At 45.5% G+C, this 72,089-nt stretch overlaps 1 long non-coding RNA gene across 1 annotated transcript; it reads left to right on the plus strand.

Annotated features, from left to right (window-relative positions):
• The first annotated feature begins 17,274 nt into the window (after positions 1-17,274).
• Positions 17,275-27,919, plus strand: LOC117705004 (uncharacterized). The gene is made up of 3 exons (XR_004606409.2): positions 17,275-17,636; positions 27,100-27,156; positions 27,733-27,919. It is a non-coding gene; the product is annotated as an uncharacterized LOC117705004 (long non-coding RNA).
• Positions 27,920-72,089: the final 44,170 nt, after the last annotated feature.

Raw genomic sequence — 72,089 nt, forward strand, 5'->3', positions numbered from 1 at the left:
GCGACTCCACTGTGTTGTGTGCTGGCAGCCAACTGGTTTACCCTCAAGTGGCCTCTTGGTTTTGAATCTGGGTTTTAAGTCTTTTTGGCTCTGAAGTAGCTTTTGCCTTTCTATAGCTTAGTTCTGCTACTGTGGGGTCTCTCGGAATGCCCACAGGGACCTACAGGCTCTAGCCAGTCTTTCAGTGGGAAAGTGTCAAATATCTCTCAATACTGCTGAGCACCAGTGTTGGTTCAACTTCAGGTTCCCTGATAGTCATGTTCTTTCTGGAAGCCATTTTCTCCTTAGTATGATGGGTCCTGCTATTGATGGAATATCTCCCTGCACATGTGCAGCTTCAGGTTTAAATACTTAGGGTCCTGATGCAGGCTTTGGGTCCTGTTTTCTCAGGGCAGCTTCTTTCTCTTTGATTCTGTCTCATGCATCCTAGTTTTTTGTAGAGATTGATTTGACACACCATTGGATTTGGTGGCAAGTGCCTCACCCGCTGAGCTATCTCATCATCCAGGTAAAGGGAAGTTAGGAAAGATCACAGGTGGAATAAGCCAGCCAGCTTTATGAAGAGAGGCCCTCTCTGATGACCCAGGAAAACCCAAAGTATTAGAAATGATATTTAATAGTGGCACAGGACAGCAGTAGGGAATATTGCAGGCATGGCAGTGTGACTGGAGCGTGATTGGGCACCATTGACTCAGGGGATAGGAAAGGGGAAATATGATCCAATCCAAACAGAATCTGAGATGGGAAAGACAAGGAAATAGATTCTCTTCTAGTTTCTGGAAGAAACTCAGCCCCACTGACATGCATCATTTCAGCCCACTGAGACTTACTGTAGACAGCTAACCTCCAGTCTATACGATAACACATGTCTGACTGTGCCAGTAGTAAGAAGCCAAAACAAGTTGGACAGCTGTTTGAGTCCCAGCTCGTGTCATGACTGGAAGGAGACAATTATTGATGTGCTTTTGAAAAAAGTCTAATACTCCAGATGTAATTGATCAAAGCTGAAGCACTGGGAATTTAGAAAAATTCCTGGGTGTTCTAATGTGTACTCAAAGTTGAAAACCATTGAGCTCACCCTGTTCTTCTCAGTTACAGCTGAGAGGCTGGGGTGTGGCTCAATAGTAAGGTGTTTTCCAGTATGTGCAAGGTCCTTGGTTCAATCCACAGTTCAGGAAAAAAGGAAGGAAAAAAGAAAAGGAAGGGAGGGAGAGAGACAGAGAGGAAGAGAGAGAGAGAGAGAGAGAGAGAGAGAGAGAGAGAGAGAGAGAGAGAGATTCTCAATCAATTTATAGCACAGGTTATCATGGTGAAGAATGTTTAGAGGCAAATTCAGATGAGTTTTGGCACATTCTAAAACCTAGCAAAGCTAAGACATCAGCCTTAGTGTGTATTTTCATGGGAGGTGGTCTCTTGGCACCCAGCTGTTAGCATATGTGACAGGTCTGCAGAGGACTGGGACACAAACTACATAGCCTTGGAATATAGTAGCTAAAGCCAGCCATTAACTACACAAAACGGATCCCTGCACTCCCCCACATGGCTTCAATCAACCTTATTAGGAGAAGTGCCACTTATTGACCAGGGTGAAGCATTGATTGGTTTTGATCATGGGGATGGGGGATTCTGATAGCTCACAGATTCCCACAGATAACTCTCAACACTCCTGAGATCGGCAAGGAACATCCTGCCAATGCCCTTACCAATTGACCTCTGGTCTAACCTTGGCAAGGATGGCTCCTTACTGGATTTCCACCTGTTCAGTCATTTTTAAAAAGTAGTTCTTTCCTAGAATCAGCAAGCTTTGCCCAAGTTTGAGATCAGAAGCATCCTAGAACATACCAATTTATATTAAAATTGTCAGACATTTGGGGATTTTTTAGTTAGAAGTCATTTGGAGATTTTTTTTTCCTTTTCCCCTTCCCACTATGTTTTCTTTCCCATCCCCTTTCCATTTCTTCTAAAGTAAACTTTACAGCAGCCACACCTGAGCAGGGGGTGTCCCTGCCTGCAAAGCAGGTGCTGGTTAATTTGGGTCAGTTCTTCCCCTGGTCTCTTTCCTATCTTGGGTTGGTTCTCATTCCACAGCGTCTGTATGGTTCTTGCTATCCTGTTGGGATTCCATCCATAAAAGTGCTACCTTTCTGTAAGCTGAAGACCCTCTCCACTCCTCCATCCACAGTGCTTTTGTGTGGGCCTTTACTCACTTGTCTATGAATACCAAGCCTAGCATTTAGAATGTTGAGGGGCAGATGAAGAGAATGAAGACAAAGGCACAGACCAATCCTTATAGAGCAAGTGTAGTTGTCCTGTGTTTGACCAAAGAAAAGCAGCAAGTACCTTCATTCATACAATGGGCACAAAGAAATTAAGATTAAAAGTCTAGAACCTTACTTTTTTTTTTTTTTTGAAACGTAAATTTAGTGTTTATTTCTAAGTTGTAAAAAGTTTCCTATAGAAAGCGCTCTAAGAAAAAGGGGAAAGCAGAATGATAATGATGTTCTCTTCTCTTTGTCTTCAGCACTTATACATCTTTCAGAATATATGATCACATGATAAAAAGTTCATCACAAGTTTACACATAAATTCAAATAATAAATCAAATAAGTTCACGACAAAGAATGTTTACATGCATATCCATTAGGAGTAGTTATCTGGCTAAACATTCATCACCTGTCACAACTCCACTGTAGAACCTTACTTTTACCCATCGTTTAGGACCAACTCTACGTTTGTGATCTCTACAGTGTAATGTGATCTCTACAGTGCCTCGTGTTTTCGGACTTTGGATGCTGACCTAACCTTAGCCACAGGGTGAAATGGCATCTGCTGAGTGTTTTCTATGAAGATTATTACTATGGTGTCTTGTTTTCTAAAAGTCATTTACAATATTAAATCTGTTAGGATAGATACTTTTGAATCATTCAGATCTCCCATTTTACCACCAGCTTTTACCCGCTAGTCTTAAGCTTAACAGAGCACCAGGTCTGTGATAATTATCACCGTGCCCTCACAGTGGAAACTTTGTTACTTCCCTGTATCAGCAGCCATTCTTCTCAAAGGATGAGCTGTACCTTCATTCAATTGTTTATTTCTAATCACGACCCTTCATCCTAGGAGTTACACTTTGAGACTCTCAGTATGTATTTTGTTGCTCAAAGTGTAACAGCTGTGGTCTTAGGTGCTTTCTCTAGCCTTCCTCCAGTGATACCATTGATGGGATTTGTTGAGACCTGGAGCCTAGGGTACATAATAGGTAGACACTGGTGGCAGGAACTGCTTCTGAACAGCAAGGACCAGGGTGCAGGCAGGGTGAGGAAGGAAAGTGGGAACAAGAGAAACTATGTTGCCCCATGTCTTCTACACACACACACACACACACACACACACACACACACACACACACACAAATACACCCATAGAGACAGGGGTGGGGGGAACAGAGGGAGAGGGAGAGACAGAGAGACAGACAGAGAGACAGACAGAGACAGAGACTGACACACACACAGAGAGAGGAAAGAGAGAGAGAGAAAGAGAGAGAGAGAGAGAGAAAGAGAGAGAGAGAGAGAGAGAGAGAGAGAGAGAGAGAGAGAGAGAGAGAGAGAGATAGAGAGAGAGACAGAGTCTGCTTCTCTAAGACTCACACAAGTCTGAAATTCCTTGCCCTGACCTACAGCTAAGAAATTAGGCCTATAGAAGCAAAGGGTTTGGTGGGGGCTGCAGAACAAAATAAGCATACAAAGAAGCAAGAAGCAACCTGGGCACAAGCCTTCTTCCTGGTTCCTTAGCTTAGTACCCATGCCATTCCAAAGGCAGGATGCTGGGTTCTAGGATCAAGCCAGCCAGAGCCCATGGAGATTTGTTTTCTCTCTAGAAGCTAAGGAGACAGGAGACTCTGAGGTAGTATCTCCAGGAAATCCACTGTGGCTCGTATCTTTGGCCCATCTGAAAAGTGGATGCCCTATGCTAAAATTCCAGCCTGGCTCAGTGGGGACCTCCAGTCCTCTTCTGACACAGTAGGCAGAGCATGGAGGTGACAGGCCTATATGACAGGAGCAGCCTGTAGTACTTTGTCCAACATCTGGACTCTTTCATTCCTGGCTGATCATAAAAAAAATTAGGCCTGTGCTGTGCATAGCTCACTTGGCAGAGAAATGTTTCATTTTTTGAAATCCTGGGAGCATGGGGGGAGTGTTTTTGGATGGACAGACAGAGACTATGAAGTCTAACTAGTTCTTTCTAGCCTACAAGGGATGTTATTCTCTGATCTATATGCTGTTTGAGTCAGAGTAAGGTTAGAGTCTCCACAGACTCAGTGCACACCACTGAAAATATCACAAAGCAAGAGAATATGTAACACAGCTACTCTACAGAGCATCATTGCACAGCAAGCCTGCCTCCAGAATGCTCAGAGCGTTCACACTCACCCCAGCTGGGCAGAACCAGCCCACACAAGGCCCTTGTAATAAAGCACTGGACAGCTTATGTCACATATTGGATACCTTCCCCCCCCCCCCCCCCCCATCAAATGCTGGCAACCTAGTAGCATGGAGTACAGGTCATTTTCCACTGTGATCATGTAATTGGCTAATGGACTGTCACTGTCCAAATATCACCAGCCTGGATCTCCTTTCACAGTCTGCATCTGTTCCCCCAGGGCATTCGACTTTCATGCCATGGTAAAATGGAAAAATCCTAAGTGACCATCCTACCTTGGGGAACTGTCTGTGTGGCTCAGTGTGTTTAATCCTTGTGTCTTGGGACACAGTCATAGATACTGTGACTAGTTCTGAGTCAGGGGCCTGAGGAAAAGATAGTTTCCCTCCTGAGCCCTGGCTATTCCTGGCTGTCACTCAGCCTCAGCAGCGGGTACCAATGTCTGTTCCTCTAGTCAATATTCTGTGACATCATGAGTCATGGGCAGTGATATCTGATCAATAGATAGATGTGGGTGCCAGCGCTCACACATGCGCATGCATGCATCTGCAGGAGGCTGGCCTGCAGTGTGGAGTCAGATCTTACTCTTGTCTGCCTTTGGCTCTATGTATCCTTTCCTGACAGGCCTAGAGAGGCCACAGCACACAGATGGCCATCTGGCTGGCACTTTCCACACCCAGTGTAGTTCCCAGCTGCTCCTCTCCCACCTCTCTCTGCTTCAGCGGCTCCATGGACTCTGCAAAGGAATGACAGCAAGCCAGAAAGGCATTGTGGGTGGGACATTAGGACACACAGAGCACGAAGCTGGTTACCTCACCCTTAATCAAGAATCTATTTAAGAAAACTCATGTCCATGTGTCTCAATGTGGAGAACTTCAGAATGGGGCCAAGAAGGGAGGGATGGATGCATCTCCTAGTGGGAGAATTCCATGTATGAGGCAACCTCCAGGGTTCAGCTCCTTCTGTTCCCAGGAGCCAGGTAGGGACACAGCTCAATCTATACATCTATAAATTCATCTATTCATGCGTCCATAAGTTCATGCATGCAGCCATCTATCTGTCCATCCATCTCATAAACTTTATTGGCATTTATGGCATGCTAGAATTTATAAGGCCTAGCAAGGGCATTAAGATGGATAGGAGTCATTAGCCTTGGTTGATACCAACTTACTTCTCCAGTTCCAAAGCTGACAGCTGTAGAGGATGAGGGCAGTTCCTTTGAGCATGCTTTAGTGATCCCATCCCCTATGGGGCTCCTGGGGAAGGTGAGAAGTAGTACACAGATAGGCTGGAGGAGGGCTCCAGGTGTGGTGCCTACTTTCTCTGTGAGTTGGTAGAGTTGCCTGACTTAGTAAACATGATATATTGAGGATAATTATGTCCTATTGCAATGTTGGGAATATACTTATACAAACAAAATAGGTTGAAAGAGGAATAATGGAATGGGAAGGGTTAAATGGAGTGGAGACTGGGATAGCAGGGTAGAGAAAGAACAAAAACAATAAAAACTTTTGGGAAAAACCATATGGAAAACAACTACTGTAAAAGCTTCCTAAAGTGCATATATATATATATATATATATATATATATATATATATATATATGTGTGTGTGTGTGTGTGTGTGTGTGTGTGTGTGTGTGTATACACATATATACACACATATACATATATATATATATATGTAATGTCCATATACAAAAGTAGTTTAAATGGAATTACACTGTGTGGGGGTGGGTGTGCAATACCTCTTCCACATATGGTAATCTATTGATAGTAAAAAGCCCAGTGCCAGGTATAGGTTACCTCTTTTTGAGTTGTTAGTGAGGTCTCATAGAACCCCCAAAGATCATAGGCTACTGCCATTGTTCTTGGCTACCCTCCAGAGCTTGATTTTAGGATTGTGGCTAAAGACATGACATACTTCAGTCATAAGATATGGAGATAGCAAAGTTGTACTGACCTAGAAACTTCATTCCTATTGTGTAGCTTTCATGGTACTAGAAGATTCTATGCATTATGAAGAAGTGTAATTAATAATCTTACCAAGCTGTAAATTATATAAGACACAATAATGACTAGTCTGGCAAGATTGTCCTCCTGGTGCCACAGTGGCCCAAATGGAAGTAACCAACCACTTTCTGGTTGGATTTAAGTCCTACTCCACTAGGCTGGTGTCCTAATTTGGTTTCTGTTCCTGTGACAAAACAGTGACCAAAAAAACAATTTGGGAAGGAAAGAATTTATTTAGCTTACAGGTTATAATGCACCATTGAATGAAGCCAAGGCAGGAACTCAAGGCAGGAACCTGAGGGCAAGAACTAAAGCAGAGACTACAAAAAAAAAAAAAAAAAAAAAAAAAAAAAAAAAAAAAAAAAAAAAAAAAAATGCTGCTTCTTAATGGCTTGCATACTCTGGCTTTCTCAGTTATCTTTCTTATATAGGCCAGGCTCATGGACTCTCTTTCCCTCAGTGAACATCTGCCCAGGGATAGCACTGCCCACAGTAGGCTAGACCCTCCCACATCCATTATCAATTGAGAAATTACCCCATAGACATGTCAACAGGACAATATGATGGAACATATATGATGGAAACAGTTCTTTAACTGGGATTCTCTCTTCCTAGGTATTTCTAGGTTTATATTGAGTTGACATAAACTATGACCCCTGGCATCATTAACTGGGCCCAAAACTCTGGCTACTTAGGTCATGGGTCCTAGAGCAAAACCCAATGCTATTGTTCTGATAAATGGGCATAGTAATAAGCAGACCCCTAAGTTCTTATATTCCTATCAATAGATTAGTATATTTCCCAATCTTCATGAGAGAGGTTTCTTTTTACAGTAAAGGGCCATTCATACAGAGATCCACACAGGTTGATATGCAGTAAATAGGGAAGGTGGAACACTCGGCTCTAAAATGAGACATTTGTATCAGACCCCTCACCCCGAGGCTCAGGGATCTCACAGAAAAGGAGATGGAAAATGGTGAAAACCAGAAGGAGTACCTGTCTGCAGTAAAAGAGTATTTGTTTGATGTGGCAGCACTGTCCCACATATAAACTCCCAACAGCTGGGACTGTATGCCTATGACCTGCACAAGCTCAAACCAGCCCAAATTCCAGCATCGATCAGGGACAGACTCATGAAGTCACACTCCTACCTGAAGTGCTTTGGCAATTGATGTTCACTGAGGGAAAGAGAGTCCTTTCTTCAGAGACGTAGTTCCTGAGATGCCAACCATGATCTGGTAGATGGTCCCTCACTCAGGCACATACAGGCAGCACTAAGTGAACTCAGTGTGTTTAAAGAAAAAAAAAAAAAAGAGAGAGAGTATAAAGTTGAGAGGAAAAAGGCAGGTAGGGTACAAACAACAAGAGAGGGAAGAATGGGGGGTGTGACCAAACACAGGAGGCAGATGTGCAAATTTCCCAATCAATGACAAGAAACAAAGTCGACAATGTCAACAAATAAATAATCTTAAAAGGCAAACAAACAAACAAACAAAAATGGAGCTGGAGAGATGGCTCAGCAGTTAAGAGCACTGGCTGCTCTTCCAGGGGTCCTGAGTTCAATTCCCAGCAACCACATGGTGGCTCATAACCATCTGTAATGGGATCTGATGCCCTCTTCTGGCCTGCAGGCATACATTCGAATAGAGCATGTAGATAGATAGATAGATAGATAGATAGATAGATAGATAGATAGATAGGCAGACAGATAGACAGATAGATAGACAGACAGATCTTTAAAAACCAACTAAAAGTTATTGGTTCTTTCCCTGAAATTAGAACCACACTGGGCTCCTGGGAGCCACATAGCATTCTTCAGTCCTAGACACATGAGTGGCAGATCCTCTCTCAGCTATATCAGCAACATGAAAGCCAGAAATGGGGGTGGGGCTAGAAATTGGGAACCTGCCTTTCATTGTGGGCATATCTGTCTGCTTCATGCTAATCCCCAGCCAACTGGGCAGCCATAAACCTCCACTGTCTGTGAAGAAAAGCTGATGATTAAGGAGCCAGACCTGCTTTCCTCCTTCGTTCCTCACAGAACAGCTCAGTCTAGGCCAACCATTTCTTGCTGTAGTGGCCTGAATAAAAATGTCCCCCAAAGGCTCTTAGGGAGTGGCACTATTGGAGGTGTAGCCTTGTTTGAGTAGGTGTGGCTTTGTTGGAGGAAGTGTGTCACTGTGGAGGTCTAAAATGCTTAAGCCAGATCTAGTGTAACATTCACTTCTTGCTGTCTGCTGGTCCAGATGTAGAACTCTCATCTCCGGCACTATGTCTGACTGCACACTGCCATGTTTTCTACCGTGGATAATGGAGTAAACCTTTGGAATTGTAAGCCAGCCCCAATTTAATGATTTTTCTTTATAAGAGTTGCCTTAGTCATGGCATCTCCTCACAGCTGTAAAACCCTAAGACATTTACCATTGTATGAAGAACCAAAAGAGAAAGGCCAATCACCATCAGGGAGGGTTCCCTTTCATGGAGGTCTCCAATACCTCGTCTGTTTTAGTTCTCCCCTTACTTCTATTGGAACCTAGACAGGACCTCAGTGAAGAAGGGGTGGGGAGCAACAGAAGAAGAGCTTTGCACCTGTGCTGATACAAAAGCCTCTTGGCACCAATTTCCTCTCTTGTGCTCCCCGTGGGACATGCTTTCTTGGCATTCATAGTGTACCATAAATGGGCAAGGGTTGTCCTTGGAGTCCCCCAAAAATCCTGTCCAAAATGGTCTCCGGGAAGGTAGGGGTCCAAAGGTTAATGGTGTGCTCTCAGAAATGTGTCTAGCATGGGATGCCACTGGTCACTTAGAGCATAGACAATTTCATATTCTAACAGTCTGATTAGCTACATGGAGGAACTGGGGAGATCCTGAAGCAGAAATCCACATTAACAAGAGGTTCAGTGAGAGAGGCCCAGCTGAAGGAAATGAAAATTCAGTCCTCCAATGGGAATTTCTTAAGCTGCCCGAGTGTGCCTCTCAAATCTCAGATACTAATATATTGACGAAAACAAACAAACAAAAATGGAAGATCAGGCAGCCTCGAGGGTCTGACAGAAATTGCAATGAGGTCCCTGCCTGCTTTGGTTTGTTAAGAAAAAAAAATGTGGCTAACAATACTACCTGAGAAAAAATGTCCCCACAGTCTGGACGCCTGTCACCTATTGTTCCTCTGGAAAATGTCTCCTCTTTTAAGCGTCTGCATGATCGTTAGGAGGAGGAAAGAGCTCAGCCGAGTTTCCTTTATTTATTTATGTCCCTCTGGCTGAATTCTGATGAAGCACAGCATCTGGCTTCTTGGAAAGATGGCTGGGTGGAGAATTAAGGCCCCAGCTACTCACACAGAGGGCACAGACTGGGTCTCAGAACACATTATTGTTCTGACTTCCCTGAAGTGAGTACTACAGGGGCATCTCTCAGTGTCCCCTGGGGATGTTCTCTTCATGGTGTTCAGGTCAGCCCCCACTCCCTGTCTCCCTAGGACAGACTATAAAACTTGGTATCAGGGTAGAGAAACTTGCTCACTCTGGTGGCGATTGGGGTACACACTGATATCAACTCAAAAGGCAAGGTGGTGGCCAGATCAGTATGGGTTCTAGAAACCTCTCCTTTGAAGGAGGCTTCCAGAGCCCAGGGTGAGTTAGCCTGGAGCAGCAGGTCTGTGTGTGTGTGTGTGTGTGTGTGTGTGTGTGTGTGTGGTATGTGTGTGTGTGATATGTGTGTGTGCTGTGTGTATGTGTGTGTGGTATGTGTGTGTGTGGTATGTGTGTGTGGTGTGTGGTATGTGTGTGTGTGTGGTGTGTGTGTGTGTGTGGTGTGTTGGTGTGTGTGTGTGTGTGTGTGTGTGTGTGTGGTGTGTGTGTGCGGTGTGTGTGTGTTGTGTTGGTGCCGATCAGCACAACTTCAGTCTGTGCTGTCTTTTCATCCAAATGAAGCCATGGGTAATGGCAGGTGGAAGGTTCTGTTTCCAAAGAGAGGGTTCCATGATGGGAAATGGAGAAAAGAGACTTTTTCCTACACTCAGATGGTGTCATTAACATCACAGTTGGCACAGCAACTTTGGGAGGCAGCAAGTATCTGTCTGGGGACAGGGCACAGTATAGAGGAGGGTGTGTCACTTACTTTACAGTCACTGAATATGTGCCAGGGATTCAGGGCTAGCCAATCCTTGGTGTGCCTAAGGTGTTATCAGATGAGGTGGACAACTAACACATGAACAGAAGAGGAACACACAGAATTCTTACACTGAGCTGGCAATAAAAACCACAACAGGGATGCTAGTAAGTGACCCCAGGGAACATGGGGCAAGAACTGCTTTAGGAAAGAACAAGGCAGGGTCAGGTGTGCAACATCTCTCTGGTTGTACAAATCTCAGAAACCAATATTCCAAGTGTTGTGGGAAGGTGAAGAGAAGCCAAGGAGAAGCAGCTGGGCCTGGCTCAGCTGGTGGGGCTCCATCCAGCTCTGGCAAGAACTAGTATGGAAAAGTCAAGGTTGTGCAGGGTGGGCACCTTCAGGCACCGGTGTCTATCCCAGCCTGTTGAGAAGGTATTAGTATTAGTATGTGTCTAAGGGTGGCAGGAGGCTGTAAGGTCCCAGATCTGCCCCTAGTGGGTAAAGAGGAGCAGAACAGAACAGAAGTGATAAAATATAAGCTGTGCATTGCTGAGAGCACCCTTCCTGCCCCTTCCCCACAGAACTACAAAAGGAAGTCCTAAAAGTCACATGGAAGCTGAAAGAACTCCAAATAGCTTCAGCAATGATGAGCAGAAAGAACAATGCTTGAGGCATTACAATATCTGATCTCAAACTATACTACAGAGTCACAGTAACCACCACAATGCTAACACAACACCAGACATACAGACCAGTGGAGCAGAACTAGATCCCTAGACCCCAGGTGGGGGTGTGTGCCAACGTGTCTATTAGGGGAAAGACAGCCTTCTTAACAAATAATGCTGGAAAAAGCTAGATATGAAATAGGCTCTCTCTCTCTCTCTCTCTCTCTCTCTCTCTCTCTCTCTCTCTCACACACACACACACACACACACTTCAAATGGATCAAAAGGGCTGAGCTGTAGATCAGTAGTAGCCAGTGCAAGGTTCTGGTTCAATCCTCAGTGCTACAAGAAGAAGAAAAGAGTAAAGAGGAGGAGGAGGAGGAAGAAGGGGAGGAGTGGAGGAGAAGGAGAAGAGGAGGAGTGGAGGAGGAGGAGAAGAAAATGAGGAAGAGGAGGAGGAAGAGGAGAGAAGAAAAATAGATCAAAGATCTTAATTAAATTTAAATCTTAAATTAAAGTGACTTGAAATTAAAAAAACAAAACAAAGGAAACACTTCAATATCTATGCTCAGGTAGTGACTCTCTGGCAATGGTGCAGTAAATAAGTGAGAGAATTGACAAATGGGCTAATTAAACCCCTTCCCACCAGCCTTGTATCGAGGCTCCCTCTTCAGCACATCCGGACCAGCATTTGTCTTCATTGCATTCTCTTAGTGATAACCAATCTGACAGGCGCGAGAGGGAATCTCAATGCAGTTTTGACTTACGTTTCCCTCATGGCTAGGGATGTTGAGTACTTTCTTGAGTATATAATTTTAGCCATTTTGTACTTTAGCATTGGTAGGGGAGATTCCAAAAAATAAAACAAAACCAAAAAATCAAAAAACCAAACCAAACCAAACCAAACAAAAACAAAAAAACCTGAAAGTCAAACTGCTTGGAAATGTGGAAATGTTGTAGCTTTTCATCTCTGCAGGGTGTTTGTCTCTGGCCCATGAAGAAGAGTGAACATGGACCTCAAAGAGTGAGCAAAGCAGGGATTATTAAACAGAAGGAAATGTCCTTAATGGGTGATAGTGGGATGCTTTTTCAGGGTTTTGTTCCTTTATAAGCTTAGGTGGGTTCTGATTGGCTGGTGTGTGTATATGCAAAGTAGATGAAAATTAAGGACCAAAACTGAGTGAATGAATAGAGAAGCTGCTCAGACTGAGAGGGTTCAGTTAGGACCATTATCTGTTCTCAGCTCCTTTGATGCTACCAAGGAAGCTGAGGAGATGATAAGAGGATATAGCTTACGCCCCTTCCCCATTCTCTGATCACAGTTGGGGGCCTTCCTATGTCCATTAGAACCGTCATGTGATCATAAGCTGCAATGCTGCTCCTGAGAAAACATCTAAAGGACTCTCAAGTCGCTATACTGTGGAGACACCCACACAGCCACACTGATTGGGGCCCTCGTCCCAGCAGCCGAGTTATGCAGTCAGCCTTAGGTACCTAGCAATGGCTGACTGACAGAGCAGATGTGGACTTTTGTAGAAAAGGCACAGAGCTGTGGCTTATCCTGTGCCGAGAAAGAGAGCAGATTACAATCACGATGTCACATATTGTCTCTCAAGTGTGGAACTTAGGGGAAATTGATGGACCTAAGAATGAAGTGGGGATACTAGGGATGGTTGGGGGACAGGCAGGCGGGGTGAGAACGGGATGTAGAGGTGGCAAGAAGTACAGTACTTTATGCAGTTAATGTATGCTAATCATAAAAAGAAATGTTCCAGAACAAAATTAAGGAAGGGAGGAACAGAGGGAGGGAGGAATGGAAGGAGGGAGTCAACAGAATTTCTTACTTGAATAAGCAACTCTGAAAGTTTGTCCTGATGAACATCGGGTCCTGGTGGAGAAGGTGACACTGAGTGTCTTCCTGATGCCTTTTGCTCCTTTAGGATTTTTTAAAAAACTTATTGGTTATTTTATTTATTTACACTTCAAATGTTATTGCCCTTCCTGGTTTCCCCTCTGTAACCCCCTATGTCATCCCCTGCTTCTATGAGGGTAGTCCCCCACCCACCTACTCACTCCCACCTCACCACCCTAGCCTTCCCCTATGCTGGGCATCAAGCCTTCATAAGACCAAGGGCCTCCCCTCTCATTGCTCCTTTCTTAATAAAAGCCTTTTCTGTTGTACACCTTTCATGGGCTTCAAGTGAGTCAGGCTCCAGCTCTCTGTCAATCTGACCTCTTATAAATCATGATCTCTCTACAGTGCAAGTTCCCAACTTTGTTCCTAGGACTCCATGTTTCTCTCTATCATCATCATCACCACCACCACCATCACCACCATCATCAACATTGTTATTTGCAGAGCTAGGAGTTGAGTGGAGAGCCTTGAACATGCTTAGTAAGCACTCTTTTGCTGAGCTATACCCTCAGAAGTTCTCACTATGTAGCCAAGGCTAGCTTTAAACTCCTAATTCTCCAACTTCTACCTCTAAAATGTTAGAGTGATGGGCATACACCACCATAGCCAGCAGTACCCCGACACTTCTCAGAGCTAGACCCAAATAACTTAGGGAACATTTATGCCTCAGCAATGTCTTAGCCAACTGAAAAAGCAATGTTCACAGACTGTAAGAAAACAGTAAAAATTTAAATTACATTTCCTTTAAATTATAGACAACCCAGTGGCACATTTATTTATACTTTTTGTGTTTTATTTTTGTTTGTTTGTTGCTGCTGGTGGTGTGTGTTCACCACGTGCGTGTGTGCACGTACGTGTTCATGCCACGGCTGGTGTGTGGAGGCCAGAGGATAACTTGAAGAATTATTTCTTTCCGTCTACTCTTGTTCAGTCTGTCTTCTTGTACAACACGGGGCATCTGCCCAGGGGTTGCACCGCCCACAGTGGGCTGGGTCCTCCCAGATCAGCCAGTAATCAAGAAAGTGCTCCATGGGGTTGCCTACAGACCAATCTGATGGAGACACGTTCTCAACTAAGGTTACCTCTTCCCAACTGACCATAGCTTGTGCCAAGTTGACAGAAAACTAAACAGCAGTTAGAGCAACCAGGGAAGACTCTCTCAAAGTTGGAGCATCCTCAAAGGTCTCTAGTAAGATTGAAGATAGATAGCATGAAGTCCCCTGAGCTAGTAGTTAGTGTAGATTCAGTTCTGAGTTCGAGCCCCGTGAGCCCCATTCCACTATCTGCTTTAGGCAGCAGCATGACTAATACAATATGGAGGGAGGTCTCTGGTTCGATCACTGAGAAACGTTTCCTTCAGGCTACAGAGAGTCTGTGATGGGACCCAGAACTGCAGTCGCCATTTTAGCCCAGGAAAGGTAATAATTCAAACTACAGAGGGGAAAATGTAAGATAAGCTGGCTTCAATAACACGCTTGAATACTGAGTCCTGAGAGTAACCATCTCTGGACTTCCTATTGTGTGAGCTGATACCTTTCCAGAAATTTCAAGCGCTGGAAATCTGGATTTCCTGTTGACCTGCACTCACCAGTTTCCTTCCGGGTAATCCAACAAAGTACATTTAGGAAACAATTCTCTTTATTCAGAGTCTCTGAGGAAGCCCATGATTCTTGGCTCGCCCCGGATCAGTGCAGTTTGCCAAATTCCCTTCTCTGAGGAAACCTTTTTTTTTTTTTTTTTTTTTCCATAGAACCCAATTATATCTCACAGAACACATGTGTGCCAAAAACCACACTTGTGAAAAGCTGCCTTACACCCTACCCCACAGCTCTCGGCCCCCACCGGCCTGCAGAACCCTGTGCACACAGACTCCCACCTCAAAGCACAGAGCCCACATGTGTTTCTGCTCAGTGGGGGAGACTAAATGGAGCCAGATGTACCTGGGCAGCCCACAGCAGAAGCAATGATTTAACATCCTAGGTATGTGGGGATTAGCTTGCCTCAGAGCTCCCATGGAGGGGAGAGCCTTGCTTGCTGGCCTGCTAATGGATTCAGCAGAGATGCCTCACAGGCTGGACACAGCATGTAGCGTGTTTTGTGTAACGTGTGGTGTGCATGACACGTTCTGTCCATGACTGTTCTGGTGTAGGTGCCTGTCGTGGTGTGCATTAGAGCTGCATTCCTGAACACTGTGTGTATGACAGCCCTGGTCACGATGGCCATGCAGCGACTGAGACCTTTTGATGATTCTGTCCATGAAAACTGTACCTTGTTCCTGTGATGACCATCACTGCTTTCCCATGGCTCCTGGAACAGGACCTGCTTTGATTGCTGTTCTCCACTGAGGAACCCTGTGGGGAGCACCCCATCTGCCTTGTTCTTTCATAGCCCCAGCCTGAGGATCCCTGAACCTGCTGGGTTTGTTTTTCTTTTCTTTTCTTTTCTTTTCTTTTCTTTTCTTTTCTTTTCTTTTCTTTTCTTTTCTTTCTTTCTTTCTTTTTTTTTTTAATTGCATGACCAGCCATTTACTGCAAGACCATAGCTATCCCTCCCAAACTAAAGCTCAGAGACCACTCAACACATGATTTTCCAAATGACATCCTTTGGGGTTCTTTGGTGTTTGGAATGTACTTGAGCCAGACTTGTGTAGGGATGAAGAAGGTGAGGTTCCCTGTCCCAGTCAGACCAGGCTAGCTCTTGCTTATTCTCTCTATCCAGGAAAGCCAGTTAAGCTACCGACTGGCAGGCCTGTATTTTTACCACAGATGAGGTCTTCTTTCTGAATGTTCTAGAATCCCTGGAGAGTTGTGGGCCAGTGGAGGGGGTCCTGGGGAGATACAGCCACAGCCCACAAAGTCAGCTATTTATTCTCCCTGTTGGCTTTGCCTGGTGTGACCCAGGAAAATGTGGCCTGCCCAACGTGTCTGCAAGGCAGTTAGGCAGCCACACATAGCATGCTTCTCAAACTCTGGGCCCCTGGCGAGGAAGCAGGAGGCAGTCGAAGTTCAACCTCGGAGGTAGCCTGTGTTTTATTTGCTCAGCTGTGGTCAAAGGCCAGTGCTGGCCACCCACACTGGGCTCAGCAACTTCACCTGAGAACTGTGCTTTTAACTCCTGGGGTTACCTAATCTGGGTCTTGTGATGCCCAGTGTCATGGATTGGTGTGGATCCAGCAGTAGGTGCTTCAAGGGACTCCGTCAGGCACAGTGGACACATGCCTGTGGCCTGGTACTCTTGACACCCACCAAAAAAATAAAGGTTTAATTTCTCTTAAAAATTGAAAGAAGAAAATTATTTTTTGGATCAAATCTTTTAGTAGAACATGTTATTCATATGTGCCCTAAGACGTTTGTAAACCAATATTACTGTGTTGTAGTGGCTCCGTATCTGTAGAGGAAGGCCTGTGCTTCAAACACTGTTGCTGAAGTCAGGATAAAGGCATGAGGTATCCTGAGGCTGTGACAAGGAATTTCAGGATTTTATTAGCTTGGATGCTGTAACTGTGCCACCAAATAGGGTGTGTGCATGGGGGCTGCTGTTAAACAATGCAAACTTGTTCTGTTGTTTCATCACCCTTGAGGGGCCTGATAGGGTATCAGTAGGGTTGGTTTCTTCTGAGACCTTTGTCCTTCCTCATACATAGCAATCTTCTCTCCTCTCTCCCCCTTTGTGTGTGTGTGTCTGTCTGTGTGCACGCCTGTCTGTCTGTCTGTCTGTCTATGTATTCCTTCATGGAAACATCAGTCATACTGAATTTAGAGCTACCCTAATGGCTTCATTTTAACAGAATCATCTCTTTCAAGACCATGTCTCTAAACACAGCCCCATTCTGGGGTCCTGGAATTTAGAACTTCAAAACTTCAATGCAGAAATTCGAACTCAGTTTTAAATAAAGTATGTTCACTCCATATTCTTCCCCTGAAATTCTCCCCCTCCCTCTCTCCCTCCTTCCCTCAGTTCTCTGCTATTAGAGAGAACACTCTCCAACTCCCTGTTCACTCTACAGTCCTTCGAGTCAGCTGATGTCACGACTGGCTTTGGACAAGCTAGGGCTGCCAGATGGGACACAAAGGACTGCTTGTGCTGGGAGTGGACTGAGGTCTCTTCCCTTTGGATGCCAGAGCTTGATCTGGCTGCACTTGTGGATACTGGTGTTCTGATTCTAGGGGCCATTAGGTGGAGTCGTGAGCTGATAGAACCCACCGGGACAAAGAAAGCCTGGTCTACCTGCTCCACTCTTCTCTGCCCATCCCCACAATGCACGTGTTATAGCGTCTGCCTTGGCGTGTCTTGATAGTGAAAGGGCTACATTCCCTGAACAGTAGAGGATGTGGGCAGGTCTCTGGAATACCAGGGATTCTTACTGTTTTACTAGGGCTTTGCAGGGAGAAGGAGTTCAGAGACTCCGGGAGACAGCCTCCAGCCACTGATGTTTCAGAGAAGCTGCAGAGTGAGCTCCACTCTCTGGGAAGTCCAGTGCCTCTCTTAAGCATGGTAAGCTGATAGCTTTGGTGAAATTAGCTTGGATTTCAGATAGGAACTCCAGAGGGTAATATAAAAATGAAGACAAAAGAGGAGGAGGAAGAGAGAGGGAGGAAGAGAGAGGGAGGAAGAGAGAGGGAGGAAGAGAGAGGGAGGAAGAAGAGATGGGGAAGAGAAGGAAGAGGGAGAGGACATAGGAAGGAAGGAGGAAGGCAGGGCAGAAGAAGAATAGAAGAAGAAAGGGGATGGAAAGGGGGGAAGAAAAAGAGAAGAGGAGGAGAGAGGGAGGAAGAGAAGATGTGGTGCCATAGAAGTAAGGCTGTCTGAGTTGTATTCTCTTGTGCTTGCCCTGGTGTGATGACCTGACCTCCAGGCTCTCCAATGTGGATTCACAAACCTTATCACAAGTTAGTAATCTTGTCCTGGTGAATGACTTCAGATTCGGAGTTGTGGTGGGGGCATGGATGTGGTCATTCCAGAGCTAAGACAGATACTTATCCTGGGCCAGGAAGGGCAGAGCCATAGAACTAGTCTGGGGTCTGGTGCCCCTACCTGAGGAGCAGGTGACACAGGAGGAAAGGAGCTATACACTCTAGCATCTCTCTCTCTCTCTCTCTCTCTCTCTCTCTCTCTCTCTCTCCCTCCTTCCCTCCTTCCCTCCCTCCCATGTATAAAGTAGTAGAGCTGGAAGCTGGAGGGCTGGAATTAGCTCTCAGCAGGGTTGTTGGACCAGATGGGTCAATGGTCTTAATGCATACCTGCCCCTGTGTTCCAGTCTCAGGGCTGGGGTGTCAAAGACAGGAAGACAAATCACAGATGTCCTGAAGTAGGCAGTCTGCTATAAGCCATGCTCATGTCCCCTCTGGAATAATCTTGTACTTTTTTTCCCTCATCATGAAAAGAGTTGAACTTATTATTTAAAATATATACAGAAAATATAGCCAAGTGGAAAAAAGGTAGACTTAATCCCAGTAAATTCCCTACCCAGAGACAAGCACTGTCAGCACTGTGGTCTTTCCTTTCTCCCTGGACCACTTCCCGTGTGACAGACATAGCAATTCAAATGCAGGGCAGAGTGACAGAGGCCTTCTTTGAAGCCCTCACAAACACAGCAGAGGTAGTCAGTAGTATCAATTTTACCTCGCCTGTGACATCACTTTATGGTAGCTGAGCCAGGGCTCATAAGGAAGGCCACCCTGTCTTCAGAAACAAGGTCAGCTTTGTCAGATAGCAAGGTGGCAGGCAAGGTACTTTAGATGGATGAAGGAAACCAGCTAAGTCATAAAGGTTAAGGCCAAGTCCGTGGCTTTTTCAGCATTGGAGAGCGGCCAGAGCAAATGGATATGCACTGGGCGTGGGCCTGTGTACCATGCATGTGTTAGGGTGGGTAAAGGGGAAGCAGCAAAGATGAGCTGGCTGTAGTCAGTCTTCTAGAGCCATGACATATTAGACATAACAGCTCAAGCTGTCTCTCCAAGGCTTCTGGGAACTACTGAAGGTGTGTGTGTGTGTGTGTGTGTGTGTGTGTGTGTGTGTGTGTGTGCGTGCGTGTGTGTGTTATATGTGTATCAACATATTCATGTGTGGGCATGTGTAGACAAGGGTGCCCATGTACATGTGTGTATTAGTGGACTATGAGTCCATGTCTGGTGTCTTCTGCAGTTGTACTACCCCCTCTCTTGAGTCATGGCCTCTTACCACATCTGGAGCTCATTAATCATTTATGTTGGTCAGTCAATGAGTTCCAGGGAGCTGCTTCTCTCTGCAGCCCCAGTGTAAGTACAGATGCTTGCTGTTCTCTCCCGTGTTTTACCTGGAGACTGGGGATCTGAACTCAGGTCTGCATGCTTATAACACAGGTACTTCACAGGCTCCTCAGTTACAAATGGATCTTTTAGTGAGACACTAGACTCCATATGGAGGGATCGCAGAGGCCACCATGGGATTCTTTGATCCTCTGACCCTAGTTCATACCCCAGTAAAGGGAGTGGAGCCAAAGTCTGGTGGGTTTGGGAAGGTTACAATATCCCCAGATGCTCCTGTATCACAGTGTCCCACATAGAATGATGAAGGTCTGAATACTCTAACCCGTCCAGAGGGATGAGGGAAGCAGGATCTAATTTAACAGCAGCAGCCTCTACCCAGTCTCCTCTCTAAAGCCAGGCTCAGCTGTCTGAGGGTACATCTGTTTGCTTCATTTCCAATATGAGAAGGGGCCTTTTCGTGACTAAAACTGGGTTGACATTGCATAAGTTTTCACTTGGGTGCTCTCTGGGATGACTGGTGCCATGTGATATGATCAGTCACGTTTGATAGGTGGCCCACTTTCTGCTCTGTCCCATGGGCATTAGGAAATATTAAATAGACATTGCATACCTGGCTCAGCTATCATGAAGTGACATCACAGGGAGGTAAAATTGATACTACTGACTACCTCTGCTGTGGTTGTGAAGGCCTCAGGGCTACCAGTGGAACCTTTATATCAAGAACCTTTGTGTCTAGCATGGACACATGGTAGGTACGTGCAAATATAGGAGTGTAGTTCACAAATAACCACAAGTGAGAACAAATATCTGATGGCCTATGGTTGGGAACGAGTGAATCGGTGTAGCTTATCTTGCAGAAAAGCAAAGGACAGTGAATTTTGCTTGTAATTTTTGTCCTTCATGAGTTGAGGCTGAATGTTGCAGGCTATCCCAAAAAGAGGCTCTAGAACAAGACTGAATGTAACTTCACAAGGGAACATGTTTGAAAGAGTAAAGTACAGAGAGAGGGGGAGAGAGAGAGAGAGAGAGAGAGAGAGAGAGAGAGAGAGAGAGAGAGAGAGAGACTTTCAGCCAACATGGAGGGCTGAAGCTAGGAGAGGAAGGGAGGGAAAGGTGAAGAAGGAAGCTTGAAACTGGCACGGGTCTGAGAAAATCTGGACCAGGTTGATGAAGGGGATTTCGCAAGTAACATTGTTCATTAACAAAACCCCACCTTAAGCATGGTGGCCCTACCCTAAAATTCAAGTTATGGATATCTGCTTCAAATGGACGCCAGCCTCATGGGAAGCAGCTGAGAGAGGCAGGTGTGGCTTGCATGAACATAGTGTGGGGACCCAGAGGGCACAGTTAGTGGTTGTCAGCCAACTCTACTCCACAGCCAAAGACCTGGGCGGGGGCTCCTGGCTGCTGTGGCAGACTCCATTGTAGAATCTAGCCCTGAGGACTAACACGCTGTGGGGAAAAAAAGAGGAATTCCTTAGAGTACCTCAGTGCTGACAGAGTCACTAGTATGTCAGCCTCACTGCTCATAAGCTCAGGTCACAATAGGATGTGTCCAGTCTAGTAGAATTTCAGAATGTAAATACCTGAATACCACCAGAACCAAAGACCAGAACAGGGGTAGCTGCTCAGGGTCTGGGCCTGGACATCCTTCCCTCAGTAGGCAGCTGTGAGGTATGTGTGCTGATGAGTTCACTTGCACAAATGATTCCTGACTTACCCAATAAACTCATGCTACGTTAAAGCAATGGGTTGAAAATGCAGTGAACATGCCTAGTGTACGGAACATCCCAGCACAGCGCTGATCATGGCTGGTGAGACTCAGGGCTGCGGCTTGATGCAGTGCCCAGAATGGCAAGAGTCACCATTCACTACCAGTCTGGGAGAGGAAGGAAATTAAAACCAGAAGTGTGGCTTCCATTGAATGGACATAGCTTCCGCCCCAAAGTGAAGCTGAGAAGCTGTAAATCAAACTGTCCTAAGTTGGGGGCCAAGATTTCGAGTAAGATGATGGATTAGAAACTAAGTCTGTGAGATCAGATGAGAAGTGAGGATTTCAATAAAAGCAAAACAGTAGATCCCATTTCTATAAGAGGAAGAAAACAGAGTATGCCTTGGTGGGACTTTCTTTTCTGAGATGCCCATATCCTAGCTGCTTACATTGTGTGCGGTTCAGCTGGAGCTGCCAGTACATGCGTGGGTACCAGGCAGAGAGAGAGGGTCTTAGCTGTGGATAAGGTGTGCAAGGAGAGTGGGTCAGCATGCAGCAGGCTGTGGAGCTTCCAGGTGTGACACGGAAGCCCAGAGCTGAGCCATCTTCAGAGCCGCCATTCCCTGGCTGTGCTTTGCAGGATCTCAGAAAGTATGGTGCTGAGCTTGATTTGGTACCCTGACAGCCTGAACAAAGGCAAGCACAGGTGCCAAGCCTTCCATGAGATGGGGAACACTTGCCTGTGCGTCATCTTTCTCACTTGCTCAGCAGGCCAGCATCACTTCCTTCCCCCTCTCCCCCTACATTGACATCAGCATTTAAGTGAGACTGTTTCTTACTGCCCTGTGATCCATATTGTCTCTGCTTTCCGCTTCCTCCCATACCATCAAGCAACAGGAGGCCTGGGCATGGTCTTCCAAGGGCAGAAAAACTGCCAGAGGGTAAGATCCAGAAGCAAGAGCTTAGTATAACCTGCTCATGCCAGCTCAGTAGTACTTTCTGGGGATCAGGACTGGGGCATAGAGCTAAGGAACGCCCCCTGGATGATAGGCTACTTGGCAGACACAGTGTACAAGATCTTGAGAAGTAAGGGAGGAAGGTTGGGCAGGCCTGTGACCGGCTAGCAGGATAAACCCAACCCTGAGTGAGGCCATGACTGCAGGGACATTGAGACAGTCGTGAAGCTAACACTTGTACAAGACAGGATGTGAAGACAAAGAGAAGGTTCTGGAAGGAAAGTGGCTGAGTGCAGCCACTTACAGAACCAGGGCTCTTGTCTGATGTATGGGCAGGATGTAGGCTCAGGGGACAGAACTCTTATTCCTTCTCCCTGTGTCCCTTTTAAGCCTGGTCCAGGGCCAGCCTCAGGTGACATGAATGAGTCCCCTCCCATGATCCAGCTGGCAGATGAGTTGGCACTGTCTCTGCCCTAAGCTCCTCAGACGACTAGACTGCATTTGGCCTTCAGGCTGCCACAGAGTCTGGCTACCCTCTCTTTTGGAGGCAACGGAGGAAGAAGCAGCAGTGAATACATTAGCTTAGTGCTGTTCTCTGGAGGGTATGGAAGGGATTATCTGGCTGCTTTGCCACTTCCTGGCTTTCCAGAACCACCCCTTTGGGACTCAATCCAAGGAAGCGAGTGATACCATCATTAAGCATTGGGAATTAGGATTTCCTAGCTCCTCCTCCACTGTGTGTGCACCTAGTCAAGACTCATGGGAGAGCAGTGAGCAGGAAGGGCCAGGCCGGGCTTCAGCTGGGGCCTCTGGCTGACCTGGAGAATGCTGCTTTCATCTGAGGACTCTTCTGATCTGGCCCCTCCAATATGATGACAGAACATGATCCAAGCCTGTGCCTGAATGTTCCCTGGCACTCTCCAATTCTCCATTCTGCATCGCCTCTCCTGCCCTATGATACTGTGACTTGTCTTGTGGGAAAATGACAGTGATCACCAAACATATGAAAACTAAACTAATGGCGACCTTTATTCTAGTTTTATTTCTGTCGCTGCGACAAACACCCTGATGGAAAGCAACCTTTGGGAAAAAAGAGATTATTTCAGCTCACAGTTCCAGATTGTGATTCATCATGGAAGCCAAGGTGATAGGTGCTTAAAACAGCCAGTCACATCACTTTGGGTCAAGAGCAGAGAGAAGTGTCCACAGCACTTCTCTCCTCAGCTCACTCTCTCTATTTGTGTACAGTCTTGGATGCAAAACCAGACAATTGTACTTCTTAAAGTAGGCTCAATCCCCCCACATAATTTACTCAATATAACGCCCCACAGCCATGCTCACAAACCAAGTTGATCTAGACAGTTCCTTGCTGTGATTCTTTTCTTAGATGATTCTAGATTGTGACATATTGACAATTGAAATTAACCATCCCAGCCACCTTTGTGAGAGAATGCTGTGGGTTCCTCTCTCTGAAACTAATGGTTAAATCCACCTATTTTCGGGCAATAGTGCAGATTTTTTTTTTGTCCCCAGGAACGGGAGGGCATGGGATCTCAGATGCTGGTTCTTGCTCCATGTGTTCTCCACATCCTGTATTGTTCAGAGAGCACCTGTCCTTTCTGTGTTGTTCAGTAGCTGTAGCTATCTGTAATTCTACCACCAGAAAGAAATACCTATTTTATTGCATCTTATAGGTCCATCCCCCTATTGTGGTCTTGCAGACCCTCAGGCCCTAGGGACCAAGGACCCAATACAGTGAGGTGCCAGTGCCCTATGTGTCAGAGAGTTGTGTATGGACAAAGGCAGACCTGGGGAGCCATCTGGGTCTGTTTGGGGCTCTGTCCTCACAGAGTAATAGAATGTCCTCTTACTGCAGCCCCTCTGTCAGTCACTCCAGCAGCTTGGGTACACAGAGCGCACTCCCTCAAGAGACCTAGTACTTTATCTCAGAGTCCCTAGATCAACCCCAGTGCTGTCAAATCTGTGAATAATTTAAACCAGACACCAATAAAAATATCCAAGACACAATACTACCCTTCGAGCATCCAAAGGATGCTACCTGCAGCCTTCAGAAACCCTTGATTTCCCTTTGTGTCAAGTTTGGTGTTTGCCTCCCCCACCCCCACTGCAGTATCAGGTAGACCTCATGCTGCCCTTTACATGGTAATGGGTCTTTTGAAAATGAGGAAACAAGGGTACCTTGGGCAGGCAGGCTGGTGGGCCAGAGGGGGCCTTGAAAGGCAGAGAGCATGTCACTTCCTTTGACCTCAGCATACCATCTGACACCTCCCAAGTCTGTCTACTGCACTGATGGGTGAGAATTACCGTTTGCCCCAAATAACCTACTCCTTAGACACAGAGAACTAAAGTGTTGGGAAATGGCCATCCAGACATAAAGCCTGGTTCCCCATTACCATGGCTACTCACAGACCCACCATGGGAGGAATTGATGAACCCTAAACACTGTGTGGCTCTTCACACACCATGGGTAGAGGCCCTTAGTAGATGCTTGAGGGATAAGCAGGTTTATGGTCAGAAAGCCTGGGAACCACTGAGTCAGATGAGGCCAAGCAAGCATCTTGAGAGCATTAAGTATACTGCTATGTCTTGATGCTGTCCTGGGGGTTGTGGTATCCAAGGCCCTCTAACTCAATTTGCTCCGTGCTGTCCCTTCCCTTGGCAGCACGACAAACATCATTTGTTGGTCAGCAGCTTCCCCTTGGAACGTGAGGCTCTTACTCTGGAAAAGGCACCCTGAGAAGAACGAGCAGATGAAGGCACAGGGATGGGCACAAGAGGTATTTCTGGCAAAGATGTCTTTGTCCAGATTGTAAGGAGAATGAGGCATAAGAGGTGGAAAAAGGTTCAGTAGTGCAGGTGGGTGCTATAGTTTTGATCTATAATGTTCCTCAAAGCCCAATGCATTGAAGGTTTAGTCCTCAGCATAGCACTAACTGGGAGGTTGTGGCACCTTTATGGGGGGGGGGGTCCCCCTAGTAGGGAACCTTTATGTCACTAGGAGTTGTTCTTGGAATTGAGGATAGTAAGATACCCCTCTCTTTTTCTTTGTCTCCTACCCACAATTCAAGTGGTTTTGTTCCTTTACACGTTCCTATTGCAATAGACTTCCACAGGTCCAAAGTAATATATCTAAAGCATAAGCTAAAAAACAAAACAACAACAAAAAACAAAACAACCCCCCCCCCCTTTTTAATATGTTGTCTTGTCTCAGGGACTGTTCTAACAGCAAAGAACTGACTGGCACAGTAGTCACCCTTACTGGTAATGGGTGAGAATGGCATATGTCCAATTTGGCTGAGGCTGCTTCACTAAATTGAGAAGAGAAAGGTGACACATTAGGTGGCTAGACAGAGACTAGATCTGTTTGTAGGGCTTAGAGATGGGGACAGTAGGCACAGGGCACTGTTTACAGACCTCTCCGTTACTTTGGGGAACTCACTGTGTTCTAATGAAGGCTGATGTCTGACAGAGAAAGGTCTCTGCCAAACCCAAGGCTGAAGGCCTCCCCTTCACAAAGGGTAGGCAGCATTCTTCCACACATTCCTTCCTGACAGGCAAGAGGTGCCACAGGAGAGAGATGCCATTCTGTTTCTAAGATTGCCCAAAGATTCCAAAAACCTTCCGCTCAGCCTCAAAGCCAGGGGAGAAGAAGAGAGAAGTATGTGTTTCAGGCCTGGGAAAACCTGGATGTGCACAGCAGAGAAGGCAAGACTGTTAATTAAAACCCACCTGGGACTGTGCCAAATGGGAGAGAGAGACTCGGGGCCAGGAGCCTGGGCTAAGAGAAGGAGGGAGGAGGTAGCGGTCTATTTATAAGCCACTTCTGGCACGGTCTGCCCAAGTTCTTCCAACTAAGGAAATGCTCCCATCCTTGTCTGAGACAGCATCTGATCACTGTGGTTTTGGTTGAAGACAGTTTTAGCCTTCTGCAGACACACGTAAAATCTATATCCACTGCCCAGTGGGGGGGGGGCAGAAAAGTCTTTCTGGGGGATGCAGACTTCCCTTGTGGGTCAAGTCTAGGATGGTCCCAGCACTGGTCTGGGTCAGAGCTCTGAGCATCGTTTCAGCCTAACCTTGCTGTCTGTCTGCTGGACAGAGTCTCCTACCCTGGGGCAGGGTCCATCAGACCCCTTCTCTTCTCACAGGGCCTGTACTAGGTCATTACTTCCTGAATTCATTTTCCCCTGCTTGGTTTTATTTACTCGACGTTGCACTGATTGTCCCAGGCCTAGCCCCCAGATGCATCTTGGGTATATAATGGCATATTGGAGGTGAGAATAAGATACAGCTTTCTCTGCTTCCCTTGGGTGATTACACATATGCCTGGCTAGGAAGCCACCCCTCAAGGACATTGAGGTACATGCTGGAGCCTCTCAGTCATTTTCAGGAGTAGAAAGAATTCCCTTCTCAGTACGTGGACCATCAGTGTGGACCAGGCACAAGCTCTGTCCACATTTGCTTCAGTGCTTTCTTCCTGATCACACGGGTGGCCTGGAGACAGGTGACACTCTATGTTTCTCTTTCTTATTATCTAATTCTAAACTTAATTATGTCTCCCCTAAGTAGTGTGTTGATACCGCCAGGTGTGTTGACACCCCCAGGTTTCTAGATGTGTCTTGTCTAGAAGTCAAGATTTTACAGAGTTGAGCTGGTTAAAATGTTGACTCTTAAGGGGCTACTGAGTCAGGCTAACTGACTTCTTGTATGAAGAGGAAGTGTGGATACAGGGACAACAAGGAGGGAAAACAAACATAAAGGCTCATAGGGAGGAAACACAGCGTGATGGAGTACTGTATCTACCAACTAAAGAGTCCCTAGAACAGCAGGCACCAGCAGCCAGGAAAGATTCTTCCTAGAACCCCAGTGAGCACAGCCTCATCAGCAACCTGCTTAGCACCTGTATCCTCCAGAGTGGTGGGACTGTGTATATGTGTTGTTCGAAGCTACTCATTTGTGGGATTTCATTACAGCAGCCACAAGAACAAATGCACATCCATCTTTCCCTTCTGGTTTACCAGGGCAGCCAAGAGAGGAGGCCGTGGAGGAAAAGGAGTGCTTTCTACAAAAGTGGTAAGGTAGGTGCCTAAGCTACCACGATTTGAGGGGGGCACTGTGTTCTTATGGTCTTTTCCTGTCTCAGACAACCCAGGGCTCTATCAATTGACTTTTTGTCTGTCCTTGGCTCTGGGGAAGCCTGCGCCCTCTCTCTTACTGCAATAGGGACCTATTGACTGCTTACCTCACTCCACTCTACCCCCATCTTGAGCTCTAGTCTCAATAGAGCATCTCCCAGCCCTAGTCCTAGAGGAAACGAATCCTTCTGGGATTCTTTCTGCCGCTGTAGGGTTGAGTGGGCTCCTACAATATAGCTGACCCCCAGCTGGACAGTGAGGGGCTGGTCTCCCTTTTCCTTAGGTACCCCAATTTTGAGAAGAACATGGGGCATAAAGGACACAGTCATTATGGCCCTGTGTGTGCCTGACAGAGGTCCTCATACTTGCATGGAAGTTCCTTCTCTTGTGCTTAAACAGCATGTAGGGGGATGGAGGGGGGAGGATTAGATAGTCTAAGCGCCTCTTAGTGCATGTGGAAGGAAGGATTCTGGATGCTTCCTCTTGCGATATAAGAGTTCTCTCATTCATTATTCCTAGTTTGGAGATTTCAGTTGAGAGAATTCATCCCTGGCTTGTTTCATAGAAGACCAAGTCCTGTGTTTGGGATCAGCAACACCCTCTCTCATAACTGCAGCCACAGGGGACAGGGAAACCCGTAGGATGAACTGGAGGCTCTGCAGGCTTTTGGACCCAAGCCCAACATGCCATCATTCAATTATGGGCCCCAGGTAAGTCAGCCAGCCTTTTGAGGCCTCTGCTTTGATCTAGGGACAGATGGGATGAAGGAAGTCCCTGCAGCAGGAATGGTGCCTGCTACAGTACAGCCCAGGGGTGCACAGCCCCAAGCCTCCAGGTCTGGGGTCAGTCACAAGCCTTTGGTCAGAGGAGGTATGAAGCTATCACCCTGGCAGATGCTGAGGACTTCCCCAGCCTTGTCTGTCACACATATGATTGAGGTTCTGAGCATCTGTCTGGATGTGCAGGAGCTACTTATACCAGCTTAGACTGTGACACCAAGGATCAACAGAAAAAGAAAAGGATGTGGGTAGTTTAAGATCTGAAGCCAATCGTGATGGCTACTAACTAGTTTCTACGTTAGAAAAGCTTAGATCTAGATTCTTATGTGACTTATGCCAATAGCAGTTCTACCCAGAACTCTTAAAAATAAATGATATGTGCATTTAGCTGTGTGTTACAGAGCAGTCTCGGTGAGGTCAGAGAGCAACATCTGGAACCTCTCCTTCCTCTTTATCAAGGCAGATTCTCCCTTGTTGATCCTGCCATGCTTCTATTTCAGGTTATCTGACGCATAAGCTTCTAGGTTCTTCTCCCATCTCTACCTCCTATTTCATAGTAGGAGTACTGGAATTACAGATATATGCCACCACACCCTGATTTTTTTTTTTTTTTTTTTTTTTTATATCATCAGACTGAGCAGCAATCGCTTTTACCTGCTAAGCCATCTTGTTGCCCCAAACATATGCATCTAAAGGGAACAAAATTATCATGGATTCCCCAGTGTCATCTAACATTATTTTGATCACATTGTTATTTAAATAGACACAGACATAGGAGTAAGTATAAATTCCTTGTGCTTTCAGCGCTCGTGCAGCTATAAAACCAAAACACAATTACAAATTAAACGCAAACAAAACTACAAAGACCATTAAAATTCAAATTAATGGCATTAATTTAATATGACAGATGATGTTTTGCAGAAGTGAAACAACTAGTGTTGGGTATAGTAACAGAAGGCTGTCCCAACCGAGGGTCTGTTTGCTATCAGCTGCATTGTCTTGGCGGTGGCACGTGCTGCATCCTCATTAGTGCTATTATCAATATTATTTTATTTTTCCTGTATTACAATTGATAAGTTGTTAACCACAAACTCAAGAACATTAATGGGCCTATCAACTCAGTAAAATACCCCAAAACATAGTCATTTAGTGTCATGCATATATATGATGTACTGTAACTGTATTCACCCCGAATTCCCCTTTCTTTTCCCATTGAACCCCTTGTTTCTAGTCCCCCAGTGGTTATGACATCGAAGAAAATGATACCCCTTCACTTAGTAACCACTAATAGGCAGTATCTACAAAGGAATGGGTGGGGCCTCATGGGCCCCTCCTCTACCCATGATGGATGACTGTTATCAGTGGTCATAGCTGCCTCACAACCAATGGTAGCCTTTCCTATCTCTAGTCTTCCCACCTCTTCTTTCTCAAAGTGCCCTGGGCCTTGAGGATAGATGAGACTGTTAAAGTTTTTAAAAAAGGAAAAACAACCACAAAAGCACACGCAGCTTATCGAGAAGTTTCTTGGCTGCCCACCTCGTCTCACAGCTAGTTGTGTCTTCCAAGTGACCACCCCTGAGTGGCATGTATTCAAGCACCTGCTGCCAACACGGAAACCCCTACCAGCCTCAAGCCCCAAGCGTGTTTGGTGCCTCAGTCCTCACCCACTTATCTCTGTTTGCACAGTCACTAAGCCACTGTTTGTACAACAGCCTGGGAACTCATTTGGGCTTCCTTCTGGGAAGAAAAAAAAAAAAAGGTGTTGGGTAAACCCAGACACAAAGCTCTATTGCTCTATTTTCTAAGGTGGCATCTGGGGATGACACAGGATCTCACTTACATGTTTAGATTTTTCAGATGAAAATGTAGAATAAAAAGAAAAAAAAATCGCATGTCACAGAGGAACCCCTGACCCTATGCCTCTGCAATCCCTGGCAAGATGACAGGAACTGTGGTCTGAGCCGGAAACTAGGGTTTCTATTCTAGGGATTTCTCAGATGCTTGTGTGATGCCTTGACTTTCTCTCTGCTCCTTACCCATAGTTCTGCAGGTTAACCACTACCATGCTGCTTCCTCTGGATCATTCCATGTGGACAGCATGACTGTTGCCACTGCACAGATGGAGTACACTGAGTCCTGGGTGTGTGAGCAGACAAGGTTATGAGGCAGGGCTGCCTGGTCACAAAGGTACCATATAATGGTGACTTCTAGCCCTGAGGCAAGTACTTTAACCCTAAATGCCTCCCCAGTGCCTTTGTTCACTGAGGCACCCCCATACCATGGTGACCGTGTCTCCTCTTGCCTACATCTGCACGTGTTCACTGAACTGGAGAAGGTAGGGGAAAATCTTGATGCCCCTGACACTCCAATAATGCCACCAATCCAATGCTCTGCACCAAAACAATATACAGTACCTCCAAGTGACCAGAAACAGTATTTGTAGTAACAGGCACAGGTTCTCATGGCCCTGTGTTCCTGATAGGTAAGATTCTGCTTATTAATATTTATTTTTGATATAAATGTGAATATATATATATATATATATAACCATTTTATATGCACACTTGCACATAAGCTCAAGGACAGTATATATGCATACATGCATTCATATGCAGATATACTAGTGTACCTGTGTACACCCCTCTGTGAGAGCAGATGGCTTTCATGGAATTGGTCTGGACTGGGAGCACAGGACTTGTGGCTGCCTTCTGTGCCTAAAGCATTGGTTCTTTAGGACTTAAGAAAGCAGCTGTCTCCCAGAAGCCTTGACCTCTGACCTCTCCGATCCTTGGTTCCTGTCTTATCTGAGAAGCCCCTGCAGACACTGTCACCCTGGAGCTCCCCTAGACTCATTTGGGAATCTCTATCCACGATAAAATCTGAGATGTGGAGGTTCCAGGTCCATTAGGAAATGCCAGGGCACAGGCATGTGCATGGGCACATGTGGTGTGTGTGTGTGTGTGTGTGTGTGTGTGTGTGTGTGTGTGTAGAGGGAAATGCTTACTCTTGAAGAATGGGGAAGAAATCTTTAGGGGGAGCTCCTTAACATCCCATTCCTCCCATTCAACATAGTATTTCTTTAAAATAATTCTCCTAGAGGTAGATGAACTAATCATTAATTCCTTCTTTCATTTTTATGAAAGAGAATGGTTCACATTTGATTGGCATATGGTTCATGTTTGTGTGACTCAGCATGGATGGACCAACAACTCAAACAAAGACATTTGACATGTTGGTTAGTCAGGCAGCCTTGCCCAGGGCACATGTATAGCATTCATTATTCTGTTTGAAATGGTGACAATCTGGAGTTTGGGCATAGACTCTACCAGTGCCCACCTATCCACCATTGCACCCCAGGAGAACCCGGGGGGGGGGCACACGAGTGAGTGCAATTCTATGTACATTTGGTCAATTGCAAATTGCTGGATTATGGGTTTCTGCTCTTTTGAGGTTCCTGACCCAATGTCCAAGCTAGTTACTCTTTTCCCCAGCACCTCTTAGACATCTCCATTGCTTAGATGACTGATATGTTAGAAAGAGTGAAAGACAAAGTAAGCATGTCTACTCTAAGGTAATGGTGATATGGTACTATTTTGTTCCTGGATATGTCATATCACACATCACTCAACATCCAAGTCCCAGAGCACTTGTCTTGCCCAAGGGCTGCCCAGGGCTAGTACAACCTGTCCCTTGGATAGAATGACAGGAACCTCATATCCTGGGCACAGAGTCCCCAGGGCTGGGCTTTGCAGGCTGACAGCTTGCCTCTCACCTTCCTCTGGCCTGAGTTTCTCCTCTCCTTGTCTATTCTGAAAGTAAATGGCTCCCTCTGGTCTGGAGTCAGCAGTGGCTTCTGGAATCCTGGTCCCTGCCCAGCTTTCTGTTGAGGCTCTTGGGTTGCTCCTGGCAGTGCCCCCTGAGTGGTAGGACTCCCCAAAAACCCACTGACCTAGATGCCCACTGTTCCAAATGTGGCCCTTGGGTCACCTTGGAAGTCCTACCTTGAGTGTTGGGCTGGCCCAAGCCACTTGCTGTTTCTTGGGAGTCTGCTGGAGTTTGGATGCTTTGATTGTGTCCTCTGGATATGAGGGCTAGAAGATGGGTTCTCCTGTGCAATGTTGGGTTTTCCAAGATGCCTCTTGGTCATGGAGTTCTATGCTCATGAGAAGATTGACATTGTGCTCTTGGAGTCTCGTGGGAATCCCAGGGTAAGTCAATTCTTAAGAGCACTGGTTGTTATGCAGTGAGGCCACACCAGGGACTTCATGTATTATCCTGTAGCTGGTTCCCTGGATCTTCTCTTATTCTGCCATCCTGAGACAGAGCTAGGATCTCACATGAGCAGAAGGGAAAGCTATATTGTTTCTACCTTTCTGCTAGCAGGCTTGTAAGGCTACAAACCTCTCCCCTCCATATATTCCTAGAACTGCATCCAAGTATTTCATTATAGCAACATAAAACAGACCACCACAGGCTCCATGTAACTCCCTGTCTTGGTTTCTTTTCTCAACACAGGTTTGAGATTTCTGTTACAAAAATCTAGGTGACAGCAGAGGCCCAATTTGTTGTGGTGACTCACCCAACTATCACCCAGCTTGACCCTGGTCCTAACAACCTCTTCTCTGGCAGTGGACCCTGCTTCTTCAGTAGGAGAATTCATTCACTCTGGACTCTAGATCCTGGAGGCTACACTGCAGAGCCTGGCTGTCTGTGCCTAGCTGGGTCACTTGATACTTCTGGTCAGGTGATACTTCTCATCAGGTGATGCCTCTGGTCAGCTGATGGTGCCTCTTGTCAGGACAAAAGGAAGAAAGGCTGCCCCAGGTTTATTGAAATCATTCCTAGTGCAGTGACAGGTTCTATTTCAAGGAGCTCTTGTCCTCAGGTGTCCTGTGTCCCTGGACTGTGGAAGCCATGGTCCCTGAGTCTTAAATAAAAATGGAAAAGCCAGGTTACAGTGGATCTGCCTCTTCATTCCATGACCATGTCTTTTTGAAGCCTCTAGAACATAGGGATGTCACTGAGAGGTGAGGCTAGAGCCAGAAGCCGATTTTCTGAGCTATGGGCCTGCTGATTGAAGCTGGCCAAAAGCAAAGGCAGTTGCCCATCACTTGGCTCAGAAGTATTCATTTCTGGGCATGAGTGATACAGGCAGGGATCTCCAGGAAAGTGTCATTTCCAGGATACTGTTGGAGAAAGTGCCATGTGCCGTGGACCAGCACTATGGAGACAAGAAAGAAGGAGGGTACAACTGCTAAGTGGCACAGCCACCTTTCTCCTAGCAACAGCCTGGGATGGTGGATACCATAGCAGCCAGAAGCTCAGGCCTTCTCTAAATCATGCCATCAAGGCTCAGTGAGGCAGGTGTCCACACCTCACTTCTATTAGTCACTGGTACCAAGCAAGGCATTGGTCTCTAGTGACTCTGCTATGGAAAGGCTGGGTAAGTCCCAAGGGGCTGTGAGTGAGACTCAACACCAGCAGCTGGGCACCTGTAGTCAGTCCAGGAACAGAAATGGGGTGGTGCTCTTCCATGTGTGCCATGGTGGCCTACCTGGAAGCCCTGCCCACAGAATTAGACTGTGGCATGTTACATAGAGAGTAGGAGCTGTTTCATTCCTAAATGAAAGATAGAAGAACAGGGCTTGGGCTAGAACCAATTCAGATCCAAACAATAGCCCAGGGCTCAAGGCCAGGGTCAGCTCCCACTGAAGCCAGGGAAGGATGAAGACCAGGAGGGAAGGAGTATCCCAAGCCAGCTGGACCTTGGGAGAGCAGCTCAAGAGCCAAGGCAACCATGTTTATTGTTCCTCCTTTGGGCCAATCAGAGGACCATGGACGAAGGACAGGAACTCAGGTTGGGCAGTAACTGACTCGTCTCATGGAGTTTGTTCTGGATGCCATAAACTACATACGTCAAGTTCAATTGAGAAGTCTGTATGTACTGGGTATGTGACCCCAGGCCCTGTGGCACAGGTTTCAGTTACAGCTGTGAGAACCGGGGGCCCTGAGGCTGCATCATCAAACATGAAATAGGCCAGACCACCTGCTCCTGAGCATGGACACACGACTGAGCAAATGGCGGTCTCCTAGAGGAGTAACTCGTGAACCACTCTTTGAAGTCTTAAAAACAAATTCAAACTATTCCTTTTGCCACTTTAAAATTTCCTATGTGTTGTTAGATTGATATTTGGGCAACCTTGGGTTGCTGGGATGGCTGGCCTTCTGACATTGTGACAAGATATTGTCATCTATAGTACGTGTGTGCATCCATGTAAAAACACACAAATCCCATGAACTAAAACACCATGTGCATCAGGCAGGCTGTGGGTTAGACAGGCCTGGACAGAATCTATCACTGAAGTTCATTTCTCCCATCCCTTCACACTGTCTTATTACACCTACAAGGTCATATAAAACTGTGTATATGAACCTTGTTCCATGTCTACTGGGAGCACTTCCTGAGGACCAACAAAGTCACTGTGGAGTCTCTGGGTCACAAGGTCCAGTAAGGAGCCTAAGGATAGGGAAACAGGAGTGAGCTGTGCATCAGGCCAAGTGACAGTTGAGTGTCAGGACCACCCTGACCACCAGGTCAAGGAGCCACTGTGTGTCCTGTAAACAGAAGTGCACATTGAACATGACCTTGAGTGGCATGAAGCCTCCAGTGATCTTGAGAAAGCCAGAATATGGGTTCAAGGGAGAAGGATGGCAGGGAGCTCTCATACATGTACCTCTTTGTAGACATTCTGCTCTGGATGAGAATTCTGTTTCCAAATTAGGGGAATGGTATTGCAAGTCTTTATGGACCAATATTAATTTAGATCCCTTCCACAGTCAGTTCAATTCATCAGGGGCATCCTAAGGTAGTTATTATTTCATGCACCTATTACCAGATGAGCAAAGTAAAACAGAGAAGTTAGATAACTTGCCTAAGGTTGCCCAGGAAGTAAAGGGCCAAGCTGGAATTCAAACCTCTAGGAAAAGGCTCTGAGCTATGCCATCATGTTGCATTCGTCTCTATGCCTGGCTTGACGGCATGATTATTATAAAAGGGTTCTTGAGCGAGACAAGGCAGGATTGTAAGGCAGGACAGCAGCGGCATGGTAGTCCTTGGCTGGAGGCAAGTCATGTAGGTCCAGGGAATTGTTAATGGCCTGTATGGGAGAAATGTGGTGAGCAGGGGGGTACTGGGCCATTGTTGGGTGACATGGAGTCCACCTAAGGAAGAGGGATCAGGGTGCAAGTAGACTCTTTCAAGTCCTCCCTAAAGTCTAAAATAAGGTCTCCAGGCTATTTCTAATCAGGCTTGTTCTGGCTGCCCTCATGGTCATGAGTAGATGATGGGAGTCAGGCTTAATGGGGAAAAGGGAGAGGCTGGTGTCACTTCTTTCACCCAGTTATCCTGGGAAGAAAGATCCAGATTCTGAACCTCAGTCTGAGAGCAGCTCCTGGGTTGCAGCAGGTAGCAAGGGTTGACTACTTTGGAGATGGCCGCTGTAGGTGTGTCCTTAGATACTCTGTCTGGAATCCAGAGCAGAGTGGCCATGGCTCCTGTGCTCATCAGTAAACTGTGGGCTGGCCTGTACTCACAGAAGCACAGCCCATCAAATCAGCATGCAGATGAATTATTTAAGTAAGGACAGTAAAGGAGCTTAGGTGCCTCATTGGTCTTTGTAGAACGCCTGCTGCATTGCATTTCTGGGTGGGTGGGATAGGGGAGGTGGTTAGATTATGAGGGGTCTGTTATAAATAACCCAGTAAGACATTGTGTTCCTGTTTAGACTGTCTTTTGCTGTATTTTCCCATTGAACATATTAAAGGCTCACTCTACATATAAAAGCTCACTCTACTCTACCTGGAATGAGGGTTGGGATGGAGGATAGAGTAAGAAGAAGCCATGAAGGTAGGACTCCAGACACCTGGGACCTCAACTGCTCTAGAGCAGTGGTTCTCAACCTGCCTAATGTTGTGATGTTTAACACAGTTCCTCATGTTGTGGTGACCCCCAGCCATACCATTGTTTTCAGTGCTACTTCATAACTGAAATTTTAATACTGTTATGAATCATGATGTAAACATCTGTTTTCCAATGGTCTTAGGCAGCCCCTGTGAAAAGGTTGTCTCACCAACCCCCCAAAGGGGTCACCACTCACAGCTTGGGAACCACTGCTCTAAAGGCTAGATGCCTCTGGGTCTGAGCTGCTACATGGGGTGGGCAGGTAATGTCCTTCCGAAGAGGAAGGTGAATCCCCACTGCAGTGACTGGAGTGGGGCCACTCCCTCCTGTCCAGTGGGGAATCAGACAGGCTGGGCAACTTGGAACCAAGGACTTTGAACTCTAGGGGGCAATGACAACCTAAGCTGATCATCCAAGTCTCCTGGCATTTCTTCCCATTTGTGCCGTGGGGAAAGTGGTGGGAAGGAAGAGTGTGGTCAGATTCTCTGGGGAACAAGGTATTCTGTAGGCAGCAAACATCGTACTTCCTCCTGGACTTCTGATCATGGGTGTGAGTGGACCAGAGGACAGATCTTCCACACACCAGATACTTAGACCAGAGGACACTGTCCTTTCTTTCCTGGAAGTTCTGGGAGCTGAGTTCCGGTTCTTAAGCCATCTCCTCTTGTCCCATGAACCCCACTCCATGGTTTCCCCAAAGCCAGTCTGTAGCCAAGGACACAATCTGGCAGGACTTCTCCAGAAAGAAGAGGTTGTATTGATCCATAAAGGGCATCCAGGAAGCATTTCAACCAACCAGCAGGAATGCAAATCCCTGCCATCCCAGTGCTGGGCAGTGACAAAGGGGGGTACGTGTTATGAGTATTGGGACTTGGGGATGGCTTATACATTTCTCAAGGGTAACGCTGTATGATCCAAAGGGCTGTAACATGAAAAGGAACCCCCCCCCCCCAGGAGATGCTCAGTGCCCAGTCTGGACAGCAATACCTGTCAGCCTTGCCTCTCCAGGTTATGCACACGCCATCTACCCCTGCCTGGGCTATTCTGAAATGAATAATGTGTGTGAAGACTGATTTGTAAAGTAACAGAATCCTTCTAAGAACAGCTGTGCTTTTAAACTACTACGGTTAGACAGTTAATTCTGTCAGGTGCAAGTGCCAGGATCCTAACTCCAACTGGCTTTAGACACATGCATTTGTTATTACAGAAAACTGAAACACCTGGGTCCCGGTACCCTTGTTCGGTAGGTAAAATACATCCCCTGCTTTTTCACCTGCCCCAGTGTCATCAATTAAGTGCTGATTTAAAGGTCTTTTTTTTTTCCTCAGAAGATTCACAGTCCTGTGTACACAGGGGGTCCCAGTCATCACTCTCCTGACATCTCTGAAGAGCTTGGCATGGTCAAGTACATTAGAAAATGCTGTGCCTCTGCTTTATGTTGATGGACCAGCATACCAGAATTTCCAAGGCTCTGAAAAGTCCCAAACCACTGGTAGAGCAGCTTTCGGCTCGGGGGTTCCATCCACCAATGAATTGCCCATGGTAACAGCTTTCCTCAGACTTGGGGGTTGGGCGCTTTCTGAGACTGGCTGCAGAAGGCATCCTGCCACATGCCTGCTGGTTTATAACCAGGTGATGTAGTCTTTCCTCCTTCCATACTGGAACTTAGCTGGGCCCTGATAACCAGATATTTGATTGAGTGAATGATAGTGGAACTCGGGGGCCAACACTGTGTCCTTCAGACACGCAGAAGAGTTCTGCTGGGTCGAAGTGGTCTTCAGCCTGCATCCTGCCCAATTGCCACGCGCATCTTGTCCTGGTTGGCCTGTGAACATTTGTAAGCTGACAGGTAACACCAGCTCACCAGTGACACTGAGGAGAGGCTCTTGTTCAGGTAGCAGGAATCTGATATGAAACCTGTGTTATTATCACACAAGAGGGCTATTCTATAGCGTCTAGATCTATAGGCAGCCATCTATCCCTCATAAATGGCCACAGTAGGAACACCCAAGCCCTTCAGCCAGGCCCACCAGGGAAACTTTGTCATTCACACTCCATGGACCCTGTGAAGTTGCTGTTTTGGGGAAGCTTGGGTTTAAACTCAGTGCAGGCTTCATGAACCAGAGAGCACCCCAAATGTGGCAGTGTAGGGGAGCAGGGAGTGAGTGAGGCTGTGCCTTCATGCCCCACTATGGATCAGGGCATGCCTGATGGGGGTTGCCCTCCCCCAGCTTTCTATTGGTTGAAAGGCAACTAAGATGCACAAGTGATCGGTTGGTATAAGAGCCACACGGACCAGGGCATTAGCAACTAGCCAGATCTGAGCTCTGAGCCCTGGAAAGAAACCGGGGGAATGGAGCAAGGAGCAGCTAGTGCCCTGGAGTGGATTCCTAGTAGATCATCCCCTTGGTTCTTGATGAATTCCTGGGCAAGGAGGCGTTGGAACAGTGGCAACAGCTGTTTCTGGACGTGGTAGGGGCCTTGGCTTTGGCCATGAGCTTGAGTGAGCTTCCCCCTTTCTTCTGTGCCTCCATCTTCTTGTAATAATGGCTTAAGTGCAGCTCCTCAGTTTGGCTGGGACAATTCCATCCCCTCGCTCCAGTGAGGAGAGTGAGATGTCTCTTACAGAGGTTGAGGGAGATCTTTGGGAAGCCAAGAACATAGGCTTGACATCCAACCAGCCTGGGTTCAAAACCTGAGGCATTCATTGACCTGCTGTGTAGTTTTAAGCATCTTATTTAACCTTTCTGAACTGTGAGTTCCAGCCTCTACGTGCTCACTGGATGAGGCCATCTCAGAGCCTTGGATTCCAATTGGTAGAATCAAGTCAATTAATACAGATGGAGGCCTCCAAACCACTTTGACAGTCAATAAGTGCTCAGCGAACAACATCCCCTCTTTCCTGAACACCCTGTCCCTGAGGTCCAGAAATGTTCCCTCCTCCTGTCCCAATCTCCAGTCTTCTTCCTCCTTCTATCCCTGCTTCTCTCCTTCCCTTCCTTCCTTCATCCCTTCATCCCTCATCCTCCTACCTACCTTTCTTCCTTTTTCCTTCTATGCCCCTTTCTTTTCCCTTCTAATCTTCTCTCCCTCCAATACATCAGGATAACCCCTTCATATCACTGGCTAGTATCCCAAATGCCCTTGGCTGTGACCAGTTTGTGGGGATCTTTGGGACCTGCACCCAGAGGCCAGACACTGAACAACCACCTCTAGCCTGAGCCTGGCCTCCCACCTCTCACTTCCTCACCCCTACCTCCCTCACCCCTGCCCCTACACTCAGGAGACAGCCACTAGAGATCTGTCTTTTGAGACCAGCAGTTTCCAGGCCCCCCAAACAGGCAGATAAATCTGTCCCCTGTACAAAACATTTGTCACTCATATGAATGGTCCTCTATGGCAGCCCTTCAGAGCCCAGCCACACACTGTGAGCCCCCTGTCCACCAAGGAGAGGGAAGCTTGGGGAGTGTGCAGCAAGTTCTGTCCAGTAACGGTAATGACAGACCCTTTGCTCACCTCAGAAACAAAGACATCAGAGCCTGATGGAGCCTGAAATTCCCAAGGGAAGGAGCTTCTTGCTCCCGCCTGGAGAAAGAACCTCACCTAGATCTGGCAGTCAGCACACCGTCCTGGCCCACTTCTTTCTGTGACCCATCTCTTTGTGCTGAAATTTCCAAGCCAAGTTGAAAAAAAAAAACCAACCCTGCTCCCAGTTAGGGTAATAAAAAAATGTGCTGCTTTAGTTTATAATAATATTTTTATGATGATTATCTGCAACACCCGGCCAGCACCTGAGCACATGGACAGCTGGGGACCCATGTAGAAAGTGCTTTGCCAGCTGCGACTGCTGTTGGGCCTCACTGTGACCCTGCCCCCCTCCTTAACTGCAATCTGAGGAGCCCCCTGTCTGCAGACCCCTGAGGGGCCTGGGCTGGGAACTGCCTCACACAGGGCTTCGGGTCCCACTTTTCCCACATCCTGCTAAGAGCATCCATTAGCCACACATTTTTCAGGGGCCGAGGCAAGAGCACCTGCTCTCAGGCAGACTCTGGCACATCAGACAAGATGGCTGTTTGGCCTTGCTGGGCTCAGGAAAGATGGTGGAGACCCTGGGCCAGAAGGAGAAGCAGGGCTCTTGGGACACCACGGTGCAAAAGCTGGAGTCAGGTTGGAAACAGCCCCCTGTGCCATTCTAATGTATGAAGCTATACACATACATGCACATGTGCATGCATGTGCATGGTGTACGAGTGTAGATGTTTGTGTGGGTTGAGTGCACATGCAAGCATCTTCTTCAGTTGTTTTCCACCTTGTTTTTAGAGACAGGGTCTCTCATTGCCCCTGGAGCAGGCTAGTGAGCCCTAGCCTTGGGCTTCCAGACACATGTTGCTGTGCTCAACTTTTGAAGTGAATGCTGGGGATTTGAACCCACGTCCTCAAACTTGCACGGTAAGTGCTTTACCCACTGACAGACACATCTCCCTGCTTCTCAATACACGTAGATCTTGTTGAAGACGTTACAACTTTTCTGCTTGTCATCTAACTGTGACATTTGCACAGAAGAATGCACAGAGCACAGGAACAAAGTCTGGGCAGGTGCCTGAGAGTGAACGTACCTGCCTGATCAACCCCAGATACGCAAGACCCGCACACAGCACACCTGCTCCCCAATTCCTACCCCTGTAATCTTTCCCCTGACTTCAAAAGCAAGGCTGTGGCTTCTGCCTGCTGAGTCTCACAAGGATGGAGTCATACACCCATGCTATCTTTGTGTCTGGCTTTCATCCCTCCGTCTTTTATTTGTGATATTCTTCAGTGCCACTGCCTTCAGGGACATGTGGTTCATTTTTCACTGCTGTATAGTATTTTACTGGGTGAAGACTCTAAAGCCGACACATCCATGTATTGATGGGTGAACACCTAAGCAGTTTCCAGTTGTAGACTACTTCGGAGAAAATGCTAGAACATTCTTGTGCCCCCCCTTTTGGTGTGTGTGTGTGTGTGTGTGTGTAGTGTATACACGTGTATGAAAGAAGATTGTCTCGGAGGACATTGGGTGCCCTGTTTTCACTTTCTGCCCTAATTCCTTGAGACAGGTTTTCTTGCTGAGCCTGGAGCTATACTGGCAGCCAACAAATTCAAATAACCACCCCCCTGCCCCACTGTCTCTGCTTCCTACAGGGCTGAGCTCAGGTCTTCATGACTGTATGTCAAGCATTCTTACCCGCTGAGCCTCCCCCCTCCCACCCGAGGCCTTAGTCATTCATTTATACCTGTGTACATATCTGAGAGTAGACACATCACTCTTAAGTTGGTATGTGAGACACTGTGGGTGGAGTGCAGGGGGGGGGGTGATGACAACTTTCCTAAGTGGCCACACTGATGGCTAGCTCTGGTGGCAGAGAGCCCTCCTTTGTGAATCAAAGCCTGTAATCGGTTTGCTCCTGGGCTGTAAATCTCATGGCGGTCCCTGGAATGGAAGTATTTCCCTCTGGAAGCAAGCTTGCACTTGTGCATCTGATTTCTGTAAATTCCCAGGCTCTGTAAACTCAAGGAGATGATTCTGTGGCCATCTGACAAAGACATACAGAGACCTCAGAAGCCAGGTCTTCTTGCCTCTGAGAGTTGCTGGCCTCCAAATGTAGGTCTCCTGACCCTGCTTTCCAGCCTCACTGAAACCTACCCTCAGTCTCGGAGCTGGGGTCTCACAGGGCAACCCCCTAGCTGATGCAGCAACACATTGAGCAGATCCAGATGCCGTGGGGTTTGGCAGCTCAGACTCTGTCCTCAGCAGCTTTGACTGCCTCTCCCCCAACAAGCAGGTCTCTGAGGAGCCAGGCGAACCTTTTCCATCTCATAAAACGTGGCACAATGTCACCTCTGTTGGCCTGGAAAAAGGAAGGATTAACTCAGTGGCCTTGTTCCCTGAGTGCTGGTGGCCGCCCACCTTGGCAGTTTCCTGCAAACTGTATTAAAGCCTCCCTCTGTCCTGCGTTTCCCCACCCCCAATGCTGGAGAGAGCTGGAAAAGGCTACAGAGACGCTCAGGGGCCACTTGAGGGAGTGGGATTAGCAGAAAGCAATCTATCACTGGCATCCCAGTTCAGAATTAACCAGTGCACCTCCCATGTCTGCCTGGCTCCTGTGTCCTGCTATGCTCCCCTCTGCCTCCCCACGCCTCCATCACAACTCCCTCGGCTTCAAATGCCTCAGCCTTGGTGCCTTCACTAGTGCAATAGAGCCTCCCACCTAGCCCCTGCTCCTCTAGTCTCTATAGAAATGCAATGGGCTTGGGTCCATCTACCACGCTGTCCCTTCATGGTGCCTCAGACCTAACTATCTAATTAGCTGGGTTGCTGGGTCTCAGATCCCTCTAGGTTGGCTTTCACAGAAGATGAATGTATCTAGGTAGGTTGTGGCTCAAAACTGGTTTTCTGAAAAAAGACACCATTCTTCAACATAGTCATCCTTCCGAAATTATTACCTAGGGCTCCCACCAGCCCTGCCTGAAACCCACCTTCCACTCTCAGGTTTGGGGTGGAGGTGTCCTTCCGTCTCTGTAGTTGGCAGAGCACACATAATAAAAGAACTATTATTTTGGAGGTATCATAGATGAACCATTCACTATGTCAGGACTCTTACAGACATTTGTTATTGTATACTGCTGGTTATACCTTAACCTGGAGAGTTTAGGGATGTGTATCTACATGCTCTGTAAGTAAAGGGACCTGGCTCACTAGTGGCCACCTTATTGGAAAAGGCACTCCTAGAGCACTTGCACTGTGACAGAAAGTTCTGTGGAATTCTGTTGTGCTGCAGAGTGCAAACAGTGTGCCTGTCTAGTGTGTCTGTTAATTGTCCAAGTGGAGTGCAGAGGCAGGTACGGATTTCCATGGGGGCTGGGCAGTGAGATTGCCTCTGTGTACGTGTGTGAGCATGTGCTTGTGCATGTGCATCTGTGTGCTTGTGCAAGTGCCTGCACCCATGTAGAAGCCAGAGGTTCATATCAGCTAACTTCTTCAATCACTCTCAACCTTATTTTTAAGATAAGGTCTCCCATAGGCTTGGAGCTTGTCAAGTAGGCTGGGCTGGCTGGACAGTGAGCACAAGAGATCCACTTGTCTCAGTTTCTCCAGCGCTGGACTATAGGTATGTGCTGCTGCACCCAGCATTTTGTGGGTGCTAGGGATCCAAACTCAGGTCCTCATGCTTGAGCCAGAATCACTTTACCACTGAGCCACCTCCTCATCTCCATCTTGAGAGCCTGCTGGGATTGTCCTCTCCCCCTCCCTGCTGTTTTGCCCTCTCTGCACCCCCACTTCTTGCTCCTTGGGGGACTTTAGGACCACGCAGGAACCTTTCCCCATTTTCTACCTCTATTTGGAAGCTACTGACAAACCCTATAGATTTGACAGCAAATAGTCTCAGGTTCCCCCCACTTCTGCTTCTCAGCATCTGTGTTTGACTCATGTACACTGTGTGCTTGAGAAGCTCAGGACACAGCTCACTCACTGTGCAACACATCCTCTGGCCTGCAGTGCCAGCTTGTCCAGGAGACCACATCTAAGCCCCAGCAAATGTGTGTGGTAGAGCCATCCACCAGCACAAGTCTCGGGAGCTGAGATGTGTTCTTTAGAGGTCGAGCATACATAATTACTCCAAGGTCAAAACCAGAAAGACACTGAGACAGGATATAGTCCCCATGGCTCACCATGTCTCTCAGAGAAAGAGAACAGCTTATCCAGAATCACATGGTGGAGCTGGAGTTTGCCATGGATCACCCTCAGCAAAGACAAAAGCATGGTGGTACAGTCAGTAGCTAAGGTCTGATCTGTGCTCAAGGTTCAAGGCTGTCTGTCTGTCTGTCTGTCTCTCTCTCTCTCTCTCTCTCTCTCTCTCTCTCTCTCTCTCATACTCTCTCTCTTTCTCTGTGTGTGTGTGTGTGGTGTCTGTGTCTGTGTCTGTGTCTGTGTCTGTGTGTAAATGCCCACGAATGCCCCAGCCTATCAGAGAAGCCACAGAGGCAGGAACATGAAGGGGCTGGCCACATCATGACCACACTCAGAAACCAGGGAAAGAATGTTGCAACTCAACTATTTTTTTCTCCTTTTCATTCAGGCCAGGGTCTCGGGCCAGGAATGGAGTCCCTACATTTGGCCTGAGCCTTTCCACTTCAATTAACCTAATCTAGAAACTACAGGCTACTTCATGGTGATTCTGGCAACTATCAGAAACCAGGTGATCCCCTTCCCCTGAGCATTCTTCCAGTGGTATTTAGTGAGCAACTTCTACTTAGAGTGAGATACATGAGGTTAGATCAGGGATAGAGGTTGGAGAAAGAGGGTAGCGGGCTTCATATGCCATTGGAGAGAGGGTTTATGGGGCTTTGTATGTTGTTGGAGAGAGAGGATGGGGAACTTCATAATCCATTGGAGAGAGGGGGTATGGGGCTTTGTATGCTGTTGGAGAGAGAGGGTGGGGGTTGCATAGCGTTAGAGAGGGAGGGGACTTTGTATGCTGTTGCTGTTACTTTCTTCTGGGGAAATGAGGGACAAATGCAAGGCTCTGGACAGAGGAAGGCCATGCTCTTACATTCTGTATTCTAAACTGGTGATGGCCTGGGAGGGAGGTGAGGTGGACGCAGATGAGCCAGCTCACAGGCGACTGCAAATATCCTAGCCACCAGTGGAGGAGGTCTGAGGCAAGAGTATAGATTGCTCTTAGGGGATACTGAGAAGTTGGTGGTGGTGTAAGAGAGGCGTTTATAGCAAAAATCCAGAGTTGAAAAATCATCAAAGCACAGATGGAATGTGAAGTTAGTTCTAAGATGGCAGCTGTTCTCAATGCTTCCCTGAAATATCAGAGCACTCAGAGCTGACTGGGAGCAACAGGAATGTGAGGTTGAAGCAGAGTGCTCCATTCACTCCATTCAGCCTTGTCAGCAGCTCTCCTGCTTTACTACCCGGAAGGTCACTCGCTGGCTCTTCTAGCCTTTGACCCAGGCTTGGATTAGTTTGCATCAGCAGTCAAAAGGTCATGGTGGGTACACCCTCCTGAATTCCTGGGCACGGGGAGGAAAGCAAGGGGATCCAGTGTCACTTTAACTTCTTCCTTTGCAGTGTCTATGCATACTCCTTTCCCTTTTTCTTATTAGAGCAGCCATGACTTCTGGTTCCATATCGAGTAGGAATGTCTGGGAAGAAATACTGGCTTAGCATTCAGTCTGACGCTGACAGTTCTTATCTCTCAGAGAGCGCAGCCAGGATCCCTAGGTGGCCTAGGGAATTTCCCTTTTTCATTTTCAAATCCTGAATGGCTGTTGACATTTATAAGATGATTTTTGCCTCTGTTGGCACACTGTAAATGTTCTTCTCCTGTCTATTTGCATAGTAGGTTACACTGATTTTAAGTGCAGAATTAGCCCTGCGTGTTTGGATTAGTCAGGTGTGGCCTATGGTTCTTTCTATGAGTGACTGGATTTCACTTGGTGGTTCTTACTGATTTCTGTATCCATGTTAATGAAGATATTGACAATGATCTGACATGTTCTTTTCTAAGAATGTATTTGTCTCACTTTGGTATTTAGGGGCAGCGCTGGCCTATGAATCCAAATGGAAAACCTTCTAGTCTGTTGTATTCTGAGTGAGATTACAAAGCTGCCACCCCTCTTCCCAAGAGCTGAGGGAATGCTGAGGGTTTGCTGTCTTAGAGACATTGAATTATTTTATTTTTCATATGTGTATGTGTGAATATATGTGAAAAATAATATATATTCATATAAATTTATTTTCATACCTATGCTACATATTCATATATAATTTATTCATTTATTTATTTAGATATGGATATGTTTCTCTTTATACAAATTTTGTTAATTTTAGTTAAGTTATTAAACTCATGAGTACAGAGTTTTTTAGCTATCATTTTTACCTTTTTTTTTTTTTTTTTTTTTTTTTTTTGATACATTGGATGTCCAAGGGATGAGTAGTGATTGGTCCTCTTTTGTTTCTGGCATTGGTAATTTGTGAGTTCTCTCTCTTTCTCTCTTTTTTCCCCTTGATTTACTAGGTTTTATATGTATTCCTATTATTGATTGCTTTCAAAGAGCCACCTTTTGTGTTTGTGGGTTTTTATAATTTTCTCGATTTATTGTATTGATTCATGTCCTAATGTTTATTGCCTTTCTTCCTGTTGGTTTGGGTTAAGCTTGTTATTTTTTTTTTTTTTACACTTTTATAAAATAGGAGCTTGGGTTAGTTATTCCTGATCTTTCTTTTTTCATAACATGTCCATTTAACTCTGAATCTCACTTGTTTCATTTAAATTTGGTCAAAACCTTTTTTAAAAAAAAATTTATTTGGATAATTCTTAATTGATCCACCCACAGAGTAGACTTAGAACTGGGTCTCTCATTGGCAAACAGATAAGAGAATCTTGTCATGGGGGAGTTAGGTCCACAAAGCTAGATGAACCTGTCCATGCAGGAAGAGCAGACAAAAGGATTGCTGCTTAAACGCATGAAGATTACTTAGATAAGTCATTTATTCAGAATTCTGGGAGGTGAGAATTGATGACATCAAAAGGGAGAACATGAAGCCAGATCCCATGAAATCAGCACGAATATATGTAGGTATGCATGCAGATGTATGTACATGTGTGTGCGTATGTGTGTATGCTTTGTGCACCTGCATATGTGCATAAGTGTGTATGTGTGTATGTGTGTGTGCATGTGTGCATGTATGTATGTGCATATGTGTGTGCATGCACATGTCTGTGCCTCTGTGTGTGTGTATGTGTATGTGTGTGATGAGCATATTGAGCTGTCCCCTGAAAGGATGCAGGCAGACACCCATAGCAGTGAGCCCATCTTGCAGCCACTCTTGGCATCTACACACACTCTGTGTTAATTTCTTGTTGTTGCTGTGACAAATTACCACTTATTTAGTGGCTTCAAACAGCACTGATCACTTACAGGAATAGAGATTAGAAATCTCAAATGTGTCCCACCTGACTGAAAGTCAAAGTGTTGGCAAGGTGTCATTCTGAGGTTCCTCTGGAGAAGCAGCACTCTTTCCTGGCCCAGCTCCCAGAAGTCACCCTGATCCTTTGGGATGACTGCTTACCCCTGCAGTGCCATTGCTCTCACCCTGGCAATTCCATTCCTTACTCCTTTCTCAGCCTCTGACTCTTAAGCATCCTTCTAGGATTCTCACAGTTACCCTGAGTAGAGAGCACACCTGGATGATCCAAAGTAAAGGCCCATCTCAAGAAAATCCCGTTTGTCATAATTACATGACAATCCTGTTGTCGTGCCATGACATGTGTCTGCAGTCTTTAAAGGGTATCATTGGGAGATATTCTCCATTTGACTCCATGAAAGGACTTTTGAAGAAGTGATGGAGCTGGGGCTTGTTGCTAAGAAACAAGAAATGATTCAGATAATGATGAAGGCCTTGGTAAACAATGTGAAAACCAGCTTGAGGGGAAGATCAAAGGCCAAACTGGAAACTAGATAAAAATGATTGTTGCAGATTAAAAATTAGGGTAGGATAGAGGTGTCTATAAGTTACTATTTATACAAATGAATTCATGAATAAACTAATATTTGATGAGGAATGGAATATTTATGTAGTTTCAAACACCTGCCCTTAAAATACATGTTCATTACAAAGAAGCAAAGAGTAACTACTAGGGGAACCGTGGGAATACCTCATTAGTTAACGAAATCCTTGACACTGGCAAGTTAAAATCATGATCACATAAACCCAGTAAGATGCAATGGGGGGAGGGAAGGGCAGTTAAATGTATCAGTAGGTAAACAAGCCTGAGGACCGAGTTTGAGCTCTGGAATGCATATGGTGGAAGGAAAGAGCCAACCCTAGTAGCTGTGCTCTGGCTTCCACATGTAAACACTGAACTCATGCTTCCCTAATACTTAATCCCCCCCCCTCTCTCTCACACACACACACACACACACACACACACACCACAAAGTAATTACTATAAAATTAAGAAAAAAGGCAACAACAATATTTATGAAACATTCCATAATCCAGATCTAATTATGAGGAATTATTAAACAAATCAAAAAGAAAACTGCAACCTTTGACATACCAAGACCATCAAAGCCAAGGAAAGTGTTAGGGGTGAGATCATAGTGTATGAGACTGGCAGGACATGATGATTAAACACAGCATGTTTATATACTAGGTGTCTTTACCTTATTGGATATTTTTGGGACAATTACTGACTCTCTCTTTTTTTAAAAAAGATTTTAATGTATTATTTTATTATTTAATTATGAATGTGTGTGTTTCTTGTGTGTAGGTTTGTATGTGAGTGCAGTTCCTGCAGAAGCCAGAAGAGGGTGTCAGCCCTACAAACTTCCAATTACAGGTGGTACTGCCTGATGTGGATGCTGGGAACTCAACGTGGGTCGCCTGGAAGAGCCAAAAGCATTATTAACTGCTGAGCCATCTCTGTAGCCCCAGTTGAAGGCTCTTGAATGAAGTATGAGGATTACTTGATGATCACCTAAAATGTCAACTCTTGTATGTCAATGGTGCCACCAACCGTTACCAACCTCCGTGTTACCACACGGAGGAACTGTAGAGATAGTGGTATCTGGAAATTCAGAAAGGACACATTTAGAATTAGATTCTGGGGAACCCATGGCATATTCAAAGGAGATGTCATACAGGGCACCTTTCAGAGCCAAATTGGAGATGGTATGGATTATGTTAAAACCATACTCCTTGGCCACGAGGAGGCATAAGAAGGAGACTTATGGGTTTACAACAAAGGTAACCTTAGCCAAAGGTTGAGCAATCCTTGGGCACATGCTTGCAGAAGTGTTCTCTGGGCTGATAACTGAGCAGTGGTCTATGGACAAGCTTGTGTTTCTAGCAGACTCCCGTGAGAGTCTGTTATCACATACAGGCACAGGAGGGCTCGTCTCTATCACTGCCCAGCTCTACTTAATTTTAGTTCATTTAGGGTCAATACCAGAAACTACATCTTAATTTCAACACCTTTCTCTATAGTACCATGAGCATCATCAGAATGCCAACAGAGCACATTAGACCAAGGGCACCTGGTCTTACTGCTTCAGTCTCTTCAGTGGTTTAGTCAAGGGTTCCTTGAAGTTTACTTCTAAATTCCAGAAAGTTTGCAATTGTTTCAAGAATTGGCAACATAAGATCAAAGCCACATTGTCCACTGTAGGAGCGGCACATCATTATTTTGTTGGGGTTGGGTTAAATTGTTAGTGTATTCTTGACATTGTTAGTGTTTACAATGCTGTATTCTTAATGAAATAAAAAGAGGATGCGTCTTTCCATTCTTCTGGCTTTCATTCCTGCCCTACCCAATTAAAACATCTCTCATGTGGCTCTTTCACATTGCTTATTATATTTATTCCTTTATATGTGAACATTTAATGTTTGGGAAATGGGATCTATTATATTGCCCGTGTTATTTTTATTGGTTTTATAGCGAGAAAAAGCTTCACTTGGTAACTTAATTTTACCAAATTAATTGCTAGTCTCTCCTTGTCAGGTTTTTGTCACTGTGACAAAATACTTGAGATAAACCAACTTATCTCAAGATACTTTTTGGCAGGTAATGTTTGTTGTCCCTCTGGTGGGATTTAGAATCTCTGAAAGGTGGAGGCACATGTCTGGGTAGGCCAGGGAGGTCATTACCATGGTATGAATGATGGGAAGAAAGACCCATCCTGAATGAGATGGCCTCTATCTCATGGGATTAGGACCTGAGAATAACTAAGAGAAATAAGGAGAAAGCCAATCCCCAGCAGCACTGGCCTTTTGCCTGCTTCCTGGCTACCATAATTGGAGCTGCTCAGCTCTGTCATAGCCTCCCACCATGATAGACATGCGAACCTGCAACCATGAGTCAAAAGAACTCTTTCTTCATTACATGGTTAATGGCAAGGTTAACTCTCAGTGGGCAGTTGGTTCACTCTTCAAAGTGTTCCATCCTTGTTCACTGGGAGATGGTTTCTTTGGTTCTGTATTAGTAACAGATATGGTAAGAGTACTTAGCAGAGGCAGCCAGAAATATGAAATGGTGAGAAGTGCACTGGAATTCTAGTACACCCTCCAAAGACTTTCCACCAGACTATACCCATCAAAGGCTCTGCCTCCCCAGAGTGTCGGCTGGTGAATATGCATCATTCACATAAGCACCTTTAGGGGCCATTCAAGATCTAGACCATAGCACAGTCTTTTTCAAGATTTTCTTCATTTTTTTTTTTTTTTTTTTTTAAAATCATTATTTGGGAATGAAGTGATGGCTCATCATTTAAGAATACCAGCTGCTCTTTCAGGGTCACCTGGATTTGATTCTCAGAACCTACATGGTAGCTCACAACCATCTGTAACTTTAGCTCCAGAGAAGCCAATAACCCTTTTCTGGCCTCCATAGTACACAGATACACCTGCAATCAAAATACCCATAGATGTAAAAAATAAGTAAGTTTCCTAAATTTATGTACATGTATGTGTACTTGTCCATAAGTGCAGCACATGTTTGCGGGTGCTACAGAGGCCAGAAGAATTCATCAGATCTCCTGGAACTGGAGAAGCAGGCAGCTGAGAGCAGCCTGACATGGGGGGCGGGGGATACCAACACAAGTCTTCTGTGCTCCTAACCAGTGAGTCAAGCCCTCAGTCCTTTTTTCTTTCTTTTCTATTTTTTTTTTAAATTCTATCTAGCAGTTTTTCAGTTAATTCTTCTGAGATCTCCAGACAAAGGATTGTCTCATCTGACATGTGCTAATTTTTGCTTCTGTTGTCTGACTTTTTAATACCTCGTATATAATAAAATCTCAGTGTATCACTGTTTGAATAATATTTTTAAAATAGCATGTTGTTAGGAACCGTTTGCTTTTTAACAGATTCATGACAATGCCAACTTCTGCCTTCTTGAAGGAAGAGGTGTCAAGATATTCCTTTTGTATTGGAGGGTTTTTTTTCCAGACTTAGATATTGGCTTTGTGGTGATCTTTATTATCAAGCTGGAAGAATATATTCTTACTGTTAACTACTGCAGTGTGCTTAAACCACCCTTGAATTCCTGGAAAGATGCTTGCTCTGTTCTACCATATCCTTAAAATGTGCTGTTAGATTTTATTGCATAGAGATTTTCTTTTGCACCAAATTTTATAAATGAACCTGACTTGGCATCTGTTTGTTTTGTGCCACATCTATCAAATGTTAACATCCTTGTGTATGTATGTCCTAATGGGCCAATCCTCCAGTCCTCCTGGAACAGCTGAAATAGTAGTAGGATTATCTTCTGCCTGGAATGCCATGGCTTATGATGATCTCATAAAATGAAATTGAAAATTTTGAAAATGGCTGTGCAGTACAGAAATCATTTTTTGAGTATGACTAATATGGAGACAACCAAAGCTAGCAAGGTAAGTCTCAGGAGAAGGCATCACTTGAAGGGGGAAAAAAAGCAGACTCCTTTTAGTTTGTTTTGCAGTGGGGGACTTTTCTAGCTCTATGTGTGAAGAGGAGGCTAATGACCCTAGCTTTGTAGAGGCAGAGGGAGGCTGCTTAGAGCAAGGAGACCAAGAGATCGTTCAGGTTGGGGGAAAAGCATAACATAAGGCCAATTCTTCCACAGCCAATTTACTAAGATTCTGGCATCTAATGAAATGACACCTGAGAAGAAAACATATTTACAGGGAAACAGGAAGGTTTTGTCTGCTCTATGGGAAGAGTAGTGTTCTAGCTTGCTTTCTGTTGCCATAATAATACACTGACCCGAAACAACACGGGGAGGAAAGAGTTTATGTCATCTTTCTTGTTACAGTCCATCATTGAGGGAAACCAGGGCAGGAACTCAAGGCAAAATCCTGAAGGCAAACACTGAAGCACAACCCACGAAGGACTGCTGCTTAGAGGCTTTCTCCATCTGGCTTCCTCAGCTCCCCTTATACTCTCAGCTCCTTTGGTTGCCTGCCTAGGGATGGCACCGCCCACAGTGAGCCGGCTCATCCTATTTCACTTATCAATTAAGAAAATGTCCTACAGACAAGCTCACAGGCTAATCCGATGGAAAAATCCCTCAATGAAGATTCTCTCTGTGTCTAGGTTTTTGCCATGTTGACAATAAAAACCATCCATCAGAGAAAAGGATGTGAAGTTGACATCGCAAGTAGCTCTCGGTGGTGAAGTGTGGTGAGACATTTGTACTTCCTCTCTAGTTCTTGACACAGGATCTTTAACCCCATCAGACTCTCCCAAGTAACAGGGTGACTTCTGCATGCTGTCGAGGTGACTGGTAGCCTTTAGACCATGTCAGGATGGGGTCTGGTCAAGGACCAGGTCTTGGTTCCAGAATGGGAACATTCAGATCTCCAGGAAGCAGGAGAATGGAGCTCATCATCTTCTGCTGATGGTGTTGGCTTAATCCATCATGTCGATGCAGTAGAGTCTGCTTAGCAATGCTAGATGACAGGGCTTGGACTACTCCTAGTTGCAGACATGTGGGAGGATTGCATTCTCAGAGCAGGCACTGGAGTTCTAGACTGATCTTTCCTCACTCACAGACTTCTCTAGACATCTCTTCCAATTTCTCTATCTACTTCCAAGTTGAGTTCTGGAGTCATCCTCATGAAAGCTGAAGCCGGGTGAGATATGGATCCCTGCATTTGTAACTGCCCGGTCAGAAGTTCTCACAGGCTAGGACTCAGGAATAATGCTTAAAGTCGGGACAGCCCTGAAGGATTGACCCCTTTGGCAATCCTCTAGCTCCAAAAGATATTTATATTAATTCATAACTAGCAAAATCACAGTTATGAAGTAGCAATAAAAATAATTTTATGGTTGGAGGATCATCTCAACACAAGGAACTGTATTAAAGGGTCGCAGCATTGAGAAGCACTGGCCTAGACACTGCAGAATAGTCATCGGCGTCAGAAACAGATTGAATCACTGCTTGTCAGGATGGCATTAGGAACCAGAAAAATAGTGCAAGAAAAAAAATCACCTGATTAGTGTGATAAGGAAAGCAGGACTCACTCTCTAAAGAAGGGGAAACCCACAGACTACACCATACCCCAGTGGAAAATCCAGCTTTACCTTGTGGGAGCAGGTTGCCAGTTGTTGGGAGATGGAGTGAATTTCTCAGGAGAAAGTAATCAATCCTTTGTGCAAAGAGAAAGAAAGACAAAGAATAGGTACCCTTGGGGACAGCTCTTGTGATTGAAGGGGCTATGAAATGAGCCTGTGGGACTATGGCCATGGGCTGTGCTGTGAACTGGGTGCTGCTGGGTCCAAGCTGGATATTGACTACCAGTTTCCTTTTCCACGAGTCTATGATGCTTTTAAACATGAATGTTGGGATGTTTTTCTGAGTTTCAGTTGTGGTAAACTAGAGTACTGCCATTCACCCCAGGCCTTTCCTGAAGCTGAAGACTTCTTGGTGTGGAAGAAGAGAGAAGTGTGGGAGAATCATGGAGGATGAGAGGAGATGGCATGCACTTGGTTTCCTTGTTCGCTGCATTTGCCAGTCAGGTGCTGCTGAGGCTCCTGACCCAAACTTCAACAAGAATGAAAAGGAGGGAGACAAAGTGAGAAACAGAAAGAGAGGGGAGGCTCTAGGGAAACCTATTGCCCCTAACTAAAGAACCAGAAACAGGGGCAGCCTAAGGACAGAAGATATTCATGGTGATACCTACCCTCCTCCAGCTGAGCACTGGCAGAAACCCTCACTGCACACACACAGTTTTACAGACTGGAGCCAGGAACTGGCCTTTCACTGGCCCTCATGTGTCTGCCTCTGCTTTACAGGCTCAGAAAGGGCTCTGAACCCTCATCTGAGTGATGCCAAGTGGGGAGGAATAGAGACCTTTCATTTTCCTCAGCGGAACTAGGCACTGCTCCAATTTCTATGCCAAAACGGTGTTGGCTGGGTTGAGTGGGGAGCCGCTCTCTAATTCCTTTCCCAGAGGAAACAACCTGCATGCCAGTGCCCTCATGGTAGTATCAGTGGCCTCCAGTGGGGAGCTAAAGATTCACCCAGAAAGCCAGGAAAGGGTCCTTTTCCCCTCTTACTCTGGAATCAGTGGGTCCCCATAGAGGAGCTGAACCTTCTACCCCCTGCTCATCACACGGGAGCATGAGATGGTGGGAGACAAGTCTATGATCCTCCACTTTCCTTCCCTGGTGTCAGCTCTGTGCTGTCTGAGCTTCCTCTCCCCACTCCCAGCAACAGAGCCAGTGAGTCAGCTCTTTACTTTAGCTCCCTTAGTGACAGTGGTCCCTGCTGGAAGCTGAACACACCTACTCATCCAGCCCTCCGTTATGTTTTTTAAATGGACAGCTTGGTTTCTTAACAAAAAAGAGAATCAAATAGAATTGAGTTTCATGACATCATGTGCAAAGTGCCAGGCTACAGCAATACCAAAACGCAGTCCTATCACAAGCAGGAAAACCACACTGAGTAATGATGACAACCAGCAGGGAGAAGACTCAAATATCCGAAGTATTTGCCAAGGATTTGAAGGCAGTCATTATAAAAATTCATCAATAAGTAATTACAAATTCTCTTCAACCAAATGAAAAAGGTATCTCAGTAAAGAAACAGAAACCAAAAAGCAAGGGAAAAATGGATATTGTAGAAGATGCAATAGCAAACAAATAAAAAAATCTATCTGAACAGACTCAAAAGCAGAGTGGAGATGAAGAAGGGCAGAGATAATTAGGCAGATAAGAGGCAGATCAACAGAACACACACAATTTGTTCAACGAGGAAAATAGACAAAAAAATCAAAGTCTCAGGGACTTAGCTGACAACATCAGAAGATGTGTCTTATTGAAATCATAGAAATGAAGATCTCCTCTAGCGGCTTACTGACCTAAATTTAGCAGAAGAAACCAGAAGATGCAAGAAGCAGAGAGAAACTCATACAAACCCAAGGAAATCCATGACCAAGTACATCACATTTACACTTCTGAAAACTACAAAAAACCTACATGAAAGAAACAACTCAGGAAGATGTATCCTTCATTCATTAGTTTATTATAAATGTACATCTTGAAATGGCCACATTGTGAGTAGTATGAAGAATCTGTGATGCGGGAGATACCTACTGACTGTGCAACAGAGAACGTCTTATTACTTACATAAATCCAAATAGGCCATGGGGCAATAGGAATTCTCAAAGAAATTTTAAAGACCTCTTGTGGAGCGAACAGGAAATAAAGCAGAAGATAGACATGGGCAGTAGAGGCAGTGTTGGAGGAGCTCAGGAGGGGCAGTGGTGGGAGGAGCTCAGCAGGGGCAGTGGTGGGAGGAGCTCAGCAGGGGCAGTGGTGGGAGGAGCTCAGCACAAAATGCTGTAGTTATGAAAGAGGAAGGCATCCAACCAGTTACCCAATGTCCAACCCAGCTGAAGCAGAAAAGCAAAGAGCAATCAGAATAAAGATGTAACAAAGGTGGGACCTGAAATCAATAAGATTGGAAGTAGGAAAACAGAGAAAACGTTAATGGAACAATAACAGAAGTTCTTTTTTCAAAAAATAATGTCAAAAGTCTGAAATCTCAATCTAGGCTGAAAAAGAGAAAAAGAGAAAAAAATAAATTGCTGATATAAAAATTAAAAAGGTCTAATCACGACAGGTATCATTTTATTAACATAATCATACAGGAATACCAGGAATAGATTTGTATAAATCTGTCAACTTACATTTTTTTCTGAAATCCCAAACTACCAAACTTAGCCAAAAAGAAATAGAGAACTCAAATAGTCCTGAGACTGTTGAAAAAAATAAATGTATAACATAAAGATCTTAAAGAAAGAAATCCCCAAGTTTAATAATGTGTTGATTAACTTTACCAAGTATTTGAGGAAGAATTCACATCAATTCTGCAAAGATTTTTTCAATAAATAAGAGGAGACACAACTTAATTAATTTTATCAGACTAATATTACCCACACATAAGGAGTTTATATTTCAAAAAAGAACTATGTAGACCAGTATCTCTCATGAACTGAAACCTCAGTACTAGCGATACAACATTTGCAAGTAAAATCTTTAAAGACATAAATAATCATTATTAAATAAGATTCACTCCAGGCATACAAGTTTGGTTCAATATTTGAAGACTCACATTTAATATAAACTACCACATCAACATACTCAAAAGCAAAATCAGAATTTCATATCAACAGGCAAAGCAGTTGGTAAAAATCCAACACCCATTCATGTTAAGCACTGGCAGTAAACTGGGAACAAAACACTTCCTCTCCCCACTAAGGAGCATCTGCAAAACCCTACACCAGAGCCAGCTGACAGCACAGGCTCCCAGGCTCCGCTGCTCTGCCTCCAACTCTGGGAACAAGGTGAAGCCACTTGGGTTCTAACGCTCTCGTTCAGTGTATTATTGGAAATGTGTCCATTGTAAAAAGTGAGGAGAAAGAAACAGTCATTTAGACCCGCCTTTTCTATACAGATGTCATGATTCTACATGTATAAAATTCCAAAGAACCCATCTCACAGGTCAAAGGGAAAGAAAAGAAAAGATAGGAATTGATCAAAGGCACAGGATATTATGAAAAATCAGGATACACAAGGTAGACTGCATGTCCGTGTAGAAACACAAGGTATCGGTAACAAACATAAGAAACATGCTGGCACATCAATGGGTAGACTAGAGAGTACAGAAGTAGATCCAAACAAATGTGCCTCACTAGTGTTTTACAATGGTGTGAAGGTAACTTGATAGAGACTTTTCAGCAAAAGGTGTTAGAATGACTGGCTATTCATAGTTAAAATGGTGAATACAAGTTTAAATGGCGTACCATATATAAAATTCAACCTGCAATGGATTATGTAAAATGCTAACTATGTAACTTCTGAAAAGCACCCAGGATTTAGCTGTGTGCAGAATTCCTGGACTGGACACCAAACATGTGATCCATGAAAGTAAAATTGCAAATCTGAGCATCATCATACTAGGTCATCAAATGTGTTTTCTCTGCCAAAGATCCTGTTGGGAAGAGGGAAAGACAAGCTACAGTCCAGGAGGAATTATTTGCAAACCACCATGTGTCTGATGAAGGCCTTTCCTGGCATATAGAAAGAATTCTTGAAACCAACAGTGAAGAAAAACAAGTAATTCGACTAGAAAACACAGCACAGACGAGCAGTTCAGCACACAGAAAGATGCTTCACTAGCCATCAGGCAAGCACAAAACACAACCAAAGGGAGAGGTCACCATACACCAGTCAGAAAGACGGACCCAACAGCACCAAAGACCTAGGGAGGTAAGATGCTTGGTCCCGCAAAAGGCTCACAGTTCTCTTTAGAGAACATCCCTATGAATTACTAGATAATTAAGCATCTAACTCTGGCATGACCCAGCTAGGGCTCTCTTGGACATTTAATCTAGAAAAGTAGAAACACATGTTTATAACAAAACCTGAACACAATGATCTTAGCTACTTCATTTAATAGCTTCAAACTAGAAGAGTTCAATTCTATTTGATCGTATTCTTCTCTCTCTCTCTCTCTCTCTCTCTCTCTCTCTCTCTCTCTCTCTCTCTCTCTCTGTGTGTGTGTGTGTGTGTGTGTGAGAGAGAGAGAGAGAGAGAGAGAGAGAGAGAGAGAGAGAGAGAGGAGGGAAGGAGTGACACAGATACAGAGGGAGGGAGAGAGAAGGAAAGAGGGAGAGGGAGGGAGGGAGGGAGGGAGGGAGACAGAGAGAGAGAGAGAGAGAGAGAGAGAGAGAGAGAGAGAGAGAGAGAGAGAGAACAACAGAGGTGAGTGGTGAGTGTCTTCTATCATTTTCTGCCTTATATATTTCCCTGAACCTAGAGTTCAGTGATTGAGCTGGACTGGCCACCAGTGAACTCCAGAGATCCCCCTGTCTCCTCTTTATCACCATTAGCATTGGGCTCACAGCAGCTCTTATATGGGTGCTGGAGATTGGAACATGGATCCTTCTGTTTGTGTGGAAAGCACTCCACTGGTTGAGTCTTCTCCCCAACCCCATGTTCAGTTCTCTAGTGGGTTCAACAAACTTAGTATAACCATACATTGGGCTTGGCAGAATTGGGAATAGTTGGTAATAAAATGAATGAAATATTGGCATAGCAGCAACTTAGGTGACCCTCTAGAGCAGCAGTTCCTGACCTAAGCATTGCTATCCCTTTGGGAGCGGAAAAAAAACCCTTTCACAGGGGTCACCTAAGACCATCAGAAAACACAAATATGTACATTATGATTCACAGTAGTAGAAAATTACAGTTATGCAGTAGCAACAAGAATAATTTTATGTTTGGGGGTCACTACAATGTGGAGAACTGTATTATAAGGTCACAACAGCATTAGAAAAGTTGAGAATCATATGGAAAACAATCAGGATAGCCATAAATGGCTCACAAATACCATGTGATTTTGTTTACACAATGTTCTTGTAAAAAACAGAATAGTAGAAATGGAGCACGTGTCAGTGGACTAGTAAGGGTGCTAGGAAAAGGAAGAGAGAATAAGAAAGATGTGTTGAAGTATGTAGCAGACGTGCAGCTTCGTCTTCTTGCAGGGTCCTTAACAACCGGAGTAGGAGCTGTCCCTGGATCTGTGGCCTGCTTGTGGCTCCTGTTTCCCTAACTGGGCCATCTTGTCTGGCCTCAGTGGGAGAGAATATGCTTAGTCCTGCAGTGACTTGATGTGCCAAGATGGGGTGATACTTGGAGAGGAGACTCCTTCTTCCCAGAGGAGAAGAGAAATGGGGGGGGGGGGCTGTGTGAGGGGAGGGTGGGGGGCTTCGATTAGGATGCAAAGTGAATAAATTAATTAATTAATTAATAAAAGAGAAAAAAAGATGTGTTGTGATTTAGTATGTGTGTGTTTATGAGTGTGTGCTTGTACACACACATGAGTGTTCACATTCTGCCTGTGTGTGCATCATGTATGTGTAGTGCTTCTTGAGGCCATAAGGGAGCACTGAATTCCTTGGAACAGGAGTTATAAATGGTTAGAGCTGCCATGTAGAGGAAGGAACTGATCCTGAGTCCTCTGCTTTGATAAGAGCATTAATCCTATGATTTTGTAAGACAACATTGCCACAGGCAATTGGATAAAGGGCATAAAGAATTCTCTGGCATGATTTCTTCCTAACTGCATGCCAATCTATTATTATCTCATGGTGTTGAATTTAAAAACGTTTGACAACACGGGAACCAAAAGACTGTGCTTTGTTTGTTTGTTTGTTTGTTTGTTTGTTTAAGTTTAATTTTTTTCTTGTGAAACTTCTGATTTGGTACTTAGGGGGAGTAGAGGAAAAAAACCTTAGAAACTTCCCCAATTTATTTTCGAGTTATTGGTCTCATCATTTTATAATTTTAAATACATACATTTTATTTAATTTTTTTGAGCATGTGTTGTGCCTGTCTATACAGTAGCTCATGCGTGCATGTATGTATATACCTGTAACATTAAGACTGGGCAGGGTGGGGAATGTGGAGACTGAAGGGTCACTGGGGCTCACTGGCCACCAGCTGAGCTGAAAAGCAGTGAGCTTCACAGTCACTGGGATACACTGTTTCAAAGGATTAGGAGTAAGGCTGAGAGAGGTAGAGTAAGGCACACACTTGTGTACCCGTGTGCAGTCTAGAGGACACATCATGAGGGCTACAAGTATGTACTTTTCTAGAATACTAGGTTCTTGTGCTTGTGTGCAACAGGCACTCTTGCTCACTGAGCCATCTCCCTAGCCTCTCTACATTGTATATGAATAGCAAGTCACTGGTTTCTCAGATTCTCAATTCACTTGCAGATTTAACTTAGTAACCTCTGTCCTGTAGTCACTTGTATCAGCGCCCATGATATCTCCATTTTCATGGCTACATTTGTATGTACATAGTTGTGAGTTCATCATTTTTATTAACATGGTTACATTTTTTTCAAGGGCACAGGATTCTTCCCCGTAACCCCCATCCCAACCCCCACACTCCCATCCCATCAAGGACTTGCTTTTGAATGGGCTAATTTCTCTGTCTCTTATTTTATAATTGATTTATTTGCACTTTTATCCTCACTAATTCCTTCCTTCTGCTTTCTTCATGCTTCATACATTGTTCCTTGTGTGACTTTTAAATTGAGTTATTTTCAATTTTTCTTACTTAGGGTAGCATAAACTAATTGTGGCCACGAGGCTTCTGTGGGGCACTGCTTTTCTGTATGCAGTGAGCACAGGACAGGTTCTACTGCCGCTCTTTCCTGGTATCCAGGTTTAGAGTTTTGTTTTTGTGTTTAGACCATAAGTACTCAGACCCTAGCCTTAGTTTAGGGCAAATTCCACCACTCACCTGTGCATGGCCCCCATCTCTTTTCATTGGTTACTTGTTTGCTTTTTAAAAGGGTTTTAAATTTTTATTTTATGCTTATGAGCATTTGGCTCTCAATAAATTTACCATGTGTGTATAGTGCCCAAGAAGGCCAACAGAGGGTGCCAGATCACCTGGAAGCTGAGTTACAGGTGGATGTGAACTGCCATGTGGGTCCTGGGAACTGAACCCGAGTCCTCTGCAAGAGCAGCCTGTACCCTGCCTGAACCCCTGATCTACTTCTTCATCCCCTCACCTATGTTATGGGGTTTTGGTGGATGTCTTGCATTCCTTTTGTTTAAATTACCTTTACAGTCTTTGTGCTCTGTGATTGCGTGGCAAATGGGCTTAAACCCTAATTTCATATTTTGATTGTTTATTACTATTTTATAGAAATTTGACTGACTTGTACTATTGATATTATATCTAATAAGCCTTCTGAACTGATTAATTCAAATAGGCTTTTAGTGAGTTTCTTCAGATTTTTTTACATACGTGCGTCTGTCATCTGAAATTAGAAATGGTTCTGCTAATTCCTTTACAATCTGTGTGCCATTTTTAATTTTTCTTGCTTTGTTACTCTGTCTAGAGTCTCCAGTACAACCTTGAAGATAGTTTTGGAAGCAGATATCAAGGTCTTCTTCGTAATTATGGGAGACGGCAGCTCATGTTTCACCATTAACAATGACTTGGGCTGTCAAATCACCATTTTGAATCTAGATTTGCAGCCCCTGTAGCAATTCTTCTAAAATATTTAGAATTTTCTTTTAATGTTTCTGCAAACACGATATCAGGAAGTGTATACTCTCTGAGAACTTTCCATATTCAACAAGATAGCTTATAAATATTGCTTCATGAAGCTACAGTCTGATTATTATACAATATTCCATTTTGTAAACACACCATGATTTATTAAGCCTTTGTCTTGTCTATAGCTGCTTTGATTGTTTTTATGGTTTGGCTACTATGAAGATTGTTTTTTTAAAAATTACACTCAGTGATGCTCTGTGGCATAAATTTGCATGATTTTCTCTTGGGCTTCACCTGGGTGTGGACTTGCTATAGAAATATTAAAGAGGTCAACTGTGGTTCTCTCTCCCTCCCTCCCTCCCTCCCCCTCTCTCTCCCTCCCTTATCCTTCTTCTTCTCCCTCCCCTCTCCTTCTTTCTCTCCTTACCCCTCTTTTTTTCCTTCCCCTCCCCCTCTCTCTCCTTCCTCCCTTTGTCCTCCCTCTCCCTCCTCCCCTCTCTCTCCCTTGGTTTTTAAGATAGTCTCTAAGTTAACCTGAAACTCACCATTTTAGCTTGAATTGACTGGTCAATGAACCCTCAGGATTCACCTGTCTCTACCTCCCAGCCTTGGAGCTACAGCCGTGCACTGCCACTGCTAGATTTTATGTGGATGTCAAGAATCTGAACTAGGCTTCATGCTTGTACGGCAAACATTTTAACCATTGAACCATCTCCCCAGCCCCCAAATCACATTTTATGAGATAAGGTCAGTATGCTTCCTAATGTGGCTCTATAAACTGGCATTCCCATTAGGATAATAATAAGGCCCATACTCTCCCTTTGCGTGGACAATCTCTGATCTTTTAGTATTCAGCATGTCGCACTTAGTTTTGCCAACGTCAAACAAACCTAGACACACCTCTGGAAAAGGAAATTTCAATTGGAGAAGTTCCCTTTATCAGATTGCCATGTGGATATGTGGAGACCAAGTTACAGGCAGTTGTGAGTATAGTTTTGGAAACAGATATCAAGGTCTGCTTGATTATTGACTGATGGAGTGGACCCAGCCCATTGTGGGTGTGCCATCCTTAGGTAGGTAGGCCTAGATTATATAAGAAACCAAGCTGGCCAAAGCCATGAGGAGCAGGCTGGTAAGCAATGTTCCTTCAAGGTCTCTTCAGTTCCTGCCTTGGCTTTATAAACCATTTCCTTCTCAATTTGCTTTTTATCTTAGCCTTTATTACAACAGAGAGAAAACTAGAGTTTCCTCATGTAAGTATCAAAACTTGGGGATTAGTTTATATTTCCCGACTGGCTTAATGGGGCTGGACAGTTTATAGATGAGTGTCCTTCAATATCAGCCAAGTGGCTCTTCTGAGCTGTTAATTCCAGTGTAATTAGTATTAAAGTCTGTACAGCAAGAAGGATGCACACAAGCAGCTCTCCTTGCTCTAGGGGGATCTTGGGAACAGAGGAAGCAAACGCACACATCTGCTGCCATCTTGAATCCAGTCTAGGCCCCTCTGTTGATCCTCTTTACTTCAGTGTGACCATTCAAGGGTGAAGTTGAGGTCTGATTTGTCAACTCAGATTCTTTTCCCACCTGGGTTGATTATTTCAGTTTTTGGTTCCCCCAATGATAGTATCTTTTAAATACTCCATGAGATTATCCCATTATATTTGATGATACACTGGGGCTAATTCAGCCTCAGTCCTGTTATATCATTTTATATAATACCCATTAATCAATCGTAATGCTTCCTGGAGAAGTCTTGCTTCATGCTCTAGCCTTCTGTGGTTTGCACTATGTACTGGCTTCCTCTCCAATAACTTGGAAGGTTTGTGCGGTATTTTTAGCTCCTCCACTGGCTGGCATGTAACTATATACAATATCCCTTTATGCCATATTTATTGAATTATAACTTAAGAGATTTTCCAATCATAAAAAGCAAGGAGGTTCATTTGCTTCCTCCATCTCACTTTCCCACATAGCTGTTTGAAGGTAGTGTTCTCCACTCCTTTGGACATTGAACAGTATCCCTCTACATCTAGAACCTTCTATCAGCTTCTGGTGTGTTGGCCTCTTCTTCAAACATGAGTATTGGCTGATTTACATCCTACTTGGGATTCAGTGACCCCAGAAACACTTCACTGTAAGAAATCATAGGCCATTTTGGTTCTGAAGGACTGGGAGGTGATGCTGTACTAAGATGGTCCTTCCATCCTCTTTGTCTCTGTTTCCATCTCCTGTTCGGACCACGGTAGGAAATGATTATCCTGGCCTCCTCTTTACTTGCTTAACTATTTTGATGCCAACACCAGCTTCTGAAAGTGCTGTCCCTGTTAGAGAGACGTAGCTTTCCCCATAAGCTTTGGCAAGGCAATAGGGTCTCTCCTACATTTTGGCAAGTTCTGCTGTCACTATTCTCCCCTGGAGCCACCTAGCTTGTGAAGGTACAGCTTTGAGCTTCTTCTGCACACAGCATAGATTTAGTAGCTGAGCTTCTCTCTGGTGTCCCCCTTTTTCATTCAACCTTAGGGGATCTGGGTTCACTTCATGAGCAGTGAGTGGAGGTTTTCTGCTTCCTGAGGTCGAAAGGTCAGCTTTTTTAGGCCTCTTGCCCCATGTAGAAAGATTGACCGTGTTCCCCCTCTTCTGTGTGGTAGGTCTGTTGTCTCTCCTGGGTACTAACACAGGAACATTCTATCCAGTTCTGATGCTTCTGGGAACTGTTCAGCTTTAGCTCCCATGTGCTACTCTGCCTTGGAAGTTCCCTTTGTGTCTGACATGGGAAGAATTTGTCTTCTTGCCTAGGGGCTCATCCATGCAGGCATAAAGCTGACATGTTTTATTGCAGTCTGCATTTCTTGGGGCTGGCAATATCAGTGAGAGCTTAGAGGATGCTTGAGGTACCCACCCCATTTCCCGAGTCATTTCTCTTAGAGAATAGCTGTGAAGGGACCCTGTTTGAGGCTAGCTTGTGTCTTGGGTGGATGGCAAGATTATAGCCCAAGAGTAGCCTGAGACTGGGACACAGAATCACCTTGAGGCTCAGAGCAAACAATGACTGGCATGGGGGACCTCTAGACTCAAGTTCATATAACCCTTGGGATCAGCAGTTTCCAACTACTTCTTTGAGCAGGATTTTGGAGGAAATAAAGAAAACAGATCTATTTTCCCCACAGGGGACGACCTCAAATGCACATAGAGACAAAGGTAGAAACAGCAGTCATTTTTCACAAACAAGAAATTGGAGCAAGAGATAACCCAAAATGCCATCTTGAGTGTTTAGCCATCTTGGGGGTGGGGTGGGAGTGGGAACATTGAACAACTCACAGACATTAAAGTCAGTTAAAGAAGATTTTTTCATTCAGGGGATTGGGTGGCTCAAATGGTGTCTAGATGTGATAACTGTCCCATTCTATGTCTTAACTAGCCTATATAGTTGCACTGTGAACAGATACAATTATCCCTACCTTCTGTAGCTATGATTCTCAGCTGGGGATGATGTCTGTTCCAAAGGAACATTTGACAATGCCCAGGAATACTTCTGATAGTTTGAGTTGCAGAGAGAGGAGGAAGTTGCTGGCAAGTAGTAAGTATAAAGCAGGAACATGGCCCTCTGTCATATAATAAAGGTAGCTCCTTATAACTATGGGCCATCTGACTCTGTGATGCTCCATCTTTACTGTCAACCTGACTAGCTTTGAAGTTGCCAAGGAAACACATGCCTCTGGGTCTATCTGTGAGGAAATTTACAAAGTTTAACTGGAGAAATGACTCACCTTGATAATGGATGGCTTCATCTCGTGGGATGGGATCTTATACTTAGTAAACAGTAGGCTCTATTCTCTATGGTTTGTGTCTTGTCCTGTCAGCATGGAAGAAAGTGAGGAGTTACAGCTGAGAGCTGTTTAGCCATGATATTGTTCCTGGCATGGTGGACTGTACCCTTTCAAACTGTGAGCCAGAATAGACCCTTCTTTCCAGAAGTCAATTCTCATCTGATGTTCATCCACAACACACAGTAACTAATGCAGGCCCCAACTATGAATAGTGAGAAATAGCTGAGAAATGCTGATCTTGGCTCAGACAACAAGTTCAAGTCTTCATATAACTGGTGTTGGTTACAGGGAAGGGAGATTAGAAAGAATGCCACCAGCCCAGATTGTTTTCTAAGCATTTTCTGCCTGCTGTCCTCATGACTGTTATGTAAACACATAGACCAGGATGTAGGAAGAGCAGGTGTGTGGGTTCCTTTTGCATGAAAGCAACCAAGGTGGCATAAACGATTGCGATGCACATTGTGTTGGTGAATTGTCATGTGCTCTTTAAGTTTCTTAAAAGTCAACTTTAGGAGGGAGGGTGCTATTCCTCCTCATGAACTCAAGTTATGTTTATGTCAAGTGTTTTTGAAAACTCAGGTCCTGGGTCAGACTGCCCTCCTAGCTCTGTGGTGAGGAGATGGAAGAGCAGACAGCGGATAAAAGGGTTGAAAACATTGTATCCTTGAGGGCAGTCAGAAGGTAAACTGCTTCCAACAACGGTTGCTATTGATTATCTCCTGGAATGGAAATGCCTGCAGTGGAAAGGGAAGCTGTGGAAGCCCATCCTTGGACATAGAGTTCTCCAGTACCAGCTCCAGCTGACCACTTTCCCCAGGCAATTTCCTTTGGATGGTGTCAGCCACCTATTTGATGGTATTTCTCTCGCTCTCTCTCTCGCTCGCTCTCTCTCTCTCTCTCTCTCTCTCTCTCTTTCTCTCTTTCTCTCCAGGATACTGATGATGCTTTGGTGTCTATCTGCTGTTCCCATCTATCTGCTACTTGCATTGAAACCAAAAGCATAGCAACTACAGATCACTCTCTGGACCATCTGGAACCACAGCCTAAAGAGGAAACCACAGTTTCAGTGGGTTCAGTCCATGAACGTTTGTCTATAAGACTCTGGGCACGGGGAGGTAGAGCCTCATGATGGTGGGAGCATGGAGCAGGCTTTTTCCCCATATCATTGTGAATAATAAGAAAAAAGGGACAAGGAAGACAAGGGAAGAACCAAGGACAAGACACCCAGGGAAACCTCTATAGCTAAATCCTACTTTCCAAAGTCTTTAGAGTCTCCCTAAAATAGTGTCACCAACTGGGGACCCAAACATTCAGAATGTGAAGGATATCTGATATTCAAGCCCTACTGTGTCATCAGGGGCCAGGCAGCATGAGTGTCCCTAGGACCTGTACTTTTAGCTATTGGGCTATCTGTGTTCCTTGAAGGACTTTGATGTGTGAGTACAGAGGTCCTATTCCCCATACCTCTGCCCTGCACCTCACCTCCTTTACTGGTTCATAGCTCAAGATGTAGTTTCAGAACAAAGCAAATAAATCCCGACATTAGGTTAAATACAAGTCCAGATAAATACTATTTTACATAGCAAACAGGATATGTCTTTTCTAGAGGAAACAGAATGTCCTATGTCAGAGGTTATAGATTGGTTCCCTCAGCTCTGTCCCAGCCTTGGAGACAGTTGCTGGAGCAACAGCATTGGAAACCCAGGTCCCAGCAGAGACCGTGTGGCTCTTAGAGAGCATTCTGGGCCTCAGGTTTCTGACTATGATGGAGACAAAGTCATTAGGGAACTTTCTTCAGGGTGCCATCCTAGGTCTCTGCCTTCTCCTCTGGTGTTCCCTAAATCCTTGTATGGAAACCCTGGCTGTTTAAACTGGCGAGAATGGGTTCAGTTTTCTGTCCCCACACACTGACTGATGATGGACCTCTGAGGGAGGAGAAGAAGAACAACTGTATGGGGATCTACCCTGAAGGTGTCTGAAGCTCTAGGTGAAGGAGTGGGGTGCCACTAGTATCTCCCTCTGGATACCCATGGTAGGATGCAGGTACCCATAGTGAGATGCAGGTACCCATGGTGGGATGCAGGTAACCATGGTAGGATGCTGGTAACCATGGTGGGATGTAGACCCATGGTGGGATGTAGGAACCCATGGTAAGATGCAGGTAACCATGGTGGGATGCAGGTAACCATGGTGGGATGCAGGTAACCATGGTAGAATGCAGGGCAGATGAGGAGATAGCAGTGGGAGAGCTGAGACTCTCCTCAGTGCTCACCTCTTTGCTTGGCATGTGAATGCTGGTGACAGTGGTAGCCTCTTAGCCTCGGGTGTGCACACTGGGTCTCTTTACAGTTCTGACCTTCTGTGCCATTAAGTCTGAAATAACCAAGGGAGCTGGTCAGTGTTGGGGATGCAGGCTGGGCTCTACAGAATCCCTCTTCAAATGTCACCATGCAATGCTTTCCCACTTAGAGAGAGATTGATGGGAACTGACAACCCAATGACACTGAGCTTGCAATTTCAGATAGTACACAGGGCTGGCAACCAAAGAGGTCCTTGGAGAAAGGAGACAGGGGCAACTGGCTCTTTTACCACTTACATGTGGAGAAGGTCCCCGTGGTGGGCAATTATTCACACCAAAGATTCTAAAACAAGCAACTCAAATTTGGGGTGCCCAGTGAAGTCTACCTCCGACTCCATATAAGAAAGAAGAGACTCCCTATGGTGCCCTTGCAGGCTGATGCCTTTGGCTGTCGCCTGAAAGAATGGCATGAGAAAGTGAAGCTCTGGAAAAAGGTAGAAAGATCCTGCAGGAGAAGTAAGGGACCTGGGGCTACACTCTGCTCTACTGACAATCTGTATGACTTGCATAGCCCAGTCACCTCTCTGTGCCCAGGACCATTTTAAAGCATGGAGAATGAAGATTTTGTTTTGTTTTGTTTTGTTTTGTTTTGTTTTGTTTTGTTTTGTTTTGTTTTCTGAGACATGGTTTCTCTGCATAGCCAGAGACTGCCTTGGAATTTACTCTGTCAACCAGGCTGGCCTTGAGCTCAGATCTCCCTGCCTCTGCCTCCTGAGTGCTGGGATTAGTGACATGTACCACCATGCCCAGCATGAGATTGAGTTTTAAATTTGGAAGACATGAAAAGTGTTTACTGTGCCCACTCTCTGTGGAGAAGTTGGACAGCCTAAGAAGACATCAAAGTTCAAATTTTCAGAATCACCATCCTTACCGAATGGGTATTGATTTTTCACCATTGTGAGAGGGAGAGACTGTAAGGGAAACATTGTAAATGAGGGGTCATGTGAGCATTAAACCCTAATAAAAGCAAGGCTAACTCCTGGTGACAGAAAGCAGAGATGGGAAGTGGCTGCCTGGGGCCAGTGGGTAACTGTACAGGGAAAGAAGCTAAGCCCCACCTCAGCTCCTGGTTTCCCCTACAGGCATCTTGTAGGTCAGTTGGATTTTTCCATTCCTCAGGATAAGCAAGATTTATGCCGACCTTGGAGCACTCAAAGCTGTAACTGTAGGTAAGTGCCTCCAGCCTCCCAGCACCAAGGGCACAGCTTGGGCTACCTTCCCCAGCCCCCAGTCCCTTCTGTGCTTGAACAGCCTTGTCTGCAGAGGTGAAGACAGCCTACAAAACTACATCCTTCAGAGCAAACACCCCAGCTCCAGGCTCAGAGGTGCTCTGCCTCTTCCTGGAAATGACCTGGAGTCTTAGGTATCCCTCAGCTGCGGAGACGCACACTCTGCTGTTCTTGTTGACCTTCCAGAAGCTTAAAGCCATGGGTCAAAGTCTCCCTCCAAGTCAGTTCCTCCCACAAGCTGACTTTGAGCCTCAAGGCACTGGGTGATACTGAGTTCTTCTCCTCTCTCCAGCCTGAGTGACCATTAAGGAGGAGTGTTGCCACCAACATTCCTCATGACAAGGGTTTGATATTTGCTAGAAGGTCCTCTGTGCATGATGGGAAATAGAATTCTGGGAAGGGGAGGAGAAGAGCCAACATAAAGTCTGTGGTGGGGTGGGGAAGGAGGATGTGATCTCTGAGGAAGAGGAGAGCTGAGATGTGTTCTAGCACCACAGTTCAGAGTAAGACTAGAGCCAGTGGATGGGGTGGTCCACATACTACAGCCCTCTTTCTAAAGCCTCTGACCCATACCGGGAAGACAAAGGTGTCCCCAAAACTGAACCATAGCTTGTGAGGGCTTGGTTTCTCCACCTTCCAGCCATTTCTTCTTCACTGCCTCTCTCCACGCCTTAGCCAATGCTCTGCTTCCCTTAGATGCTCTTCCTTCATTCTAGAAGCACAGTGTTCTAATTTGAATTCTAGCCCAAACTCTAAAGCACTTTAGAGGCCTCCCTGCACCTCTGTGCAGAAGTTCTCCATATTCAGAGAACTCTTGGTTCCCCTTCTGCTTCAGCCTTCTGGTTTCTGACCATTTCCTTTCCCAAGGGCAGATCCTGTGTCTGGTGAAAGCTCTGTTACACCTGGCACAGCTGGGCATCCAGGAAACACTGTTGAGGGACTGAGTGTCCTTAATGTGTTTGGGGAGCATCTGTGGATGCTGGCATGCTGGGCGGACAATCCCCATCTATGTTAGGGCAGCTGAACTCTAGCATTTAGGGCAGGACCCTGGGGCTTGGTTTGATCAGCCAGGCTGGGCAGCCACAGAGGAGCAGCCTGGGAAGCAAGAACCCGCCCTACTGAGCCTGTGATATTTACCAGACTGACAGCTTCACAGCCAGAGAAGCCTGGAGACAGGCACTAGCTGGAGAAAGTGGGTCAGCCTGACTCTTCTTCAAGCACCAGGGAGAGCCCTGGGGTTTAGCCATGGCAGTGATGGAGACTGAGCCTGTCATTTGCAAGCCTCCAAATGAAAGGGATTAGTGACTGCTCCAATCCACTAATGTTCTGTGCAACACAGGATGAGGAGCGCCAGTAGAGATTTTAAAATCATATGCACATTTACATATGTGTTTGTGTGGCATGCACATGTGTACATAAATGTGTCTAGTTGTGTATGCATGTACATGTGTGTATTTTGTATGTGCATGCATGTACGCTTCTGTATATGTACATATGCATCTGCAAGTATGTGCATATATGTGAATGCTTGTGTGTTTCTGCCTCTGTGTGTGTGTGTGTGTGTGTGTGTGTGTGTGTATGTAGGCATGCTGAAAACACACACACACCATTCATGCACACATCATGTGTACAATGTATAAGAGGGCATCCACTACCATGTTGGACAAGATTGGGAAAAGATGTAAACCACAAGGCATAGAGGTCTAGCCTGAGTGCAGGCTTCACTCCAACCCCTGCCTCCCTTAGCCTCCATTTCCTCATTTGGAAAGCAAGCTGTGGTGTCTATCCTCACACGGATGGTGTCCAGGCTGAGTAGTCAGTGAACATCATGTTCTCATTTGAATTCCAGCACCTCTCGAGAGGCTTTCCAGGAGCTTTCCTGGTCCTCCCCCTAGAATGACAGTGCAGCTGCCATAGGTAGCAGTGTTCTGATCAGGCTCTGCCTGTGAAGAGATTCCCAAGCCTCTCCTTGTATGTGCAGCATTCAGATTCAGGTTTTCTCTACTTCCAGGTCTCCAGCTTCTGATTCCGAAGGGAATGAGGAGCAGTGGCTCCCTGGTGGTGGAAGATCCTTACATGCTCACGGCTAAGCTCTACAAGTTCTATGACCACAGGCAGCTACCTTCTCTCAGTTCCCCCAGTGATGCTCCCAGTCAGTTCTTGTGTGGAGCAGACAGAACAAAAGGCACTGGGCACATACTGGGGAAAGCACAGGTATTGTATATATATACATGTATACATATATGTGTGTGTATATACCTAGATATCTTAATATTATATATATATAATAATGATATAGATTGTTAGCTTTCCCCACAGTGACAAAATTCTTTATAAAACCAAATTTAAAAAGAAAAGATTTTTGCTTACTATACCAGAGATGTCAGTTCATGATCACATGACCATTTTGGGGTGGGGGGAGGAGGGCTGGTGCATAGGGATAATACCCCGGTGGGAGCCTGTGGCAGAAAAGCTACTCACCTCATGGCAGCTAGGAAGCAGACAGAGACAGAATTAAAATAAGACAGGCTCTTCAAGAGTGTGCCTCTAGTGACCTGTTCCTTCCAGTCAGGCCTCACCTCCTGGTAGTCCATGCAGCTTTAAATGCATCTGCTGAGGGAGAAGGAGCTGTCCAAAGTTGTCTGGCTGTCACCAGGCCCTTCATGCATGAGCCTTTGGGGATGTCTATATTTAAACAACGACAAGCTGGATGTAGACTGTCCTCCAAAGACCTGTGTGGAGAAAGCTTATTTCTCATCCTATTGTGCTATTAGGAAATGGTACAATTTTCAAAATGTGGGATCTTATGGGAAGAGTTTATACCACTGAGTATGTGTACCACCCCTCCCCACATTTGCTTCCTAGCCACCATGAGGTGAAAAGCTGCCTCTGCCACACACTCTTGCTGTGAAAACATGGACTGGAATGACCCCTCTTCTTTGCTAAACCAATTGCCTAGGGTAATTTGTTACAGTGACAGGAAACCAACAGTCATCCCAGGCTCAGCTTGACTTTGCCCTCCCGGGAGTACAGTTGGCTGTACCCATACTCCACCCCGGCCCTCTGCTTGGGCCGCCTCTGCCCATGGGATATGTAGCATCATGCTACATCAGGATATGTAGCAGATCCCCAAACCCACCTGTGTCTATGCACTGGAGCCTTGTCAAAGAAGAAAAAAGGCCCTAAAGAAGATTGTTTGGGTGCCAATGTGAACCTGATACTGTGGCACTTTCCTTGTCCGGGGCACCAAGCAGAGCCAGCTGCTTTGGTGGGTTCTACGTCTGCAGAAGATTCAATTCTGGCATCACAGACAGTACCTTCTACTTTGGTGGCAGGGGCAGGTAACCCCTTCCCTTCCTCCAAACCTCCCTTATAACGGAAACAAACTCATTCATGAGGGTCTTCCCTAACAACCCCGTCACTTTCTAAAGGCCCTCAATATCACTACACTGTGGGTTAGGAATTAAAATGAACTTGAGGGTAGGGTCTCAAACCACAGTAGGTTCCTGTGTAATTTTCTTTGGGATTCCTTTCAGACTCTGCCTCATTCTCTCCTATTCCCCTGAACTTTGACTCAGACAGAGGTAGAGAGAGGCTGACAAACA

This window comes from Arvicanthis niloticus, chromosome 3 (assembly GCF_011762505.2).
Source record: "Arvicanthis niloticus isolate mArvNil1 chromosome 3, mArvNil1.pat.X, whole genome shotgun sequence".
In the NCBI taxonomy this organism is placed as follows: domain Eukaryota; kingdom Metazoa; phylum Chordata; class Mammalia; order Rodentia; family Muridae; genus Arvicanthis; species Arvicanthis niloticus.